Source organism: Physella acuta, unplaced genomic scaffold (genome assembly GCF_028476545.2).
Source record: "Physella acuta isolate Inbredline_101_S28 unplaced genomic scaffold, ASM2847654v3 ptg001278l, whole genome shotgun sequence".
In the NCBI taxonomy this organism is placed as follows: Eukaryota; Metazoa; Mollusca; class Gastropoda; family Physidae; genus Physella; species Physella acuta.
Genome location: NW_026732793.1, coordinates 438,190 through 510,278, shown reverse-complemented (window position 1 = coordinate 510,278; position 72,089 = coordinate 438,190). Strand labels below are relative to the sequence as shown.

Sequence of the window (72,089 nt, the reverse complement as noted above, 5' to 3'; positions counted from 1 at the left end):
TTTCTCAAGTATTTGTCAGATACGTAATTATTTAGAGGAAAAATCGGTCTATGTTAATATTAAAGTCGTTTAGTTTCGTTGCTTCCTCAACCCCCCCCCCTCCCACCTACCTCAACACAGATGATAATATTCGATCAATGTGGCATTTGGGCAATGATTGTCAACGGTCAAAAAAGAATAACGTGCCTACCTAACCATTGTAAATTTTTGCATAATAGAGCAACCGTTTACCTGTAGAAGAGTCTGAGTCAATTAACTACTTGGAATATTGTAAGTAATATGTAATTTATATTATACTACTTCAAGGATGTAGGCAATCGCCTGTCACATGAACTAGGTCATTGGCAGGATGTTTTAATAAAGTACGTAATCGTAAACTAGGTCACATGCAGGATATTTTAATAAGGTAGATAATCGCCTGTCAAGTGAACTAGGCCACGGGCAGGATGTTTTATAGATAATAGAGTGAACGAAAATCACATTAAAACTACATCTCTCGATACAGATAAGTAAAATTTATTCCCCCCTCGATAGAAGAATTCCTTTCTATTATTACACTCGCTCAATACATCCTTTACTTATTTTAAATAAAAATCACTATTTTAATAAACATCGTATTTTACAGCCATATTTTTAACACCTAAGTGTCCTGTACAAAACCAGACCAGAGACTAACGTGGTCGCGAGGTAGAAAAAGTGAATGCTATATTCTGAAAAGTCTCAGATTCATCACAATTTTTAGTTCGTCGTGCCGAACCAGACCAACTCAATTATAGAGAAAAAATATTGATCATACAAAAGTTTCACACAAATGATAAAAATGAACTGCTGTACTCAACCCATTCAATTATTTGTTTCCAATTATTTATTTTTTTTAAATATTTTTTTTTTACAATTTTACGTTTAGCCGATGTTTTACTATCTCATTATAGATCGGTGTGTGATACAAAAAGTATGACACGTTCGCATTGGATCCGAATCAGCGTCCTATTCTTCTGTGCCGGCGTCTTTGTGGTACTTACCCCTAGGATTCGGAGTGTTTGGCACTTCAGTCAGGGTAAGGAAAGTTCTGAAGTCGTAGGTCAGTGGATTCGCTTAAAACAAAACGTGTATGAATCAGGACGAGGTAGATACTAGAACAAGTGATGACTGCTTGCTTGAAGTAAAGTTCCCTTTCAAACCTGACGGTCTATGAAGTAGGGTTCACTTGTTTCTGTGACCTTGGCATATGAAGAGATAGTGTGGTCAGCACTATGCCCAGCCGCCTTTAGTTAACATAACGTGTGCGGGTGGACTCAGCAACGGTCTACTGACCTGAACCCGGATTCGAACTCGAGACTTACGGGTTAGCAGTCCAGCTCTCTACCACCAGGCCACTCTGTCCCACCTTGCTTGAAATAATTCAGCTATTATTTGACGTCAAGCCTACACCATAAACTACTAAGCATTTACAAACCTATATATTAAAATTACTAACGTGAAGCGTAATTTCATTAATTCGTCATGTTTAACTCTTACAGACTCACGTGAAGAAACTAATGGTGGCGTGAAGACTCCAGTCAACCATGTACAAAGTGAAGACTTTGGTACAGGTAAATATCATCATGAGGCAAGTGTCATTTGGGCATTTGTCCCATTCGAGCAAGTGTCCATTCAGAAAACGACCTTCAGGCAAACGGAATTCGGACAAGTGTCTTTCGGGAATTAGTCGTAGACTCAGATGAAATCCACCCCCCCCCCGTAAGCAAGCGTCCACGCAAGTCGACTGCTTCCTTGCGAATCCCCGACTCCCCTCCCCGACCCCCACCCCCAACCCCTACCCGGAGGACGTCATGAATGGATTACCTATAGGGACTGGGCAGGGGCTTGGGTCTCAGAAGAGGAAGTCATATGGGGTTTTAAGGCTAAATATGAGTGGGAGCCGTGTGGTGTTGATTGTGTTGTGCAGTACATCCGACAGACCGTTTTCCAACGGGAAATTGGGTGGGCTAGTACTTCTAAAAATAGCGTATGCAAACATGAATAATTTTAAATTTTCTTGTGTCAAGTATTATAATGATATTTGACGATTGTTTAAAATCTTGTGCTTTTCTTGGCGAAAGAAGATTCTAGCAACTACTACAACCAAATAAAATTTTTAAAAATGACGCCATTGAACTTGTTGCCAGGGCCGCTACAAAACTTCCGGTAGGTCGCCCACGCCTACAACCTGGCAGATCTGAACGTGGACAACATGACAGACGAGGAACTGCGCATGACCATACACGCGTACCCAGACAACGTTGATGTGAGTACTGTCTGGATAATTTTGTCTTTGTTTTTGTAACGGTGATGTCTTATTGTGTTTTTACAAGCTTTTACTTAATTCACAAGGTCAGTTTGAGCGTTTGAGGCAAATTTCGAAATTCACTTTTGACCAGCTTCTAATGCGGCAATTTCGATCAAATTTTCAGATACCTTTGTCTTTAAGGGCATGCACGAATTTTTTTTAATATAATTGGAAATTTAATTAGTAATTAGAAATAAATTAAACGGTTTCGAAATTATTGGGACATAAAATGATTAAATGCTAGCGATTACTTTATAGACTACTGTATTCAATAAAAGAAGGGGGGATAACTAGCTAAACGCAATCACCCGGCCAGTCTGGTGAGCTGTGGTTCACGAGAATGTTTACAATCGTAGAGCCGGGTCGAATTAGTGAAGGCTATTAGGGGCAGATAATATGGTTTTTAAACGATTTTAAACTAAGGGGAGGTAGCAATATTAAGAACTGTTCTTCGCTTCATGAGTTTCCTGCTGTCTGTAAATTGTGGCTACGACCGGCTGCCTTTAAAGGGGCAGATAATCGTCTTTCAGATATCACGAGTTACTGGTGGTGTTTTATAGCAAATATTTTTATCGTGCCGACTTTATACATTAAGAATCACTAAAAAAATATATAAAATCTTTTAAAGAAACAAGCTTTTATATGCACTGAAAACAAGAAAATAAAACTACTTTGCTTCCTCTCATGAAAGTTGTTCGTTTGTGAAATTGAACAATGAACGTGATGTAACGGTCACCTGTGACGGTCCCGCCACCATAGCTATGTTAACATTTAAGTGTATCCGTGCAATTATCACATTACGTGAGTTGAAGGATTTCATTTGATTAATATTTTTACGTTAAAAATAAGTTGTACATTTAAAAAAAACTCGAATTTTGGATCAGTGGCGGAACTAGAAAAAAAGGGCCACCCCGCAAAAAAATTTGTTGGGCCCCCATAAATAGGCCTATATATGTATATATATATATATATATATATATATATATATATATATATATATATATATATATATATGTATATATGTATATATATATATATATATATATATATATATATATATATATATATATATATATATATATATATATATATATATATATATATATATACAAACACAAAATACGAACATATGCTACTCATTGCTGTCCTGTTCGGGATTTGATAAAAAAAATTCTATTAAAACAAAATACAACATCATGTCACGTGTGTAAGTGCTTCAGTGTGTTTTGTGAAAATCAGCTTTACTTTATTTGTGCTAGGCTACAAAACCTCTTAACCTCAAGTCGGCCAAAAGAATATAAAACATGAAAGCTTTGTAGAAGAAATGGTGTCTCGCGTTATGATTATTTTTATGTTTTTTTTGTATTTATTTTATTAATTTTAAATACATTTTCTTTTTATACATTGTCATTCTTTAGTAAGCATTTTATAAAAAATAATAATTAAGAGAAGTAATTGCTTTTTAATTTGTTTAGTACAAATCTATTAAAAGGAGCTTATGAGCACCCCAATTTGACTATTTAAAAAAGGGAAATAAGTCATGGAAGTGGTTTGAACGTTTGCTTATCTTTGCTAAGTTAAATTGTAAGAGAAAGAGGACTCGGCTTTTACAGTGGTTTAAAAAAACAAAGGGGAAAAGAATATACAAGAGCGTGGGGTGGTGTCTATAGAATAAAGATAATCCAACCGCAGCTACGGTAATCTTTTTTACAAAACAACCATCAAGTCAAAAATGCAAGAAAGTTAATTTTTTTTAAATTATGGTCGGCTGTGGGCCCCTAAATGGCGTGGGCCCCCCCGCATTGCGGGGTCTGGCGGCACTGTAGTTCCGCCCCTGTTTTGGATTAATATAAACCCATAAAATATGTAGTTTTGAAAATTAACAGAGCAAATTTTTAAATCTCAAAACAGGTTATGGGTGTAACAGTTTAAAATCGACCTAACCTATAATAAACGTTGAGCCGTAGGATTGAACATTGAGTAGTTCAATTCATACAATCACAAAACAGGTCGTGATTGAAGCATTTAACGTTGACAACTTTGATTCTTGTACTCCCAACCCAGGTCGTGTGCCGAAGGAAACTCCGAATGGGTAAAATTGGAGACGGCGGCTGGGAGGTGTGTGACGACCCTGACGTCAGACCCACAATGCCCTGCGTCGTCTATTCCTATGGTATCAACTACGACTTTTCCTTTGATGATGACGTGGCTAAACTTTACGGATGTCAGGTGTACTCTTTCGACCCCAGCATGGAAAAAATAGAAAACCGTGATAATAGGTAAAGTAGATTAAGCATGTATTAAGATAATAGGTAAAGTAGATTAAGCATGTATTAAGATAATAGGTAAAGTAGATTAAGCATGTATTAAGATAATAGGTAAAGTAGATTAAGCATGTATTAAGTAAAAGAAGTCTATAACAGGTAAGGGGTCATCCATTTAGCACGTCCACAATTTTTTGGGGATTTTTTACCACCCTCCCTCCCCCAGCCTGTTCACAAAAATCCAGTTATTTAGCTTATAAAAGTCCATACGCATCCGAAAAAGTCAATTTTATTTCGGACCCCCCCCCCCTCCACGTGTGGACGTCATAAATGGATGAGATACAGCCTGGTTACAGTAGGAGACTATAATCACAAGTAAAGTAGTCCAGCATAAATAAAGTAATAGACGTGTTAGTGCAATGTTACAATAGGTATAGTATGCCAGTATAGTCTGAGTTTGTTGAGGCGCGCCCGGCTGGTGGGAGGAACATCCTACGTTGGTAATGCCAGTGTCACGAGAGAGTTGGCCATTTGTTCTTTACAACAGTTAATGTAGGATAAGGGCGCATATAGCTATCGATAAAATATAATAATAACTTACCAGTTCTCCTAAGTAGATCGTATTTTTCTCTTTATTGCCACTAGTATCAAGACTTTGGCCTATCTATAATACTATACCTTACCCGTGCGATTACACCTGTCCTTGGATCTAATAACATCAACTTCTATAAAATCAATTTTTTTTTTGTTCTTTAGATCTGAGAGCATCAACATTTATAAAAATCCAACTCTTATGTGATTTGAGATCTGAGAAAACCACTTCTATAAAATCCAAGTTTTATATTTCTTTAGCTCCCTGAACGTCCACTTCTATAAAAATATAGTTTTATATTTCTTTAGCTCACAGAACGTCCACTTCTATAAAATCCAAGTTTTATATTTCTTTAGCTCCCAGAACGGCTAAACTCCAAGTTTTATATTTCTTTAGCTGCCAGAACGTCTATAAAATCCAAGTTTTATATCTCTTAAGCTCCCAGAACGTCTATAAAATTCAAGTTTTATATTTCTTTAGCTCCCAGAATGTCTATAAAATCCAAGTTTTATATCTCTTAAGCTCCCAGAACGTCTATAAAATCCAAGTTTTATATCTCTTAAGCTCCCAGAACGTCTATAAAATTCAAGTTTTATATTTCTTTAGCTCCCAGAATGTCTATAAAATCCAAGTTTTATATCTCTTAAGCTCCCAGAACGTCTATAAAATCCAAGTTTTATATCTCTTAAGCTCCCAGAACGTCTATACAATTCAAGTTTTATATTTCTTTAGCTCCCAGAATGTCTATAAAATCCAAGTTTTATATCTCTTAAGCTCCCAGAACGTCTATAAAATTCAAGTTTTATATTTCTTTAGCTCCCAGAATGTCTATAAAATCCAAGTTTTATATCTCTTAAGCTCCCAGAACGTCTATAAAATCCAAGTTTTATATCTCTTAAGCTCCCAGAACGTCTATAAAATTCAAGTTTTATATTTCTTTAGCTCCCAGAATGTCTATAAAATCCAAGTTTTATATCTCTTAAGCTCCCAGAACGTCTATAAAATCCAAGTTTTATATCTCTTAAGCTCCCAGAAAGTCTATAAAATCCATCTTGTATATCAATTAAGCTCCCAGAACGTCCACTTCTACAACATCGGTGTCAGCGGGGAGACGTACATCAACACCTTAAAAAACTGGAGCCTCTACACCCACGGGGACATCAGGGACATGCTAGGACATCAGAACACCAACATCGACGTCATCAAAATGGACATCGAGAGATCCGAGTGGGGTGCCCTGCCTGAGATGCTCGCTTCCGGTCAGCTGAAGAATGTTCGCCAGCTCTTTGTGGAGTTTCACATCAGGGACGGTAACCGGGATTATCTGCTACCCAAGATTAAGCTCATGCAGGAGCTTGAGAGGGCGGGGATGAAGAGGTTTTACGTTCATAAAAATTTGTACTGTTTCGAAGAGGTGGAGGGATTTCCCGTGATGAGAACCCGGTGCTATGAGGTTCATTATATGAGGCGCTGATTGGGTGGAAACATGATGCGCTGTTTGGGTGGAAACATGAGGCGCTGTTTGGGTGGAAGCATGAGGCGCTGTTTGGGTGGAAACATGAGGCGCTGATTGGGTGGAATACACGAGATGCTGATAGCGTAGAATATATGATGCGTTTAAAGGGTAGTTGTGTAATTTTTTATTGAATGTTTAATGACATTTTTAAATATAAAAATGTGTTGTCCAGTGCTGATATTCTGTAAATGCTGTTCAAATTTAAAGCAAGCTCAAAATATTCGACTGCCTGTGTTTTGTGTGTTAAATGAAATATAAACATTTGAAAATAATTTTATAATTATTTTTTGTTTTCACCCTATGGAAATCGTATTCCTTTCTTTGATATCTAAATATGTATATTTTAATTTTATTTTCTAGTGATAAAAATTATCGGATATATGTTTCTATACCTCGCTTAACAATTTTAATGTTACGAAGCGTTCTCAAACTGCAACACATATGTAACATTACAACTGATTTTGTTCACTTTTAGTGCATGCTATTCTTTCAGAAAATGTTTATTTTAGTAAGTGTATTGATTTCTTTTAAAACGTTAGTCCAATAAAAGACAAGGGGACATTACTGACTCGTCTACAACATCAAATTTAGAAGATGAACACTTCGCAACCACTAACTAGTCGTTTAGGTGTAATACTTTTCTAAGTTTTTCGCAGCTTTTTAAAATATTTTGAAAAAAAAAAGAAAAAAAAAACAACCCCGAGATTAAGCTTGTCTAAACTTTGTAGTATATTTTTATATAACAGTAGGAGATGGCTCCTCCTGTGCATTCGGGTTCTAGAAATATAGAAAACATACAGTCTGGCGAAAATTTCATAGAATATGTTTTATTAGAAAATTATATAAAATTATCAACTCTTTCTGGAAATAGATTGACACTTAGGATGACGACAAAAAAACAACCAAGAACCTCTGCCGACCTTTGGGTTCTCCTAAAGTGGGTGCCCGGGGGTAGCCCACCCCCCACCGGCCTCCCACACCACGGTAATCTACTCCAATCTAGAATATTCTACCCTATTTTATTCTGCTTTACTGTATTTTACCCTCTTCTAACCTACTCTACCTACTCTATTTAGCTTCGAATACCCAACTATCTCATTTAAACTCCACTCTAGAAATGTAATTTACAACAAATTGTTACGATAAGGATTATGTCGCCTTATAAAATGATTGTTTTCTCTCTAAGGGAAACGGCTTAACAAAATATTGTTTCACTACAGTATTTACACGATCAATGAATCCTTCAATAAAGGATTAAGCTAAGATTTTACACACCTCTATATTAGTTCTAAATTACAATTATAATCCTAGATGTAATACTCATACTTACTTGTCAGCATTTCGTGCAATCAATATAATTGTAATTACCCGTGCGTCTAAAATAAACGTAACGGCGTACACAATCACAATTCATCATTACACGAGTACTTAAGCACATACGCACAGACGAAGAACACATTAAAAAATTTTTTAAATTGGATCTATAAAGTGTTTCGACACAAGTAGGTCTTACAGTTAAGTGATGACTACACACACACAAACACACACACACACACACGTGCGCACACGCACTCACACACACACACGGGTGCACATACACACACTCACACATGCACACACATATATATATATATATATATATATATATATGGCCTAAATATTAACATAAAATGAATATATCTATATTAACATATATGTTGGATAACTGAGCGGGGTAGGGGAGGTGGGAGGCATCTTTGTCCATTTCGATCAGATGAGCATGTAGCTGTATAACTAACATTATCAATACGTTTTGATATGGCTATACTTTTCCTTTAATGCTAGAACTTTGGGTGCTTGTCCGGCCTTTCTCTTCATCAAAAACCACCCACTAGACCCGCCATTGGTCTTTGAAGTTTTAAAAACCACCCACTAGATCCGCCATTGGTCTTTGAAGTTTTAAAAAACCACCCACTAGACCCGCCATTGGTCTTTGAAGTTTTAAAAAACCACCCACTAGATCCGCCATTGGTCTTTGATGTTTTAAAAAAACCACCCACTAGATCCGCCATTGGTTTTTGAAGTTTAAAAAAAACCACCGACTAGATCCGCCATTGGTCGTCAAAGTTTCTTTAAAATAAAAAAAAAAACACCCTTTAGATCCGAGCTTGGGCGTCGAAGTTTAAAAAAAACCACTCCAACAAAACACATTACCTAACATAAAATTAAAATCTGTACAAAAAATCTTTAATCACGTTAATTATAATGAAAATCTTAATTAGTTAAAGTCATGTGATACGACGTTTACGACTAAGTTTTGTCCATTTTGTTTTTTATTTTACCCAATTATTCCTGATGTCGTATCCAAAGGTGTTTAATTAAAAGAAAAATCAATCGATATCAAATTTAACTCATGTTTTTTTTCCGCTGCCCCTCCAGATATTCATCTTCGATCAATGAACGTTAGATTGATGAACGTTATAATTGATTGTAACAATAGGTAAAATTGACAATTATTGCAACCATTAAAACAATATTTTTGCTCACTTAAAAGATCCCTGAAGTTTAATGTAACAGTTTGGTTACACTTTTAACAGATCCATATGTGTAGGGTCTTTCATGAACATTTATGAAATAATTATATACGTTTTTGTTCTTGCTTTTTTCAAAGAAATTTTTTAGTCAAAGAACGTGTTGCGAGATTGTAAAGTATTAGGAGAGGCAGATAAAAGCGATGTAAGTTTATTGAGTTTTTTTTTCGAATTGACTAGGAAAAATAAAAATATTTTTAAAATAAAATTTTGAATACTGTCTTGAATTTAAGTTTGGAGTTTTGCGTTACTATGGGAAAAAATATTCACTTAAAAACATAATATTTAAATTTAAATCAAATTTAATTTGTACATATAACTATCATGACTATCCATGCAGCTAAAAATACAGGTGGACTGTGAATTGTGGGGAACCAGCCAAACTATCCTGACCATTTAATTTTGACCATTTAATCTTGGCCGTTGTATGCTGTGCGCCTCTTTCAATACAGCCTCGCAAAAAAGATCAACTCGACTTCGACTGTTTCAGGTGACGCCTATACCTCTACAGGTAGACTAATTTATAGTTTTTACTCTTCTTTATAAACTTCTTACCAAACCGATATAAAGAAAAGCGTTTTTACAACAGTCCTTTTCATAAAGCCAATCTAGTGCCGTGCGTGGTCTATTAGTAGATTGCTTGATTGCTATCTTTAAAGTCTTGAATAATCAAATTTTGCGGCTTTATGAGCTAATTAAGAAAGCTCATGGGTTGGGTATATATGAGTTGAGAAAATTATAATCACAGGATATTCATCACACAACCAAAAAACACTACTTCACCTTTTCATTGCTGTTTTTATACATTTTTAGAGTTTTACATTAATCGGTTGTTCACTTTTTCCTTATAAAGATCAGTGTATGACCCAAAATCATGACTCGCGTGTATTGGATCCGAACCATCGTCCTCTTCTGCTGTATCGGGGTGTTAATGATACTCACCACTCAGATTCGGAGTGTCTGGTACTTCAGCCAGGACGAGGAAAGCTCTGAAGTCATAGGTCAGTGTGATCACTTAAATCAAACCTCTTTAAAACCACGGCCGGACGAGCCCACAAATGTTACAGGCCGGGTTTGTATGCTACAGTCCTAGCACTTTGTCACAGACTGAATAGATTTCTGTCGTTTATCTTGAGCCAAAAAGACCGTCATTGTCTAGAGGTTTTATAAATGATAACTAAACTAGCAACAGTATATAATGTATTCAAACAGAACAGGAGAAGTGTTTAGATGTTATGGTTTATTGATTGCAGTGTTGACATAATGTTTTATTACACCAACTCTTATGGTCTATTCAGAAGTTTAGCGAGGATATACTCTTATCGCTTATGAGACCAGCGTAGATGTATCTCTGACTGGCTTGTGTATTTACCTGTCCTATTATCCTTGCTATTCCCACTGGACAATGGGTCCAAGGTTGTGAACGAATAAATTATCACCCCGCCCTACCTTCACTAATGACTGGTCAGCATACAGAGTAGTAATGTCATATCAAAGCTGTTTCTTTGAAACGGTCATTGATTTGACCGTACCTAAGATGTACCACAGAATTACCTTCAGGAAATAGGTTGTCCTCCTGATTCTACTGGTAAAACTTTACACCCGAGACACTAGTGCGAACTAGTGATGATCTGTTTGTTGAAGTCCACGCAATGTGGGCTCAGTAGTACACCATAGACCTTTAAAACAATTACCAACGTGTATTCAATGGGACGGAGTGGTCTAGCGGTAGAGAGCTGGACTGCTAACCCGTAAGTCTCGAGTTCAAATCCGGGTTCAAGTCAGTAGACCGTCCCTGTGTCCACCCAACTCTGATGAGTATCTAACTCATGTTAGGGAAAGTAAAGGCGGCTGGGCATAGTGCTAACCACACTATCTCTTCATATGCGGTGGTCACTGAAATTAAGTGAACTCTACTTCACTTGCCCCATAGACCGTCAAGTTTGAAAGGGAAACTACTTTTAAATGTATTTAACAAAAGATTTAACTAAAGCTTAATTCTATAAATACATAATAAATACATAATACTCTTACAGACTTACAAAAGACTAAAAGTAGGGTGAAAGTACCAATCAGCAATGTAGAAATTGAAGACTTTGGTACAGGTATTCATTTTATTATTTTTGTTTCAAACGATATAATAACATTTCATGATTTAATAAAAATCTATGTTTTCTATGACTTTACACAAATGTTAAAGATTTCATCAACTGCCACAAACAACTAAAATTTAAAAAAATGACCTCATTGAACTTGTTGCCAGGGCCGCTACAAAACTTCCGGCAGGTCGCACATGCGTACAACCTGGCAGATCTCAACGTGGACAACATGACAGACGAGGAACTGCGCATGACCATACACGCGTACCCAGACAACGTTGACGTGAGTACTGTCTGGAACGTTTTGTCTTTGTTGTTGTTACCGTCTAACAATATAGATTTGGGTGTATGAGCCTTGTGTAGGTCAACACATATATCAACATTGATGTAAATAGGTTTCAACTTCTCCATTGACGCCCCGAGCCCACAATAAGCGAGACAGCGCTACTACATTGGGCAGGTATATAGAGTGAAGAAACCGCTCAGGGGAGATAATACTAACAACCCATTCCCTGATTAGATCTTGTTGTATTTCAACTTTGCTGCACAAATATGTAATGCTTCTTTTTGCTTTGAGCTAGTCTGTGCAAAATTTTGTCAATCTGTTTATCTAGCTATAAAAAAGTGATTATTCTCTCCTATATATAGCTGCAATATATTGATTTAAGCCTTGAGAATGTTAGAATTTGAGATCAGTTATTCCACTTTTAAACATATTAGCTTGTGACTGCTTGAATATCTCAAAGTCAGAACCTTTCATTTTTAACGTAGCTTATTTAGCTTGGTAGTGTTTGCCTCTCATCTCACAAAAAGATTTGTCACCTATATGCTTTTAATACATACTCGACCTTTGGTTTCTTCCACGGTGGAGATGTTTATGGTGACGTTATTTGTGTACAGGTGACAATGTGTTCGAACTTTCAAACCTGACTGGTCGTTAGAGAAATTCAACAACGGGCTGTTCTGCTGACATGCTTTTGTAACGGCCACGTTACCGGAGCTATGCTTTCATTTTAGGAATCCAAAGTTTTCCGCAGTATTTAACGTTGATACATTTTTACTAATTTAATCCTTAGACCGGGAACAAAAAAAGGTGTTTTAAAAAGATCGTTTAGGTTAGTAAACCATACAAAATGTAATACATTGAACGATTTAACACTAACAAATTTGTTTCATGTTCTCTCAATCCAGGTCGTGTGCCGAAGGAAACTCCGAATGGGTAAAATTGGAGACGGCGGCTGGGAGGTGTGTGACGACCCTGACGTCAGACCCACAATGCCCTGCGTCGTCTATTCCTATGGTATCCACTACGACTTTTCTTTTGATGATGACGTGGCCAAACTTTACGGGTGTCACGTGTACTCATTCGACCCCAGCATGGATAAAGTAGAAGACCGTTATAACAGGTAAAGTAGATCAAGCACGTAGAAAGTAGAAGACCGTTATAACAGGTAAAGTAGATCGAGTATGGATAAATCAGAACTCGTTACAACCGGTAAAGTCGTATAGTTTTTATATTGTCTATGGATGTAGTCTTAATATAATAAAATTTGAACTAGCTAACAATTCTCAAAAAAAAAAATTATAAGGGATTGCGTAGCTGGGAATGGAGAGGGCATGACTGCTCTCTCAAAATTTCAGAGTTTGGACCCCGTGCAGGTGAGTTTCTTTAGCTGGGGTCAGCAACCTATGCAGGAGAGGATAGAAAACATCGAAATCAAAGAAACACTTGCCTTGCTTATATTCCTGTGTGAAAGAAGGCTATGAAAACAAACCCAGAATGAAAAGTAGGCTGAAGTCAAAGACAACATTCCATAGGGCACATTTCATGTTGTCACATGACATTGAGCTATGGTGTGGGAAATTATCTCCAAACATTAAAAACAAGAACGAATGAGATGAAGAAGAAGAACGTGTTCATTCCAATTTTGTTGCACGTATTACAACCCAAGCCCCACTAAAAACTTTAACCCTAACTGTAATGCTAACGCTTTAATCAGGGTATATTATAATCCGACTGTAACTCCAATCCTAATTTAAATCTTAAAAATAAAAAACATCTTGTTTAACTATTCAAATGTAATTGCAAATTTTATATTCTTTCAAATCTGAAAACGTCCATCTCGAAAAAATAAAGTTTCTATTTCCTTCATGATTTGAGAACGTCCACTTCTATAAAATAAAAGTTGTATACCCCTCCAGATCTGATAAGGTCCATTTCTACAAGATCGGCCTGGACGGGGAGACGTATGTCAACACGAGAAACTGGAGCCTCTACACCCACGGGGACATCAAGAAGATGCTGGAACATCAGAACACCAACATCGACGCCATCAAAATGGACATTGAGAAATCCGAGTGGGGCGCCCTGCCTGAGATGCTCGCTTCCGGTCAGCTGAAGAATGTTCGCCAGCTCCTAGTGGAGTTCCATGTGAAGGACACTGACCGGGATTATCTGCTGCCCAGGGTCAAGCTTATGCAGGGTTTGGAGAGGGCGGGGATGAGGAAGTTTTACGTCCATAAAAATTTTTACTGTTCCGGGGAGGTGGAGGGATTCCCTGTTATTAGAACCCGGTGTTATGAGGTTCATTATATGAGGCGCTGATTGGGTGGAATGCATGAGGCGCTGTTTGGGTAATATATATGCGATGATGATCGGATAGATTCAGTGGCGTAGCGAGGTCGGGTGTCACCCGGTGCGGCACTTAATGGTGTCACCCCCCCAGAGGCATAGAGACCCTTCCCAGGGACAAACTTTCAAATTTTCGATTTGCACCCCCCCCCCCCCTCGAGTTTTCGATTTGCACCCCCCCCCCCTCAAACTTTCGATTTGCACCCCCCCCCTCGAGTTTTTCTCTATATATTTTGCTATTTTTTGCCTTGGTGTCACCCCCCTAAATGGTGTCACCCGGTGCGGTCCGCACCCCCCGCCCCCCCCTCGCTACGCCCCTGGATAGATTACAAAGAGCGCTTAGTATGTGGTATAAATGCAGCGTTTCTCGGTTATCTTTTGAGGCGATGATTGGGTGACTTGTTGACTTACTTTTGAATGTGGTGATTCGACGAATCAAGAAAAAAAAAATGAGTTTTCTTTAGCCAACACATATAAATATATATATATATATATATATATATACATATATATATATATATATATATATATATATATATATATATATATATATATATATATATATATATATGTGTGTGTGTGTGTATGTATGTATGTATATATTACTAATCGACATATGAGATCTATAGTTAAATGGTTCGTTTCTATAATTCTTAGTATCCGACAAATGAGATGTATAGTTAAGTGGTTCGATTCTGTGTATAATCATTGAGCAAATAGTTCTATTAAAACAATTATTAAATACATATATTATAATTGATGAGCATGAATTAGTAATATGTACTATGTATGGTATATGATACTTTCAAATACAATAAGTTTTGAAATACACAATGCGATGCTTGCTTTGGTTGTGTTTGATATCATCTAGGGATGTAAAAAAGTGAAGTGAAGTAGAGTTCACTTGTTTCTGTGACCTCGGCATATGAAGAGATAGTGTGGTTGGCTGGTATGCCCAGCCGCCTTTACATTCCCTTACGTGAGTTAGGTACCCATCAGAGTTGGGTGGACTCAGGGACGGTCTTATGACTTGAACCCGTATTCGAACTCGAGACTTGCGGGTTAGCAGTCCAGCTCTCTACTTCTAGACCACTCCGTCCCCCTAACTAGGGATGATCTTACGCTTTTTAAAGACTCTTTAACTTCCTTCTCACATTGTCATATATGGTCATAAAAGTTACCTCCCCCCCCCCTTCAAATGCATCGCAGCTCAGCATACACACGTTAAATGAAATCGCTATTTATTTCAAAATATTAAGTTCAGCTTTGTCAATATTATGTACTTTGATCCATTTATATTATTTTAAAACTGGTTCATTTAAATTCGAAACTTTTGCTAAAAATTTAGTTTGAACAAGTTCTTTTAAAAATGCACAAGTGATGTTACACTTTTTTAACGATAACATTCCCCCAACGTCTCACTGAATGTCCTGAGTTCGGATCCCAGGCTCGAATCCGTACATCTTCCCTGAGTCTGCCCAGCTCTAATGGGTACCTTACTCACGTAAGAAAAGTAATGATGGCAGTGCGGACCCTTCATACGCCGAGGTCACTGAAAATGTGAACTCTGCTTCACCTGTCTCATAGATCGAAATCCCCCTTCTCAATTAGTTCGACATAATTTTAAAAAAAAAACCGTAAATATGTTACCAAAAACAAAAATTACCTGATAAGTAAAATATATCTTATGTTTCATAAATTTTTCCAGTTACGGATATTATAATTATCATTTTACTTAACTAGTTATTTGATTGTACTCTTTAAACATACGTATATATCAGTGGCGGAACTAGAAAAAAAAGGCCCCCCCGCAGAATTTTTTTTTGGGCCCATATATATATATATATATATATATATATATATATATATATATATATATCAGTAGCGTACGCAGGGGGGGAGCAGGGGGAGCGGCCGCTCCCCCTCTGGCCATTTTCAGCAAAGTGGCGCCTTTTTGGAAACTTTTTAAACTCAAAGTTTTAAACAATGATATTTGTTAAAAAAAAAATTTTTTTGGTCGGCACATCTATGTAAATCACAAGATTTCTTTTCATGAAGCAATTAAGCATTATTGTACTAGTCTAGTAGTGTCTACGTTTACAACACGTATTAACAGCTGCATCAGTTTGCCATTCTAAAAATAACCATTACGATGCATTGCAATGTTTAAAAAACCTCTACGGTAGTATCACTTGGCAAGAGGGGTGTTAAGTTTAAGGCAACTGTATAATATATTTGCTTACGAATAATTGAATTAGAAAAAGTTATACATAAAACTTCACACATAATTACTTTATATATACAGTTTGAATCGTGTGATTACTTTTTTTTAAAATTACAATACAGAAACAAATACAACTGATGTGGCACCTCTATTTAAATTTACTTATGGGCAAACTGCGTAGTGGTGGGGAAATTTTGACAAGGTCGACAACGTCATCACGATGAAGTAGTAGTATTCTTACAGTTTGGGCGATAGTGATTACGATTACAAATTATATGAAACAGTTACAACCCCCTCCCCCATGGACCCCTCTGTAAAAAAATATTGTCATAATACCACTGCTACTTATTTAAATCTATTTCTGTAATATATATTTGTGTACAGGGGCGTAGCGAGGGGGGGGGGGGGGGCGGGGGGTGCGGACCGCACCGGGTGACACCATTTAGGGGGGTGACACCAAGGCAAAAAATACCAAAATATATAGAGAAAAACTCGAGGGGGGGGGGGTGCAAATCGAAAGTTTGAGGGGGGGGGGGGTGCAAATCGAAAACTTGAGGGGGTGCAAATCGAAAGTTTGAAAGTGTGTCCCTGGGAAGGGTTTCTATGCCTCTGGGGGGGGGTGACACCAATAAGTGCCACACCGGGTGACACCCGACCTCGCTACGCCACTGTTTGTGTAATATATATTTGTGTAATATATATATGTATGTTTAGAACAGTCATCTAAAAAGTGACATTATGTTCACTGAGTTGGTTACCCCCCCCCCCCCCCCCCACACACACACACCTCACACTATTGTGTAGAGTGACATTAATGTCACACCTAGGTATACACTGGGTTGGATAATTGACCTAAAGTGAACGGACAGAGGTGAATAAAGTTGAACCCACCACCCACCCCCCCAACCCACCCCGAACTGATCAGTTAAGTACATGTAGAAAGACGCGTAATGATGTACCAAAGTACCATGCCGCCAGAAAATTAGCTTTTTAAACGTATAACTCTGGGAATATTGTTTTTGCAATTACCAGTAAAATACCAGTTAAAAGGTGTGTGTTCAATACAGTGATCTAACCCATAAGAACACAAAGAAGCAGTAGTTAATTAAAATATATGATCGGAACTAAAACACCGATATTTAGCTAAATGTAGGCTGTTGTTCCTAGTGGGTTTCTAATACTACTAATAGATCGAAAAGCGTGTTTTTATACCAACTCTGATTTTAAAAACTTTCATTATGTTGTAATACTTTAGCATTTATAATGACGACATATTAAATTCTGATTATAGACAAAAACATTTTGTAAACACGAATATTGCTAAATAATTTCATTATATTCGAAAGTAATTATTTTTTTGTTTTGACATTTATAATTAAATGTGTAGATATATAGGCCTACATATTTATATTAAGAGAGTGATTATTTCCCCTATTTCACTTGTCTTAAATAATTTCCCAGGAATTATTATGTAAGAAATTTTTTTGCAAGAATTACAAAACAGATTGTGTAACGTTCGTTGTTTTTGGTTGTAGTGTGTGTATATATAGATCTATATATTTTTGTTTAGATTGATAAAAATTTGTGTGTTTTGTCTTATTTCTTCAGAGTGCTACTTTCAATTATTTTACTTCATAGCGAAGTAATGACGTACAGCTAGTAATTTTATATATATATATAATACACGTATATAGAACGTGTTAAAAATTCGGCGACTTTTTTTTATCTTTTCGCTCCCCCTACAACGAAAACCTGGATACGCCTCTGATATATATATATATATATATATATATATATATATATATATATATATATATATATATATATATATATATATATATATATATATATATATATGGAAAACAAAGGTCGCACTAAATTTTTTTTAAAAAATGTATCCGGTACCCGAATAAATCAGAGGTTTTCCAACACACGAGCTGGCCCCATTCAGTTTTCCATGTGAGAAGCACGGACTCTCTAAATCTAGTCCAACACTCCAAACTGACGCCGGTTTTTATGAGGCTTTCATCAAAACGTTACCAACCGTGTGCCCTGTTTTCCAGAAGTTGAATTAAATGTTAACAATATCGGCAGTTCATTTCTTGGATCTTAGGGCGCGGGTTTGTCCACACTACCAACTAGACACGCCAAGGCATGCTGTAAGTCCCTCGGCGACGACCCAGGTGTCAGGGGAGTCACGGGGCTCTTGGAGCTACCGGTTACATTACTGCACGGGTGATGGGTGCAACACATTGTTTCTTCCGGCAGAGCTCCCCCTCCCCCACCCCTCCTCCGAAAACAGTCTACCCAGGAAGAAAAATTGGTGCGACACCTAATTAGATTTAGTCATCGAGTGTTGTAGCGAGACTTATTCCTAGTGTTGTGGGAACTTTTAAACGACTGTCTGTGGGGGGCCAACTTGCTCATATGTGATGCGCTCAGGATGACACTGACGCCGGTTGTATTCAAGTAGTAACCTCATCCGTTTATGCAGGATCACGGGGCGCTAAATCACATATTTTCGTTAGGAGTCCCCACTCCAATATGTACAAATGTTAGGCCTATGACAGAAACTTTTGCGGGGCTGTACTCAACAGCTTCCCAAGTTTTCATGGCGATTGGGTGAATGATGCAGTAATGCAAAATAGACAGAAAAATGTTTTTCACATGTACAACTGTATGTGGCCAGGTCACGCGTTGGATAACCTTCTGATTTAGAGGAGGGGGGGGACTAACAAAAAGCCAGACCCTCACACACCCCCACCCCAATGACGTCATTTATAAATAGTAATTGACTATTAATAATGTTCAATTAATTCTAAACGTAATTAATTTCTAAATAATTATATAAAAATAATCTTACCTGCCCTGTTTTGTGAATTAGATGTGCCTAATACTATGAAAGTAAATTAATATTTGTTGACTAGATCTAGTGCTGTCTAGTGTCTGACAAAATGTGCTGAAGCGTTGAATCGTACGGTTAGGAAGTAGTTCATAAACGATACATTTATCTCCTCGATACTTGTGAGGTTGAGAAAGAGGGGTGGGATAGGGGTCGGCTCGGGAAAAAAACTTGAAAGCGACATCAAAACGCCTTGATCTATGTACGTCAGCATCGCCCATTGTAAAACTTACTCAGGGGAGATTATTCCAAGTATAGACTTTAAAAGTTTACTATGATATTTCTCGTAAAAGCAAAAACAAGTAACCGTATATAAAACTGAAGTTTCTAGTATAGTATTATATTATTTTTTTATTATTTGTAGGATGCAAGATACAAATTCAACCACTATCACAAACACATTAACATTGAAAAATGTACAAAGGATTTCGGGTCCCTTACCAATGCCGCAAAGACGAAAGCCCACTTCATATGTAGCGGCTTTTCGTGCTATGGACTTTGTTGTTTTTTAAAAAGAATTTTGCCGACGACAGCGTGTGTTTGATTGTAGGGAAATAGAACTCGGCCTTGACAATGGTCAAAAAATACAACTATAAATAACTGTTTAAAATATGTAAAAAAAATTCGACAATTTTTGAACCCCCTTTTTGGTCCCCATCCCCTGCCTAATCCGCGACAGTACACTTTGGAGGATCGGTTAAACAGTTACGTGTCCCCTATTTAGCTATTAAAGAGGTGGGGGGCAACGAGTCAAAGAAGTCATTCAAATTTGAAGAGTTGCCTATATTTTACACTGTAGTTTGTGTAATGGATTTCATCTGTTGCGGAAGAGCGTGGTATAGTGACTGTAAAATAAAGATAATCGTACCGCAGCTAGTGTTTTTCTTTTACAAACCAAATATTAAGGCAAAAATGCACGAAAATTAAATTCAAAATTTAAAAAAATATTAATTTTGGTCAGCCGTGGGCCCCTAAACGGCCTGCCCCCCCCCCCCCCCCCGCGCATTGCGGGGTCTGGCGGGACTGTAGTTCCGCCCCTGTTCATCAGGTAAATGAACAACTACTGACTAGTGTCTTTAACAAAATGTGCAGGAGTGGTCAGTTTACAGTTCAGTAGTTCATAGACGGTTCGTTAATCTATGCATTACATCTTATTGTAAGATTAAGGGTGTGGTGAGGGGTAGAGGTGAGGGGTAGGGGTGAGAGGGGGCAGGGGAGAGAGTTGGGAAGGTTCATTGGAAGGGGACAAGAAAGCGCCGATGAACATCTACATCAATAGTGCCGACTTTTTCCGGTCGTCTAGAAGACCAGGATAGTCGCCGCAACATTTCCCCATCCCGATTTCAAAATGTACCGGCACAGTCAAATTTCAGATGCTTCGCTGAAGGGAGATAACTTAAACTTTTACAAGTTTATTGATACAGTTGTTAAAGTAAAAATGAACGCAATTATAAATGTACGAGATCGAAATAAATAATTATATTTTTTGTAGAATTCAGGCCAGTAATTTAAACACACAATCATAGATATGTATTTTAATAATGTAAACAATATAACAATGCTTTTTTGTTCTCCTAGTCGACGCAACTAAAAAGAACGGTAGGCTGCGTCTTTGAAGTTGACTTTATGTCTGGCGGTCTCTCGAGCTATATAGTCTGTGCATTTTTATCAAAGACGTTTGCCGACTATCGTGTTTGTTTGTAACTGTAGAAGAAAGATAACTCGACCTCCACCTATTTTTTTTTTTAAATTTTTTTTTTTAAATAATTTAGCCAGGATTTTTGGGCCCCCAATCGGTCTGGGCCCCCCCGCATTGCGGGGTCTGGCGGCACTGTAGTTCCGCCCCTGGTATATATATAAATACACATACGCATATACAAACAATTTTGAATAATCAAATAAATGTACATGGATCTTCTGTGGGGGGGGGGGATCTTTTTTAAAAGAAAAATTAATGAAATCCTGCCCAAAATAAAAATCACACCATGTGCAGATAACTTTACCCTGGGTTATGCTAAAACTTTCGAGAGAGTTATATACCCTTTTCGTAAAAAAAAAGTTCTGATTTAGAGCATTTATCTTCTTAATCCACTAGATAAAACTGCGAGGTCACAGAAATTCGATTACATGTCTTTTATCGATTACCTAGACTTACAATACGAGAAGATTACGTATGGTGTGTTTGAAGAAAAAACTGTAATCTCGTTGCACTAGATAGATCAAAGGAAAAAAAACAGATAATTTTGGGATTTATTTATATCTACTGCTTTCAAAATGATCCTGTTAACTTATTTTTCAATATTTGAACTGAATTAGCTAGATATATAATATTTCGAGGATTTCTTTATCTTGTAATTTTTTTTTTAATTCAGCCTTGAAACATTACATTTGTGTCCGTGTGGACGAGTTGAAGATACTTTTGATAGTCAACGACGATATTAGATAAAGGTATAGTCAAGTGGTAAGTGGGGGGTGAGGACTTTCAAGAATGACGCTATGTGGTCTTACAATGCTGATGATGTGTGAAAACACCAACCATTCAATGACACCATTCACCACTTAATTTGGGGTCACAGTGTGTGACAACACCAATCATTCAATCACACGATTCACCACTTAATTTGGGGTAACACTCGGGGTTATCGCACCGGGTGACCCCCGACCTAGTGACGTCACTGAAGCGGAGGAAATCACCGATAAACATACAGCTCTACTCCAAAGAAAACTGTATATTGACTAGATATAAAGTATTTACTAGTTCCCACAAAACTAAACCATATACCTATATAATGCCTAGAAACAAAGTATCTACTAATCCCCACAAAACTAAACCATATACCTATATAACGACTATAAACAAACAACTGTCTAATCCCCATAAAATTAGACCATATGCCTGTATAATGAATATACACAAACGTCTATCTTATTCGCACAAAACTAGACCATATGACTCTACTATGCCTGTAAACAGAAACTGTCTAATTCCTGAAAAACTATACCACATGATAGTATTATGCCTATAAACAAAAACTGTCTAACCCCCAAAACTAGACAATATGACTGTACTATGCCTATAAACAAACAACTGTCAAATCCCCGCAAAACTTTACATTATGAATGTATTATGCCTGTAAACAAAAACAGTCTAACCCCCAAAACTAGACAATATGACTGTACTATTCCTGTAAACAAAAACTGTCTAACCCCCAAAACTAGACAATATGACTGTACTATGCCTGTAAACAAAAACTGTCTAACCCCCAAAACTAGACAATATGACTGTACTATGCCTGTAAACAAAAACTCAAATCCCCAAAAAACTAGGCCACATGATAGTATTATACCTATAAATAAACAACTCTCTAATCCGCACAAAACTTTACATTATGACTGTATTATACCTATAACAAAAACAGTCTAATCCCCACAAAACTAGACCATGTCTTACAGTCTGACAGTCAACACAGCAGACACTCGCCACCGCGTATATTTAAACTGTCATATCAGCCCCCCCCCCCCCTCCCAAATGTTAGAAAACAACCCGACGTTTATTCTTACAAAATCCTGGCCCACTATACCTTCCTTGCCTTGCTTCATGTCAGAGTTTCTCGACTAGATCCAGTACTAGCGGATCTGACGGGGTAGGTGTGCTATTAAATTAATATTTATTTGTTTTTCATGTTTCCGCATACAAATAATGATTTTTCATTTTATTGGTACACGTAATTTCTTCATTTAATGAGCACATTGTTTCATTTATTGGCTTTGTTTGCATTATTCACTAATTAGAAAGGGGAAATCAATAAATGACTTCAGGTGATTTTAACCAGGATTTAGAGCCGTCACTTTCGTTTTCAAACAAAAAAATTGTTTGGTTTTTTAATGAACGAATGTAGTTTTAGTGTTACTGGGGTTAGGATTAGAATGTAATCCCAATTCAAGAACTAATTAAATCCGCCGATTAAGCTAGGGACAGGATTATCGAGTGTGATTGTGCTGGGGATTAGGACAACGATTTCAGAGGATAATCACGTGAACATTCCAGTCACCATTCACTAATGTCCCTTAATAAAAATGGTTAGCCTCTAAAGTCGCTATTGTCAAAGTTCGATACATGTTTCTAGTCTATCAAACTCGTGTGAACTCTCAAACGTAGGTACAAAGTTCCTTTCTACGTCGTTTTAACCATTCATAAGAATAAAACAAATATTTACAGAATTATTACTCTAAAACGACTTCATTAAATTTAAACTACTTTTTAAAATCGACTTGTTAGAGATTATAATTGTTTCTTTACATAGAAAAACAAAATATGTAGTCAATGACACTGAACCACGCCCACCTCTCCCAAAATATGTGGTCGATGACACTGAACCACGCCCACCTCTCCCAAAATATGTGGTCAATGACAATGAACCACGCCCACGTCTCCCAAAATAGTCAATGACACTGAACCAAACCTCCCCTCACAAAATACTTGGTCAATGATATTGAACCACGCTCACCCCTCGTTAACAAGCCCCCTCCCCCCGCCACCCCCCACCCCCCCCCCCCCCACCCCCACTACAAAAACCTCCTCGTGTTCACCATATAATTTATTAATCGACTAGCTCTTGCCTTCGGCTATTAATATATTTTTTTAATGATTATAGATTTAAAAGATAATTTTCCCTTTTTCTTTGTTTTTTTTATTTTATTTATTTTGGAAATTAAAATATCCACGATGTAATAAACGGAAAACTAATTTCAGTTAAATGTATTATTTAACTTTTTATTGAATGTACTCTTATAAATAGGAACCATGAGATCTAGTATATCATTTAGAGATTTTTAGTTTATTATTAATACGGGTTCAATACTTCGACCTGCTTGTGTTTAAAGGCGCGTATCTCTAATTAGGCCAAAAATAAAATACCTCAACTAACAAAAATGATGTTAGAAAGTGATTTATAAAAAATACATCTTCTAAATTTGTTTTTTCTTAACCGGGCAGTAAAAAAAAAAATCAAGCGGCTTTTTTTTCAATTAAAGGCAATTCTTCAGTCAACACATATGAGGAAATTCAAAAAAAATTTGTAATCTAATCCTATGACAAATATTATTCTCATATCAAAATCAGCCAAGCGTGGATTATGTAAATAGACGTGACCGCCGTCTACCCAATGTCAATTTGAACGGGAAACTCCGTACATTTAAACATATTTTCTTCCTTACGCTCTAGCGTTACTTCAAAGGGTCCCGATACTCAAGTTAAACCCGAACAACAAAATACGACCAAGTCAGACTATTGTATATTCGAAGGAGAGAGGGGCATTTATTTGGAGTTAATTAATTTGAAATTGGTTTTGGGGGACGGGAGCTTTGATGTTTTTTAAAACTCTAATTCAATTTCTCAAAGACTCAATCTTCGCAGCTGGCTGTAATGCCGCGTTTACACTTGCGACATGTATACTATACATGTCTAGGGAACAAAATCGCTCGCGAAAAGTTAATGCAAGATCTATATGAAAACGTGTTTCCCTCGAAACAAGTGTACTTACTTGCTGCCAGTGTGTCTCCTACATTTGTACAGTATACACGCAGCAGCAGTAAACGCGATGTCGCGCGTAAAATACAGTTTTGTTTGCAGTTACTTTTGTAATACGTTTTCTTTACTTCCGGCAAGCCAGAAAATGTTTTGTCTTTTAATTGATTAGCCTGATCGAACTACAATCAAGAAATAATAATTATTATTAATACATTACTATCATAATAATCATGTTTATAATAGTTATAATAACAAAAAGAATTAAATATAATAATTAAAAAAAAACAACTTATGTTTAAATCACCCTTTTAAGGTTGTGTGTTAATAAGTTTTATTTCTAAATATTTTTAAATTATATATATATATATATATATATATATATATATATATATATATATATATATATGTATATATATATATATATATATATATATATATATATATATATATATATATATATATATATATATATAGGTCCTATTCGTTATCTGAATAAAAGCTCCTTGTTCTACACATATCTTCAAAGCAACTACTACCTAAAGTAAATGTAAGTCTGTTTGCTAGCAAATAAAACCCTATCCCCCTAAACGCAGCCATTTCCTTAAGAAAATAGAAGACTACGCCCATGACGAGTACTGAAGCCTGTGTAAAACCTTTTTAGGCAAACTGCTTTAAAATGTTTTAGTTATGTGTAAATGTTTGATAGTATGGACAAACTGAAAAATTTACATTAAATTATTAGCTTTTTTTTTATTAAAATATTACCTTTTTTTGTATTTTATTTAAATTTACATATTCGCTTTAATTTTTTATTTTTTAAGTAATATTAGCAAGTTTGACAAACATGAAGAAAAGTTCGGTTAACTAAATTGAATTAGGGAGGTAGGATCTTAAAAGTGTGTCTTTTTTATTAGGCCGATAATGTATAACAATTATTTTTAAAAACACGCTTAAGTGGCAGTATTTGAATGACATTTTAAGAAAAGAAACATAATTTTTTAAAATTATTTTTTTTTCTTTTCTAAAGTATGAAAAGATGTTTTTATGAACTTTAAATTATTTTATTAGATAAAAAATGATAAAGAGAACATTAATATGATAGTTTGCTCCCATAGCCGTAAAACCAAATATATGGGAAGTAACCACTGACTACACATAAAGAATCACATTCCAGTACTTTCTGTCCCAGTGTAATTACAAATAGCTTATTCTAGGCGTGGTTTTTTTCTGCACTTGGATTAATCCTCTTTACTCCTTGTGAAGCACAGGGGCCTTAACCATTATCCCCCCCCCCTTTGTATGGTCCCCAGCTCTACAATCTTATACTAGTGTGTTCTCTCCCAGAAAAAAAAATTTCTATCGTGAAAACATTTCTAGCCTCCCCCCCCCCCTCCCCCAATGCTGGAATTAAATAATTACACTAACTTTCTGTCAGTAGGCCTATTTGTTATCTTAGAAATTAAACTAATTTAATCATTAAAATGTATGCGATTCCTCATATAAAATGTTTATTTTCTATTTCAAATAAAAGCGTTTTATTTTTTTTATTAGTGGTTGTGTTTTATTCAATACTAATATGTGTGTCCTTTCATCAAACTATAGCTGAATCCTTTTTTTTGTCATTTGTACTATAACAAAATGTGTATGTTATCTTATAAATGGTCTTGTTAACTAATTTATTACTGTAAATATTTTACCCTATAGTAAAGTTTGTATTTAATCCTACCAAATGTTTCCCTACTATCCTAAAGTTATGTAAGGGATTAACAATGTTTATATTTTATCAAAGAGGATATTTTTATTCCATTCTATATTACTATTAGTAATTCATCATATGCCAATTTCGATTTTATTGTTCAATTTTATATTACAGTTAGTGATTTGTAACATTTATGATAAATATTGTATTTATTCTTTAACATGTTGTTCTATCCTATATTAATGTTATTAATTTAACCCTTGAATATTTCAGCTGACCTGCCACAAAAAAATGGCTCGTGTCAACTGGATTCGAACCAGCACCTTCTACGGTCTGGTGGCAGCGTTTCTTCTAGCGGCCATTCTCCTCTACAACCTCTCGCCCGTCCGCGTTGAGGTGGACCGGCGTCAGGTTCACACTAAAGGTCAGTGCTCTAGCACAAAACCTCGTTTTGTTTACAAACTGATGCCATTTTCACGGCTACAAGACATATATCAAAACGTCAAGTATTTGAATTTTTAAAAGGTTCAATGTTACGCTGAAAAATAATACAGGAGTTCATTAATTTGTATGTGTTGAATTTTTTAAAATTAATTTAAACAAATGTATACGGATTTTGGCTTTTTATGTAGGCAGTGGCGTCGTTAGTTTGGGTGTCACCCGGTGTTGCACCTCATGGTGCCAACCCCTCCCTTTTTTTCTTCTCTGTAAATTTTTTTGCATTTGGTGTGACCTCCCCCCCCCCCCACATACACACACAGATGGTGTCACATACAACCAATATTTTCGGCCCAACAACACCTACATAACAACAATAACAACATATCACCAACAGCTGCGCATCCTTTTCTCAACACAGTGATGCCCTGCGCATGCGTATAAGACAGTGATCAAGCGAGTATACATTCTGGGTCACTCATTCTCCCGTTCTGAAATCATTCAATGAAAAAAAAACTAGAATCTTTCAACAGTTCTCATTCTTTAACGAATCTATTTTGTCCCAATTTAAACAGGATACAATTCACGGCTTGATAACTCACAAGTCAATGTTCCTGAGATAATGGATGACTACGGAACAGGTTAATTAATTAATTGATTGTTTAATTAGAAACAAAGTTTACTAGAAATTTTATCGCTTAAAGATGTTGTACTAGATCTAGTAATTTAAGATGTAGGATAAGGTACATCTAAATCATAAAGTAAGTATTATAAGTAAGTTATACATTATTTGAGGCAGTGTTATCAAAAGCAATACGGCTACTGAGGTTAGGGCGGCCTTAATTCCAAATCCGTCGTTATGATGTTGGGAGTTGGGCAGAGGGGATTGGTGGGAGAGATCGTGAAATACATGGCCAACGTGTCAAAAATAAAATAACGCCAGCTGATTACCTATGAGGGGAATTAATTATTACAGGTTATATTAAGAGGGTACCTTGTCCCTTTGTAAGGAGACAATGAATCAGAAACAACACTGTCAGATGGGAACACTAGTAGATACATAACTAAATCTAGTAGCAGGAGGGTACACAAAATAAAACCTTGGGAGCTGGGGGGACGGGGAGTGAGAAAAAATGTAATTTAGATTTGGATTTTTTAATCTAAAATACTTGGTAGTGAAATGAATTAAAATATTTACGTAGCGTAAATACTGAAAAAATTAATTAACTATTTATAAAATATGTAATGAATTTAGTTACAAAAAGAAAGTGGTAATTCATCCATTGGACTGTATCCAACCTAATCCACTCCCAGGACCATTAGAGAACTTCAGACATGTGGCACACGCCTTCAACCTGGCAGATCTGGATGTGGATAGGATGACTGCAGAGGAACTGCTGCTTACCATACATACTTATCCAGATAATATTGATGTAAGTACACTTCATGTATATATATATATATATATATATATATATATATATATATATATATATATATATATATATATAATTTATTTATTTATTTATTTATATATTTGGTTATTTTATTTATTCGTTAATTATCTTTTTTAATTAAAAAAAAATATTTATTTATTTATTTATATGCAGAGTTACTAGAATGAATAGAATGAGATAAAATGGTAGAGATTTTAAGAAAATCGGTGATATTTCATGAATTAGACCATATAAAACACGTATTTTAACGGAAATTTTCAATGGAAAAATAATTATTTTCATTTTCCATTCGAATTAAGACAATAAAACAGTCCAATTAATTTTAGTAAAATAATAACTGTGTGACAAATTACCCATTTACGTTAATTTCAAGTCCTGATTGTCAATTTATTTTACAATTTTGGATACGTAGTTTGTGAAAACTATAACATTTAATAGTTCTATATTCAAACTAGAATACCCGTCATCCGTTGGATAACTGTGGGTTTCGGGGGTCATCCATCAAAAAACATCACGTCTGTCACTCAGAGGCATAGCGACCCTTCCCGGCGCCCGGGGACAAAGTTTTCGATTTGAACCCCCCCCCCCTCAAACTTTTGATGTGCACCCCCCCCCCCCCCCCACTCAAACTTTCGATTTGAACCCCCTCAACCTATCAATTTATTTTTCCAAACCATTTTGGCGCCCCAACATATGTCCCCCCCCCCCCTTCCCCCCTCCACCTCCCCACCCCCCCTTCCCCCCCCCCCCCCCGCCTCCCCTCCCCACCCCCCGCCTCCCCTCCCCACCCCCCGCCTCCCCTCCCCTACCGTCCCCCCCCCCCTCCTCGGTACGCTACTGCAGTGTCACTTATCGTCACAAAAAACAGACCCCACATTCAAATATATGTTTTTTATCTTTTAAAAACACCGAAAACACCGATTTCGGACTATCCCTTCATAAACTGACGTCACAGGTGACCTACTCAACTCTACTTCACCTGCCCAGTGTCCTGCCAAGTCTCAGACAACATGTTTTTATCGTTTAAAAAACAATTCCAGCCGAGCATGTATCTGACCACACTATCCTTTCATATGCTTAGGACAAAGAAACAGATGAACTCTACTTCACCTGCCCTGTATCTTGCCAAGTTCAGATAGGCAACGTTATCATTCACATCTAAAAAAAAAAATTGAAAAAAAAAATTTCATTGACATATTGGTCTAGAACCCGTGCCTCCTGCATGAGAGCTGACTACGCTACCATTTTAGCTATTTACTCGTGACGTCACAAGTGAATTTTTATACTATACTATGTGTCTCCTTATGCAACTTGATTTACGCGTATAGATTCTAGATCTAGATCTAAAAATAAGTCTAGTAGTACTAACTTTCAAATTAAATTTTATCTTAAATAAGCCAAACAAAGATTTATATAAAATAATTAAGGCCTGAAATAGATTCTAGATGTAGAATTTACATTGAATCTAGTGACCTACATCTAGGCTAGATCTAGATCTAGGCTAGATTCATAAATTTCCTTCGATAGCTGATCTTAAGATCTAGAGAAATTTATCGTAAAACTAAATGAAAAAGACAGTTGAAAATTGATATAAGTGTTGGAACGTAATAAATACAGCAAACGGACGTATTGTTAAAGTTATGACCGACAGAAAATTAGATTTAGAGCGCGTTAAACTTTTGAATGGGAACACAATTTTCTTCAATAGACGCCGCCATTTTATTGTACTAAAGAGTAAACAAAAACCTGTGACGTCACTATTCCCACAAAGTTTAGTCAAGGTTTTAACATTTTAAAAAAAAATGGGTTATTCTGCGTAGGAATAAATCAATAAATTAATTAACGTCTTTAAATAAATTTGTGATCAACAGTCTGTCTGCATTAAAAAATTATTCTCTACCTGCATACCATTTTACAGCTTTCCAGATAGAGTCGAACATATCACAATTTTCGATCAGGCAAACAAATAAATATTCAAACATGTAAACAAACTTGACTTTTAGTAGTATACTAGAATACCCGTCATCCGTTGGATAACTGTGGGTTTCGGGGGTCATCCATCAAAAAACATCACGTCTGTCACTCAGAGGCATAGCGACCCTTCCCGGCGCCCGGGGACAAAGTTTTCGATTTGAACCCCCCCCCTCAAACTTTTGATGTGCACCCCCCCCCACTCAAACTTTCGATTTGAACCCCCCTCAACCTATCAATTTATTTTTCCAAACCATTTTGGCGCCCCAACATATGTCCCCCCCCCTTCCCCCCTTCCCCCCTCCACCTCCCCACCCCCCCCCTTCCCCCCCCCGCCTCCCCTCCCCACCCCCCGCCTCCCCTCCCCACCCCCCGCCTCCCCTCACCACCCCCCGCCTCCACTCCCCTACCGTCCCCCCCCCCCCCTCCTCGGTACGCTACTGCAGTGTCACTTATCGTCACAAAAAACAGACCCCACATTCAAATATATGTTTTTTATCTTTTAAAAACACCGAAAACACCGATTTCGGACTATCCCTTCATAAACTGACGTCACAGGTGACCTACTCAACTCTACTTCACCTGCCCAGTGTCCTGCCAAGTCTCAGACAACATGTTTTTATCGTTTAAAAAACAATTCCAGCCGAGCATGTATCTGACCACACTATCCTTTCATATGCTTAGGACAAAGAAACAGATGAACTCTACTTCACCTGCCCTGTATCTTGCCAAGTTCAGATAGGCAACGTTATCATTCACATCTAAAAAAAAAATTGAAAAAAAAAATTTCATTGACATATTGGTCTAGAACCCGTGCCTCCTGCATGAGAGCTGACTACGCTACCATTTTAGCTATTTACTCGTGACGTCACAAGTGAATTTTTATACTATACTATGTGTCTCCTTATGCAACTTGATTTACGCGTATAGATTCTAGATCTAGATCTAAAAATAAGTCTAGTAGATCTAGTACTAACTTTCAAATTTAATTTTATCTTAAATAAGCCAAACAAAGATTTATATAAAATAATTAAGGCCTGAAATAGATTCTAGATGTAGAATTTACATTGAATCTAGTGACCTACATCTAGGCTAGATCTAGATCTAGGCTAGATTCATAAATTTCCTTCGATAGCTGATCTTTAGATCTAGAGAAATTTATCGTAAAACTAAATGAAAAAGACAGTTGAAAATTGATATAAGTGTTGGAACGTAATAAATACAGCAAACGGACGTATTGTTAAAGTTATGACCGACAGAAAATTAGATTTAGAACGCGTTAAACTTTTGAATGGGAACACAATTTTCTTCAATAGACGCCGCCATTTTATTGTACTAAAGAGTAAACAAAAACCTGTGACGTCACTATTCCCACAAAGTTTAGTCAAGGTTTTAACATTTTAAAAAAAAATGGGTTATTCTGCGTAGGAATAAATCAATAAATTAATTAACGTCTTTAAATAAATTTGTGATCAACAGTCTGTCTGCATTAAAAAATTATTCTCTACCTGCATACCATTTTACAGCTTTCCAGATAGAGTCGAACATATCACAATTTTCGATCAGGCAAACAAATAAATATTCAAACATGTAAACAAAGTTGACTTTTAGTAGTATATAGATAGATAGATAGATGTATGATTCGTTTCAATAATAAAATCTGATTATAACTATTGCTTTACGTCGTTATTGAACTGTAATATATTTAAAATCTAATTTGTTATTGTGTGACTATTGACGGATGTCGTCTACTAGTCAAACCCTCTATTTACAAGTGTAAGGCCTGCCAGTAATCAGATGAAATTTGAAAAATTGAACATTATTAAAATGTAAATAATTTTATAGAAACACTGCTCGTGCGTCTATCAATTTAACATTAACATGCTTGAATGAGTTCAACGGTTCAAAATTGACAAATGTAATTCCATATTAGGTCGTTATTCAACATTGACAAATTTGATTGATGTTCTCCCAATCCAGGTCGTGTGCCGAAGGAAACTCCGAATGGGTAAAATTGGAGACGGCGGCTGGGAGGTGTGTGACGACCCTGACGTCAGACCCACAATGCCCTGCGTCGTCTATTCCTATGGTATCCACTACGACTTTTCCTTTGATGATGACGTCGCCAAGCTTTACGGGTGTCACGTGTACTCATTCGACCCCAGCATGGATAAAGTAGAAGACCGTTATAACAGGTAAAGTAAATAAAAAAGAAAAAAAAGAAAATAAATTTTTTTAAATGTGTTTTCTTTTCAAAGAAATTCTTTTAACCTTATTCTTTTCTCGTTATTTTTTGGGGGTACCTTTTCAAGGTTAAAGCCAGACCGACTTATCTGCTTATGCACTTTTGTATTTAATTTAATTTAAATAAATTTTAAGGTCCATTTCTTTATATAAAAAAAAATCCGTTTGTTCCTGTTATTGTCAGATCAGAAAGTGTCCATTTCTTTATTTAAAAACATTATATTCGCTACTTTGTAAGGTCAGACAACGTCTATTTCTTTATTTAAAACATTATATTCGCTACTTTGTCAGGTCAGACAACGCCCATTTCTTTATTTAAAACATTATATTCGCTACTTTGTCAGGTCAGACAACGCCCATTTCTTTATTTAAAACATTATATTCGCTACTTTTTCAGGTCAGAAAACGTCCACTTCTACAAGATAGGTCTGGACGGTGTGACTCACGTCACCCCAAAGAACTGGAGTCTCTACACCCACGGGGACATCAGGAAAATGCTCGGGCACCAAAACACCCCCATCGACATCATCAAAATGGACATCGAAACTTTCGAGTGGACCTCAGTGCCAGAGATGCTGGCCTCTGGTCAGTTGCAGAACGTCCGTCAGTTCCTGGTGGAGTTCCATGTCGGTGCCGCGACACGGGAGTACCTGCTGCCCAGGGTCAGGCTGATGCAGGACCTCGAGAGGGCGGGGCTGAGGAGGTTTTACGTTCATAAGAATTTTTATTGTTTGAAGCGTATTGAGGGGTATCCTATTATGAGGACTAGGTGTTATGAGGTGCATTATATGAGGCGGTGATTGGTTGAAATAGTGGGCGTGGTTATGTGTGGCGGTGATTGGGTGAAAGAGTGGGCGTGGTTATATGTGGCGGTGATTGGGTGGAAAAGTGGGTGTGGTTATATGTGGCGGTGATTGGGTGAATTAAATGAGTGTTTGAATGTGATTGGATGAAATACACTTGGTGTAGATGGTCTGTTGTACATATTTAAGGCCACTGTTTTGTTGCTACCGGTGTGCTTTGATATTAAAAGTCAGATAGTTTTAACAGATTGATTACACAAGGGTGGTGAATATTTATACAAATTTCCATTGTAAATAGAAACCCTATTTACTTATAGGCCTGATTTTTGAAACAATGTATTACTATTTTCAATTAAAAAAGATTAGACAAATTAATAAATGATGTACAACTTTTTAAAATGCTTAGTAAAACTTTTTTAAAGTAAAAACAATATTGTTACTTTTTATCAAAGTATTATGAAGTTTAAAGAAATGTTTAACTTTATTAACCTTTTGTATAGTATTTAATGTTAATCTATGTTAAACTGAGGTTGAACCTTATTAAGATGTTTTAAATAAAACAAAATGTATGTTTGTTCAGCTTAACAGGTTTTGAGGTGTGTTACTTTCACTTCTCACCACCTCACACATTGTGTGAAAGTTGCCGTGTTGGTTAACTGTCCATCTGTATTTAATTAGTGTAATTTAATTAGCGTATGCCGTAGTTCAAATTTAGACATCTTACACAGACCAAGTGGGTTGCTGCTACATAATATGTCAGTGGTTACATTTGTAGTATTTTCATCTCTTTGATGCTACGGTCATGTCATTATTTTTACTATGGGAACATACAAAATGTGCTTTCATAAGGGTATGCAATAATGCAAATCAGAGGGTTTTTTGTACTTTAAATACTATATAGAACTATACACCTTATAAGATGCACCTAAAAATTGTTTGCCTTACTCCACCTTTCTTTGCCTCCTTTTAATGTCTCAGGTAAATATTTGCATATGGGCTAAGCATATACGTATTTGTTTTTTAATTTTAATACAAATGTATGTATAATTTATTCTGTTTAATAAAATACTATTTTAAAAGAAGAGTAAAGTAGCATGTTATTTATCTAATTCAAATCTTGAGTCATTCTGAGACACACTACGACAAACTAACCAACAAGATGAACGTTTATTGCCCGAATACGATTTATTTACAAAGAAGCTTCAGCGAGGCACATTAAATGACATAAAAATAAAAATTATACGCATAGTGTGTGTTTATTTACAAAGAAGCACAAACGAGGCACTTTAAATGACTTAAACCTAAAAATTATACGTGTAGTGTGTGAGCGAAAAAATGACTGCAGGGCTTAACTGGGCTCAACTAAATATAGCTGCCCTAAACAGACTTCGCCTATCCTTGGAGGCTTCACATGATTAATAAACCGGGAGTGATCTCCCCTAAACTTTCTCGAATATTCTTATTTAAATTAACAGTGGATGGGAACTCGGGCTATAGACATTATTTTTAATCAATTTTAAATACTTAAAGTTTTAAAAATAGAATAAAATCTCGTAGACAAAAGAATTGCACACCAAGTGAACGCCAAATAAAAAAGTGCATAATAGTGCGCAATATTATTAGTACTTTAAAAATTTACATTAGTTTTTTGAGAAATCGGAAGTAGCGTAAATTGCTACTTCCGGTCAACGGAAATTACTCAAAATTTAACAGAAGGTAGAGAATTAGATCTTATACTTACATGTGAAATTTCATTTATCTATCTAAAATAGTACTCAAGTTATAGGCTTTTGAAAAATTCAAAGTAGAAAAAGTACCACTTCCGGTTATCGGAAATCGCTCAAAAGTTGATACGGATCAACGATTTTAATAAAATACTTATATATGAAATTTCATCAACCTAGCTGTAACGGTACTCAAGTTATCGTGTTTACACACGGACACACACACACAGACAGACACACAGACATACGGACAGAATTGCAAAGCCCAGTTTTTCAGACTGGATTACACATAAAACCTCTTAATTTTGATAAATCTGGATTGATAGTTTTTGCCCGATTAAAATAAGTCCTCTATACTTCGGATGTGATGAAAGACTGAGATGTAATACGGTGAAAATTGTTAAAATTTCAAGTGATTTTTGTGCACGATTACAATACTTTCTCTATACTTCGTATATACGAGAAAGTAAAAAAGTAAACCACCCATGTCACCATTATCGTCATTGACAGGCTTATCAGATTTCCATCGCGCACTATACAAATACATAATGTAAATGCATTAGATGCACACCAATACACGCATATCCACATACACACACACACATACACATATATATATATATATATATATATATATATATATATATATATATATTTATATATATATAAATATAATATGTGTGTGTAAATATGTATGTATATATGTTTATATATATATATATATATATATATATATATATATATATATATATATATATATATATATATATAATATATATTATATATATATATATATATATATATATATATATATATATATATATATATATATATATATATATATATATATTATATATATATATATATATATATATATATATATATATATATATATATATATATATATATATATGTGTGTGTGTGTGTGTGTGTGTATGTATAAATTACAAAATTGTGTACCAAAAAAATAAAGAACAAAATGACCCTCGTCTTAATTTATCACACAAACACACTCTAAGATAAGAGTTTTCACTTTGTTTTCAACATAGTGTCGAGGAATCTTTCAACCGTGTCAAAGAGACCACACCCAGTAAAAGATATGCTTGTACTCTATGTGTTTTATTTTTAGGAACCGCCGTGAAACGTTGTGTACCAAGGGTCTACTAACTCTTATGTTTATATGAGTTCAGGTTTTATTAGTGTACGTAATCGTGTTTTATCCTGTTTCCTTTAGCTTTTATATCGTCCCCTTTTATTAATATTTTATTATTTATTCAGTGCATATTTATTTTTATTTAGACTAGTTTTTAGCGCAATTTCCATTCTGGAGAATTGCGTTTATTAACCCGTCATTTCTGGATGTATGAATGAATGGATGGATGAATGGATGGATGTGTGTCCGCAGCTTTAAGTCGTATCTCCTCCTCAATGAAGCAATATCGATGACTAGTTCCAAAAGCAATTATGTTAAGCAAGCTACGAGGATGAGCATAGGCCATAAAAATTCCGGGTTTCTTTCATGTATTTCCCGGAAAAGCCAAAAAACCTCGAAAAAAATGCAGTTTTTGCCCATATCTCGGCAACCAGACCACTTAGCGACTTGAAACATGTACCAATCGATTCCTGTCATAATTTAGAACAATATTGCCGAAGAAAGTTTTCAAAAATATCCTCTCGTTCGGGCACAAATTTTAAAATTACATAAACACCTACAAACCAATCATTCTTCTAGCTTGAACGCACCCCAGCATTATACGTCAGAGCTATTTTTAGATAACATAAGGAAATTGCGCATAAATGTCACTAGACTTTTTTAATTCACTTGTTTTTTATAATCCAGTACAATCTAAAGAAAAAATTTCTATGTTCTATGAATTTTAATTGTTCCCTGTTCAGTTTTATTACTTGATACATTCTAGTTTTAAACATATTTTGTCCAGATTTTATTTGTATAGACCAGTTTTATTATTGTATTAGATTTTTTTTCAAACTTTTAGTTAATTTTAGTTACACTTATATAATATATACACATCATTTTATTATATCCTATAAAAATGCATAATATGCAAAAGCTTATTATAAATAGTGTTGGCTATATAAATGAATTATTTTACATAGTTCATATTTACTCTTTCTTACACACTGTCTATTATAATTGATTTTTTAAAGGAATAATTTTAAAACAAAACGAAAACAAAATCACTGAAACAAGCTATATGAAAGGTATACTATTTTCATTAAAAACTCAAATTAAGACACTACTCAAAAGGTTCTTATAAAAAAACTCAACACCACCGATAACCCTAGTGTCAACACACTCTAATCTGTGCACAGTTGGTGTCTAGGAAATTAAATTGGGCTGGGTAAACAATCCCTTCATACGCCGAGATCAAATAATTGCTTGGTTTATCATCGACCCTGCAAACCTAGGTTTTAATGGTTTATTGCTATTAATTTGTAGTTTGTTTTCTTTAAATGTGATGCAGTTTACTTTGTATTTACCTTACATATAATGTTCACATTTCTGATACATCTTTCATCACATGATCATATAATCCTTACCATGAATTTCCAGGTTCATTAAATGATACTGATATGTCTGCTATTAATGATGTAATTGGTAAATTATGATAGTTATGTGAGATATGCGGTATATGATATTAAGATGTTCATTTTATGTTATGATGTTCAATAATTTGTTTTAGTTTTCAGTTTACTTTGTTATATTAATCATCACACCATATCAATATAACCTTATAATGTAAACCATTTATATTTTAATAACATTCAACACTGAATCATATCGTGACCTACAGGAATCACTGCACCATCACAACAACACAATAAGGTGGTCGTCATTTAACATCAAGACATCACCACATCATGGAAAAACTCCATCTTAATATGTCATCACACTCTTACAACATGACTTTATGACGTCTAGTAGCCACCAAAACATCACAATATGATGTCACCACATCATCATAAAAACATCATCTGTCTCCACATTCTCACAATTTTACCTTATCACGAATAATCATCAAGACAGAAAGAAAGTTTACCCACCAAACGAAACCAAACCAACGTTATACGAAATAGATAACCAAATACCTGCTGTAAACCTTGTAGCCATTGTACACGGTTGTAAATTACAATCACGATCACTTCTAGGCTTGTTATAGGGTAGTCTACGACCTGGATTACAGAACAGAAAAATCCATATATATTTTGTATCAACGTGGTTGCATTTTCCGTAACAGGTTGTTGTTTTTGCTTACTCGTATACGAAGTAAAGAAGTATTGTAATCGTGCTAAATAATCGAAATCGGGATTTCGACACATCTTAACGTTTTACACCTCCATGAGTCGGAAAAATTTAGTTTAGAAATATCATCTGTATGTCTGTGTGTCTATGTGTGTCTGTGAACACGGTAACTTGAGTACGTTAACAGTTATGTTGAAGACATTTCACATATTAGAATTACATGAAACTTGTAGTCTTGAATCAACTTGAGGGCGATTTCAGGCAACCGGAAGTAGTACTTACTCTACTTCATGTAACTCAAATGCCAATAACTTGAGTGCGGTTGAAGTTGGGTGGATGAAATTTTACATACATGTATTACATTGTATGCTAGGGGTTTCGATTTTTTTGACGATTTCCGTTAACCTAAATCGATACATTACTCTATTTTCATAGAAATAGGGAACACAATAACTTGAGTGTTGTTTCATTTAGGTAAACGAAATTTTGTATTTTGTATAATTATGATCTTATACTTAGATTACTTTCAATTTTCGAAGGACCCCCCCCAGAATTGGTACCTTACGCGATTAATGATGTCTAAAATAACGATAATATGGGCACAGTGTTATGTGTTATATATATATATATATATATATATATATATATATATATATATATATATATATATATATATATATATAAAATATATATATATACAATATATATGTATATGTATGTATGTATGTATGTATGTATGTATGTATGTATGTATGTATGTGTGTATGTGTATGTCTGTTTGTCTCTCTGTGTCTTTGTGTGTGTGGTGTGTGTGTGTGTAATCCTATATATACATTTTGTGAATTTTAAAACACATTTTTTTACCCTAAACAACGATAGTAGACGGTGGATCTAACCTTTTCTTCTCACCGTGAAAGCCACTGACGAAGCTTAGCCAGTCGTCAACACGGACAGACATACGCGTTGTGTTTTTGTCGCACCTTAGATATCGCCTGCAACCAGAGTTGTCCCCACACTGTATCGCACCCGGATAGCATAGTAGCGTTTTATTCGTTTGATTGAGGGGGACTCACCAACCTGTTAAATGTTAGTAAATGTTGGGATTTTTTGTTTAGGTAAGTAGTGTCGACATGATAATGGCTGTGTCGTTAATTTAGAATCTCATATGTACTCCATATTGACTAATCTGAGAATATTCAATATTTCTGTGGGGGTAGGGGCTGTGCGTATTGATACCCAAGCATTGTTCTCAAACCCAGCCCAGACTATATTACTATTACTAGCTCTACTAATTATCCTTACCTTAACACTAATCTCATAATCTGAATAAAAATTATGATTTTTATAAACCATCAATACTACTATTTCTGACCATATTTTAAAAAGATCTTAATAATGAATGTGAAGTATCTTAATCTCAATAACTAAATTGATGAGCTACCTCCAATATGTATGAAGTTTAGTTTGAGATTAAAAAGATAAGAGCCAGTTTAATGATACGTTTAGGATTGTCTTCGTTAACTGCAGTTGTTCCCTATCTTCTAGTATGACTCTGTAACTACACTGAACCTAAAGGATCTTGCATACATCTAAATCCACACATAAATTACAAAGCATGTTCATAGACAAACACCACTCATATTTTATCGCGATTTCTCAGAAGTGACCGAAGAATGCATATCCGAAAACAAAAGAAGCACAGATAAAATATAACGCTACCAATACACTACTACAATCTTTGGTAACGTCTTGAAATAATCTATATTTTTTTTTATTTCTTGCGCACATTTTGTGTCTACGGATGCGCATTCTTCTGGTCACCTAATACAGCGTGTATACAACTCGCTGGACCACTGCATCCTTTAACAAAAAATAACAAACTGATATTCTAAAACTACTTTAGTATCGATTAATGTATTGGGTATAGATTATCCGGTAGGACCAATAGTGATTTTTTTAAACACTATCACAGACGATCAAAACCCTTGGGAGTTTTAAAATACATCAACTGTAAACACCTTGATAATTATAAAAAAATATGTAATCGATCTTATGAGAGACCAATGCTTTTATTAAAACAAGCAAGGTTATTTTATTTTCTTATTTTCAATGCATTTAAAGCTTAATATTATATGGTGATTTTTTTTTTCTCTTTTAATCACCGGTTTGATATGAATTAGACATTCCGCAGGCTACAACTAAAAATATTTGCGTTTAAATCCTTTAAGTAGCTTGTGATCTCTAAATGACAATTATCTGCCCCTACATAGTTCCATGTCGAAGCTTAGCCTAGCAGGAAGTCAACCATCCGTGACAAGTAACCCTCGAGGGGTCACCCTTTGTTGTCACCCCTTTTACTATTGAATATAGTAAACTTTAAATTTATTTTTAGTGATTAATCAAACATTTATAAATTAAATTTAAAATCCGATATTCTTGTCATTTGCCACCAACTCAGTGGAATAAAAGAAGATACTGTGAATTAAGTAGAGACTTGTAAAAATAATAAACCTGTTTACATTTAATTCAAGCACATTATTTCCCAGCTTGGAAATGTTTATATTGTTCTAATTCTGATGGAGTGGTTTTAAATTCCTTAAGGGGAACATTTATTATAGGGCGAAAAAAAAATCGAAATGGAGATTGTAACAAATCTTGACGCCTTAAACCTTTTTTAGTTGAAAAAGCTTAGGTTTTTTTTTTAAATCGTGTCTACAAGTCTGTCCTTGTGTCTATATGTATGTAAGTATGTCTGCCTGCCTGTCTGTCTGTCTGTTTATCCGTCTGTCCGTCTGTCTGTCTGTCTGTCTGTGTCTCTTTCTCTGTCTCTGTCTCTGTCTCTGTCTCTGTCTCTGTCTCTGTCTCTGTCTCTGTCTCTGTCTCTGTCTGTCCGTCTGTCCGTCCGTCTGTCTGTCTGTCTGTCTCTGTCTCTCTCTCTGTCTCTCCCTCTTTATCTATGTGCGTGTGTGTGTGTGTTTTAACACGATTACTTGTGTACCGTTTTAGATAGGTGGGCCTAAATTTCATCTATAAGTTTTAAATCCTCTACCTATGTTTCTTTTGAGCAATTTCTTGTAACCGAAAAGTGATTAGAAAAAAAAACAGCAGATATTAAATGTAAGAATATTATCTTACAGCTCAGAGATGTTTACTTTTAACTCTATAGCTTAACAAATATTTTCATTAAAGTATGTGTAGCTCTACCCTTCATGTTAACAACTAGTAGGCTTGTAGAACGATTACCTCTGAAGGTGGATAGACAGCACGCTGGGTCGTATTTCTTGTTGATATGGTTCGACTATCTCTACACGTAACTCTAAACGTTAGTGCTAAGTCTAGGGTCGTGGCGCTGTTGTTTCAGGTAAAGGCGTAGTGGCGGTGCTCAGGATAATAAAAAAAAGGTCAGAGTTCGTGTAACAAAAAAGAATTATTTAAATTTAACAACAAAAAATTAAATTTCACAAAAAAAAAATATATTTGTGGAGACCAAACTGATGTGTATTAATTAACAGTGGCATACGGTGTATTAATTAACAGTGGTTTAAGGCGTGTATTTATTAACCTTGTCATTCGATGTGTATTAATTAACCATCACATGAGCTTTACTTTAACAACTATTTTTTTTTACAAAACGTATCATATCTGTGTCGTGATTAGTAAATCTATCTTTGATAAACTAGGAAAAAAACAACAGTGAAACAAATTTATGTTTTATGTTTATTTTCCTAATAAACAAATAACACAGATGCTATTTACAAATTAATCGTAGTGTAATTTTAAATTTTCATAATCTGTGAACCGACAATCTTCACCGTTGTCAAATACGCAGCAAATAGTTAAATATTTACTAAGTAAACTGAAGCCTGCAGCTGAACAGATAGGATATTTCACTTTTTGATGACATGTATTCAAGACCACCGTGGGGTTGTTTAATAACTTTTAAAGTAAACACAAGGGTTGGTCATATTTACCGACATTAATATGACAGGGACATGAGAAAAGATGTATGCGCAATTTTTTGCGCATATAAGGCGGTGGTCTCTGTACGTTATACGCGTGTTTGTCTGCGTGTACTTGTGTACGTGTACGTGTACTTGTGTGCGTGTACGTGTGTACGTGTGTACGTGTGTACGTGTGTACGTGTGTACGTGTGTACGTGTGTACGTGTGTACGTGTGTACGTGTGTACGTGTGTACGTGTGTAAGTGTGTAAGTGTGTACGTTTGTACGTGTGTACGTGTGTACGTGTGTACGTGAATATGTGTGTATGTGTGTAAGTGTGTATGTGTGTACGTGTACGTGTACGTGTACGTGTACGTGTACGTATACGTGTACGTGTACGTGTACTTGAATGTAACTGTTTTGGGTGTATATGCATAAAAACTATGTTATCCTTATACACGGTTATTCGTATGTATGTACAAGTTTAATCAACCTAGATCCGCTTACGCTGCGCATGTCAAATATTTTTTATCTACGGTCTGAATCTTTCCTTGCATGAACCGCTTGTGAGAGATTTCTTCAAATTTACCCCAACCTAAATTTGAATATTTAAATAAGTAAAGTATGCACTTCTTACGCTTATCAAAATTAGATCAGCTATTTTTTTAAGCGTAACAGAAAACTTAGTTTGGCGAAGGAATAATCTGATATGTAAGTAAGCTACTAGGTGTATTTATGAAAGACCATGCGACAGTCTTGCAGATTAATATATTCTACTTAAACGTTAATATTTTCATTAATATTGTTTGTCTCGACCGACACTATATGAGAAGCAGAAGGTGTCCAGTTAATGAAGTAAAAAGACAGAAAGTTTAGCATTGCTCATTATGATGTCTGTAGCTGTGTTATTTCTAGTCGTACCCGCTCAATACGACAGCACGTGTCGTTTTTTATTTTAATAATTTAATATATTGTGTATAAGGAAATGTTATACAGAGGCGAAGCGGGGGGGGGGGGGGGCATATGTCCCCGGGCGCCGACCTCAGGGGGGGGGGCGCCAAAATGTTTGAGGGGGGGGGGTGTGCACATCAAAAGTTCGAGGGGGTGCAAATCGAATGTTTGAAGGGGGGGTGTAAATCGAAAGTTCGAGGGGGGGTGTAAATCGAAAGTTTGTCCCCGGAAAGGGTCGCTACGCCTCTGATGTTATATACAGTGTCCTTTAATTTTCTTTATCAATGCAATTTTCAAGTAGTAGGTTGAGTCGTTTAACGGACGAATCCTTGTTTAAATGATGTTGTTGAAGGCTTTGAAAACATTTGCAATGAAAATGAATGATCTAAAATGTGACATGAGTTTATAAAAATGGTTCTAAAATGTGCACTAAATTTCTTCGTAATTTATGAAGAAACTGGTGGTAGCTGTTATAAATGGTTTAGATTGAGTTAAAGTAGTCGATAAAATGTGCATATAACTTTATAAGGGGTAGAAGTGGGGTGGGGAGGGTGTCAGATTTTTTTTCTATTTGTGCTACATAGCATGACGTCATGACCGTTGTAACATCACCTGTGGGCGTTATCACACCTGTACGAGTTATTTCTGGTCATAAACTTGTCGTATGGGCTCGACGACCTGTTTACTCTCTGTATAGTTATCTTTGTGACTACCTTCAATGTTAAACGTTATCCAAAGTACACTTTGTGTCACGTTTAACTTTAATGGCGTGATACTGATTTTCTAAGGTGAGGCCCAACAGATATAATACCAGGGGGGATAACTCTAAAGTACTTTTCGGAGTTATCTCCCTTATTTTTGTTGATAACCCGTAATAAAAAGGCGGGGTCTAGGGATGACAGCGATGAATAGGACTATGTAAATACATGTTAGAGGCGAAACGGGACGGGTGCAGCCGTTGAATTTTCTCAGACTGGAGGGGGCTATGCATAGGAAAAGGGGGGGGGGATATTTTGTGCGCAATTTATTTTGTTATAGTTCATAAAATATGTGGTTCTTTGGTTGTTATTAAGGTAATAAATTATGGTACTTTCTAGTTTATATGGTACTTTCTCTTTCTATTTTATATGGTACTTTCTCTTTCTAGTTTATATGGTACTTTCTCTTTCTAATTTATATGGTACTTTCTAGTTCATATGGTACATTTTGGGTAATTTAGTACATTTTGCATCATGTGGTACTTTCTGGGTCATATTGCACTTTCTGTCTAGGTTAGGTGTACTTTTTAGGTTGGGCGACAATATCAGGGCACACGCACACACATAAACATACACACACATACACATACACACACAAACACACATATCAATAAATGTGCCTTTGACTTCTGAAGATTTTCCAGTACATAGATTCAATGAATACAGTTTCGTCCTTTCATTCTATTAAACAATCAAATATTTTCCTCAGGTGAAGTTTCCCCATTTGACAAAAACACCTGAACCCCCCAAATACGTATGTGGTTGCATGTATGCGGCTTTCGGCGGTCGTTCAATGAGAACGTCACTCAACCGTGACGAAGAAAATAGAATTTCTTTTGTAGTTTAAATGTACTTTACGGAATATTTCAATACACCGGGTCGTGTTGGGTGTTTTTTAAAGGGGATGATTTCATTGCAGGTGTAGGGTGTAAATGAAAATATTTCCTACCCTCTGGGCGTTTATTCAATACTACTTTTCTTAAAACATGTAAGCCTGGCTGGAAAATTTAAAGTTCAACTTATGAATCGGCAATTCAGTCAATTTATGCATGTTGAATTGAAACGTTTTCTAATTAATTTTTTTATTCAGTTGGAAAAATACTCAGCCCCCCCCCCCCCCACACATAAACCACACTCTCTGACGCAGTCCCCCCCCCCCCCACCCACTTCTTTTTTGACTGCAGAAAATAATTATGCTCGTGCATAATCATTCATCATTAGCCTAGGCTGCCCTGTTTTTTAACAGGGTAGTTAACGGGACCAGTGTGTCTTCCAGACTTTTTCCTCCGGGGGGGGGGCACTTGAAATCTTCGGGGGGGGGGGGGGGCGGTAAACTTTCTTCGGGGGGGCGGACACTGTTAAAAGTATATATTTTCTATATAAATTATATAAATTTCATTTCGTTCGGGGGGCGGTAAAAATTTTTCGGCGGGGCTTCGCCCCCCCCCCCCGAAGAGATGCCTGGAAGAAACTCTGAACGGGACGCCCACGTCCTATCGTTGCCCTGTACCTACATGTGCTAGCAGTTCCCCTACATGGGGCACCTTCAACGTGTGCTAAACCTTACATTGGGCGCCCTGTATATGTGCTAGTAGTTCCCCTACATGGGGCACCTTCAACGTGTGCTAAACCTTACATTGGGCGCCCTGTATATGTGCTAGTAGTTCACCTACATGGGGCACCTTCAACGTGTGCTAAACCTTACATTGGGCGCCCTGTATATGTGCTAGTAGTTCCCCTACATGGGGCACCTTCAACGTGTGCTAAACCTTACATTGGGCGCCCTGTATATGTGCTAGTAGTTCACCTACATTGGGCGCCCTGTATATGTGCTAGTAGTTCACCTACATTGGGCTTCCTACATTCCTGGTTAATATATTTAAATGTAAAACATAACCAGAAAATAAAAATAAATATAATACCAGATAGCGCTGTGTCATAAAAAACACATGTTTTATTGTTCTACAGCACGCTCTGATGACGCTAGATCCGGGACAGTAAATTACAAGCATCATTGAAAATAAAATTACACGCAGCATTTAAAATAAAATTACACGTAGGGGCCTAACTTTGAGAATGAAACTACAAGCTTTAATTTAAATAGAATTATACGTAACATTGAAAATAAAATTACACGTAACATTGAAAATAAAATTACACGTAACATTGAAAATAAAATTACAGTAAACATTGAAAACAAGTTAATAAAAAGTCTAGTGAAAATTTAAGCGCAATTTCCTTAATTAATTTTTTGTGACCGAACGAAAGGATATTTTTGAAAACTTTCTTCGGCAATATTGTTCTAAATTATGGCAGGAATCGATTGGTAAATGTTTCAAGTTGCTAAGTGGTCTGGTTGCCGAGATATGGGCCAAAAACTGCATTTTTTCCGAGGTTTTTTGGCTTTTCCGGGAAATCCAGGAAGGAATTCCGGGAATTTTTTTGGCCCACAATCATCCACGGAACTTGCTTAACATATTTGCTTTGGAACTAGTCCTCGATATTGCTTCGTTGAGAAGGAGATACGACTTAAAGCTGCGGACACACATCGGACACACATCGGACACACATCCATCCAGAACGAGTTAATAATCGCAATTCCTGTAAGGAAATTGCGCTAATAAAAGTACATACAGCATTGAAAATAAAATTTTATACATCATTGAAAATAAAACTACAGTAGGAATTGAAAATTAGCAGTAAATTACATGCTACATAGAAAAAAAACAGTAAATTACACGTAGCATCAAAATTATAGTAAATTACATGTAATATTAAAAATAAGCAGTAAATTAAATGCAGTATTAAATTTCCCCTCTTGTATAATACGAATCGCCTATTGTTTTTATATTGTATGCAACACCAATAGAAGCGATGGACCTCTCTAAAACAAAAACTGCTAAAATAAAGTTGGGCGAGGGGCCCACCAATTCTTCATGTCCAAAACCGCTACAAGCCAAGAGCCGCCCCTGTTTTATATCAGCAAGTTCTGATATACAAGTTTAGTATTTACCCAATGTAAATCTAACTGCCACAGCTTGTAATTGTTCTCCTAATCAATATTTTTTGTTATCCTATTGCCATTCAACATAACCGACCATATTGTTGATAACCAATCCCAATGTTTACTTCTTGTTTCTCTAGGACGTTCGCTTGTTCTAAATGTTCCTCGGCTTTGTTACAGCCCAGCTGCGACTTATGTGCTGTCAACGACTGATTGCAGAGGCTGTAAAACACTAAACCCCATGATAGATTACGTCTAGCATGCACTGATGAAAAAATTCGTATCGGGAAATCCCAAACCTTATTTAGAACAATGATAGTGTGAAGCGAAACAAAACCCACCGTTCACGTTGGTATAACCCATACGTGACATTCGGTGGGAATTGTCGCCGTGACAGGAATGTGGATATTATTTCACGGTACATTGTGTTGTCTTCTGGTTTGTTGGGTATGGTGTTGTACACATAAACAGGGTGTTTTTTTTCTTCAAGAATTTTAACAATGTAGTCGGCACGCAGATTTCGATTCATATCAGTGTATGTAGTTGACATGTATATATGGGGTGATTTTAAGTTGTAACAACCTTTATAGGTTTGTTGCTAAGAGTTGGTATTCAAATAACACAGCTGATTGCAAACATCTGTGATGAAACCTACACGGTGGACAAAGTATAGACAAACTACCTGGATGCAAACACCTACGGTCAAAGTGTGCCATTTTTTAAAATGTTTTTTTTCTGATTATGTATTTTTCTGTGTGCGCATTTTTGTTTTCAGAAAATTAACTATGCGCATTTTCTTCGCGCGCATTATTCTGTTTGCGCATTTTTCTCTTTGCGCAAATTTCTGTATGCGCATTTTTTTCTGTTCACTCAATTTTCCATTGCGCATTTTTTTGCCTCGCTGCTAAGACACGGTGTTTTCTTCATCATCGTTTTCATCACCGGGTCGGCTAATCATATTTGACAGTCGCACTTGGTTCAAACTTTAGTCAAAGCCTAGCCCTTATATTCTCGTCCTTTCGACCTGTCAAGTTATCAATGTACGACTACTGAGGGGAGTGCCACTATAGCGTCGTTGTACATGCGCCGGCTGGCTACTGAACCTGTCTCGTTTACATGCATTGAATGAAAATAGGGCTTGTAAGTAGGTCACCAACTTCTCGTTCTCCTACTTGCCAGCTAGTGTATTTGAAACCAAATGTAAATATTTTTGTTGTCGGTAAAAAGTTAATGAATAAAAGCGCTACTTCCACAATAGTTAGATTATTTCAAATAGTAAATAGTGATAATGATAAATTGCAACAAGTAGACTAGCTTAAAGAAAAATATAGGCTACAATAAATTGTGGTTTTTTTTTTTTTACTTTAAAGAAGCGTACAATTTGTTATTACTTTCTCGTATATACGAAGTATAGAGAAAGTCTTGTAATCGTGCAAAAAAAAAAATCGAGATTTTTACAAATCTCGACGTTTCACACCTCACTGATACGGAAAAACATAATTTTGCAATCTTGTCCGTATGTCTGTGTGTCTGTCTGTGTGTCTGTGTGTCTGTGTGTCTGTCTGTCCGTGTGTAAACACGATAACTTGAGAACCGTTACAGCTAGGTTGATGAAATTTCATTTATAAGTATTTTATCAAAATCGTAGATCCGTATCAACTTTTGAGCGATTTCCGATAACCGGAAGTGGTACTTTTCCTACTTTGAATTTTTCAAAAGCCTATAACTTGAGTACTATTTCAGATAGATAAATGAAATTTTATATGTAAGTAAAAGATCTAATTCTCTACCTTCTATCAAATTTTAAGTCATTTCCGTTGACTGGAAGTAGTACTTTACGCTACTTCCGATTTCTCAAAAAACTAATGTAAATTTTAAAAGTAATAATAATATTGCGCACCATTATGCGCTTTTTTATTTGGCGTTCACTTGGTGTGCAATTAATTTGTCTACGAGATTTTATTCTATTTTTAAAACTTTAAGTATTTAAAATGGATTAAAAATCATGTCTATAGCACGAGTTCCCATCCCCTGTTATTTTATATAAGAATATTCGAGAAAGTTTAGGGGAGATCACTCCCGGTTTATTTTTTATTTGAATCCGTAACAAGTTCTCCTAAACGCAGTTACAATATTAATATACTAATACTCTCGGGCTACCGGTACTTAATTTGATTTTATTATTTGTAAAAAAAAATTATAATTGTTGTACTTTGAGTACTCTTGGTATTTTAAAATCTTGAAAGCGAAGTCTAGAAATAAAAAGCCGCCTTTTTTTTTGAAAATGTATTTTTCTCTTTGGCTAACGAGATCTCGAATTTTAATCGAGAGAGTCCGAGACTTACAAACCCTAGACTTCCGGTGTTAAATGGCGCGGGTTTACAATGGTACCATCACAATCATCGTGGCTTTGTTCCCTGCCGGCAAGACAGTTCGACAAGATCCATCCACAATGTCATCTCGTCAGATCAATTGTACGTCTTACACATTCAAGTTTACATCGTACTTCCTGGTCATATCGTCGTAAAGCCTGAATGGTTTTATTTTGATCTAGAATTCTAGATCTACATCTTCTTTAACTTAGCTGTATGTTTACAAGCTTTTATTTAACTAGCTTCCTCTGTTGGTTTGTAATGTAAATAATAGAGCAGCCTCCCATTTATTTATCAGTATTAAAGGGGTAGGCTCTGGAAAAAAAAACGGGGAAAACCAGCTCTTAATAAAAAAAAAATTAAATTAATTTGTTTGTATCTAGGTTAGAGTACTTAAGGGAAAATATTTACATCTAAAAAAAAAATGTGGAGTTCTCAAGGTTAAAAAACTAAAAAATATATTGATCATATAATCATTGATCGTTCTTTTCCTAATTCTATTAGCGTCATCTAGCTAATTTTTGTTACAGAAAACACTCTAGTAATATTTTTTTCCAAATTTCGTATCGTGAAATACCAGTGAATTTACTATTAATGTTAATGGTATTCCACCATGTCAAATTTCGCATACCCTAATTTAGGCGCTATATATATATATATATATATATATATATATATATATATATATATATATATATATATATGTATATATGTGTGTATGTGTGTGTATGTGTGTGTGTGTGTGTGTGCTTGCGTGTGTATATGGGTGTGTGCGCGCGAGCATAGTTTGTATATAATATTTCACGGAGTAGGGTAGGTAACTAAAATATTTTTTTCCAGGGAACAAAAATTATACTTGGTTACTTCCCTTAGACCGTGTTCAATGTTTCCCAGTTATCAACAAGTTGAAAACGATTTTTTTTTAAAAATGATCTTCTAATTAATTCACGGACTGTCTTTATTTCAGATAAATGTTAGTAACATCACTCCTTCTTCAGGAGACAAGCGAAAAGTTTTAACCTTCATCTGATATATAACATCATCTTCCTGTGACATTACGTCACTGATACAACGATCAAATGAGCCGGAACGGTTTTCTTCGAGTTTTCGCCCTCATCGCCTTCACGGCTGTTGTGGTGGTCCTCACCCTACAGATGCGACCCCACGTCGTCAATTACATCACCACAGGGCCGGGGTCGTATTTTGACAGTCGAGGTCAGAGTTTTTTAAAGTTATTCCTTTTATTAGGGGTCGGCGTGGTCAGGTCGGTAAAGCTCAAGGTTGCTAAACCGAAAAGTCTCAAGTTCGAACCCTCGGGCAGATGAGGCTCGTTAGCAGGGGACAGCCACTCTTCTAGGAGAGACAACTCTAAAATTAAACAACTGCTGCCTTATAGTTCTTGGTCGGACAAAGGCTATGGAAGCTAATCCAAAAAGAAAAGCAGGTGAAATCGGAGTCAATGGCCAATTGTGTTGGAGGCGTGGTCTCGAGTTCAAACCCACTGGCAGATAAATCTCGATCCCCTTCAACACTAATAATTAAGAACGAAGAAGAAGAAGAAAAAGAAGTAGACCTGCACTATTCCGTTCGTGGGTCATCCCCGCATGAAGTAGGCTGTGATGGTGTGTGTTTGGGTGGGGTTGGAGTACCCGTGGAGTATGCCCCCCCCCCATCCACGCCCCTACCATATTTGTTTTTATTTTTCATTTAATAGAATATATTCATTTTCTGTTTATGATAACGCAGAGACTGGTTGTAGAGAGGACGGGGTTGGGAAGGGGGAAGAAAGAGAGAAGGGGCGGGATGGCAAACAGAATAGCAATTTGAAAAGGGTATCTCATGAAAAGAAAAAAAAACTATTTAAGATCTAATATTGAAATTTTACGAAAAAATAATTCAAAACTGACCAAAATAATTATTCTACAGATATGCAAGAGTTCGGATCAGGTGAGTTATCAGCCTTGTTTCATTCGCATTTTTTAACCTACTACCCCTTCTCCTACCCTAACCCCCCAATCACACCCTCGTTCGCCACGCTGTAAACGTCTGAACCCTTACACCTATTTTTTTTACCCTTTCTAATAACCACTTTCATAATTTTAATGCGTTCAGTTATCGCATTTTAGTTGAATATTGTTTTAATGTAAATCGTTATTTTCATGATTCACCCATATAATACTCCACGTTTTTATTGATCGATGAGGTCTATTCAGAAAACAATAGACTAATGAGGTGTTTATGTTAGACTTCGTGGTTTCTATGGCAACATAGTAAAACATAAGCAAATCTGTTGATGTTTCACTCAGGTCCCCTGGCTTTTGTACGTAAAAATGGTTATGTAAACACACTGGTGGGGCTAAACCTGGATAACCTAACCTTGGATGAGTTGGTATTGACGATCCACAGTTATCCAGATAACATTGAGGTAAGTGGTCACATGGGTAGTGTTTGTGGGGGATTGTGTGAGGTGGGTAGTGTTTGTGGGGGATTGTGTGAGATTACACCTGGGTAGTGTTTGTGGGGGATTGTGTGAGGTTACACCTGGGTAGTGTTTGTGGGGGATTGTGTGAGGTGGGTAGAGTTTGTGGGGGAATGTGTGAGGTTACAACTTGGGTAGTGTTTGTGGGGGATTATGTGAGGTTACATCTGGCTAGTGTTTGTGGGGGATTGTGTGAGGTGGGTAGTGTTTGTGGGGGATTGTGTGAGGTGGGTAGTGTTTGTGGGGGATTGTGTGAGGTGGGTAGTGTTTGTGGGGGATTATGTGAGGTTACATCTGGGTAGTGTTTGTGGGGGATTGTGTGAGGTTACACCTGGGTAGTGTTTGTGGGGGATTGTGTGAGGTGGGTAGTGTTTGTGGGGGATTGTGTGCGGTGGGTAGTTTTTGTGGGGGATTGTGTGAGGTTACACCTGGGTAGTGTTTGTGGGGGATTGTGTGAGGTGGGTAGTGTTTGTGGGGGATTGTGTGCGGTGGGTAGTGTTTGTGGGGGATTGTGTGAGGTTACACCTGTGTAGTGTTTGTGGGGGAATGTGTGAGGTTACACCTGGGTAGTGTTTGTTGGGGGATTGTGTGAGGTGGGTAGTGTTTGTGGGGGATTGTGTGAGGTTACACATGGGTAGTGTTTGTGGGGGATTGTGTGAGGTGGGTAGTGTTTGTGGGGGATTGTGTGAGGTGGGTAGTGTGTGTGGGGGATTGTGTGAGGTTACACCTGGGTAGTGTTTGTGGGGGATTGTGTGAGGTGGGTAGTGTGTGTGGGGGATTGTGTGAGGTTACACCTGGGTAGTGTTTGTGGGGGATTGTGTGAGGTGGGTAGTGTTTGTGGGGGATTGTGTAAGGTGGGTAGTGTTTGTGGGGGATTGTGTGAGGTGGGTAGTGTTTGTGGGGGATTGTGTAAGGTGGGTAGTGTTTGTGGGGGATTGTGTGAGGTGGGTAGTGTTTGTGGGGGATTGTGTGAGGTTACACCTGGGTAGTGTTTGTGGGGGATTGTGTGAGGTGGGTAGTGTTTGTGGGGGATTGTGTGAGGTTACACCTGGGTAGTGTTTGTGGGGGATTGTGTGAGGTGGGTAGTGTTTGTGGGGGATTGTGTGAGGTGGGTAGTGTGTGTGGGGGATTGTGTGAGGTTACACCTGGGTAGTGTTTGTGGGGGATTGTGTGAGGTGGGTAGTGTTTGTGGGGGATTGTGTGAGGTGGGTAGTGTTTGTGGGGGATTGTGTGAGGTGGGTAGTGTTTGTGGGGGATTGTGTGAGGTTACACATGGGTAGTGTTTGTGGGGGATTGTGTGAGGTGGGTAGTGTTTGTGGGGGATTGTGTGAGGTTACACCTGGGTAGTGTTTGTGGGGGATTGTGTGAGGTGGGTAGTGTTTGTGGGGGATTGTGTGAGGTGGGTAGTGTTTGTGGGGGATTGTGTGAGGTTACACATGGGTAGTGTTTGTGGGGGATTGTGTAAGGTGGGTAGTGTTTGTGGGGGATTGTGTGAGGTGGGTAGTGTTTGTGGGGGATTGTGTGAGGTTACACCTGGGTAGTGTTTGTGGGGGATTGTGTGAGGTGGGTAGTGTTTGTGGGGGATTGTGTGAGGTGGGTAGTGTTTGTGGGGGATTGTGTGAGGTTACACATGGGTAGTGTTTGTGGGGGATTGTGTAAGGTGGGTAGTGTTTGTGGGGGATTGTGTGAGGTGGGTAGTGTTTGTGGGGGATTGTGTGAGGTTACACATGGGTAGTGTTTGTGGGGGATTGTGTAAGGTGGGTAGTGTTTGTGGGGGATTGTGTGAGGTTACACCTGGGTAGTGTTTGTGGGGGATTGTGTGAGGTGGGTAGTGTTTGTGGGGGATTGTGTGAGGTGGGTAGTGTTTGTGGGGGATTGTGTGAGGTTACACCTGGGTAGTGTTTGTGGGGGATTGTGTGAGGTTACACATGGGTAGTGTTTGTGGGGGATTGTGTGAGGTGGGTAGTGTTTGTGGGGGATTGTGTGAGGTTACACCTGGGTAGTGTTTGTGGGGGATTGTGTGAGGTGGGTAGTGTTTGTGGGGGATTGTGTGAGGTGGGTAGTGTTTGTGGGGGATTGTGTGAGGTTACACATGGGTAGTGTTTGTGGGGGATTGTGTAAGGTGGGTAGTGTTTGTGGGGGATTGTGTGAGGTGGGTAGTGTTTGTGGGGGATTGTGTGAGGTTACACCTGGGTAGTGTTTGTGGGGGATTGTGTGAGGTGGGTAGTGTTTGTGGGGGATTGTGAGAGGTGGGTAGTGTTTGTGGGGGATTGTGTGAGGTTACACATGGGTAGTGTTTGTGGGGGATTGTGTAAGGTGGGTAGTGTTTGTGGGGGATTGTGTGAGGTGGGTAGTGTTTGTGGGGGATTGTGTGAGGTTACACATGGGTAGTGTTTGTGGGGGATTGTGTGAGGTTACACCTGGGTAGTGTTTGTGGGGGATTGTGTGAGGTGGGTAGAGTTTGTGGGGGAATGTGTGAGGTTACAACTTGGGTAGTGTTTGTGGGGGATTATGTGAGGTTACATCTGGCTAGTGTTTGTGGGGGATTGTGTGAGGTGGGTAGTGTTTGTGGGGGATTGTGTAAGGTGGGTAGTGTTTGTGGGGGATTGTGTGAGGTGGGTAGTGTTTGTGGGGGATTGTGTGAGGTGGGTAGTGTTTGTGGGGGATTGTGTGAGGTGGGTAGTGTTTGTGGGGGATTGTGTGAGGTGGGTAGTGTTTGTGGGGGATTGTGTGAGGTTACACATGGGTAGTGTTTGTGGGGGATTGTGTAAGGTGGGTAGTGTTTGTGGGGGATTGTGTGAGGTGGGTAGTGTTTGTGGGGGATTGTGTGAGGTGGGTAGTGTTTGTGGGGGATTGTGTGAGGTGGGTAGTGTTTGTGGGGGATTGTGTGAGGTTACACATGGGTAGTGTTTGTGGGGGATTGTGTGAGGTGGGTAGTGTTTGTGGGGGATTGTGTGAGGTGGGTAGTGTTTGTGGGGGATTGTGTGAGGTTACACATGGGTAGTGTTTGTGGGGGATTGTGTAAGGTGGGTAGTGTTTGTGGGGGATTGTGTGAGGTGGGTAGTGTTTGTGGGGGATTGTGTGAGGTTACACCTGGGTAGTGTTTGTGGGGGATTGTGTGAGGTTACACCTGGGTAGTGTTTGTGGGGGATTGTGTGAGGTGGTTTGTGTTTGTGGGGGATTGTGTGAGGTGGGTAGTGTTTGTGGGGGATTGTGTGAGGTTACACCTGGGTAGTGTTTGTGGGGGATTGTGTGAGGTGGGTAGTGTTTGTGGGGGATTGTGTGAGGGTACACCTGGGTAGTGTTTGTGGGGGATTGTGTGAGGTTACACCTGGGTAGTGTTTGTGGGGGATTGTGTAAGGTGGGTAGTGTTTGTGGGGGATTGTGTGAGGTTACACCTGGGTAGTGTTTGTGGGGGATTGTGTGAGGTTACACCTGGGTAGTGTTTGTGGGGGATTGTGTGAGGTTACACCTGGGTAGTGTTTGTGGGGGATTGTGTGAGGTTACACCTGGGTAGTGTTATTGGGGGATTGTGTGAGGTTACACCTGTGTAGTGTTTGTGGGGGAATGTGTGAGGTTACACCTGGGTAGTGTTTGTGGGGGATTGTGTGAGGTGGGTAGTGTTTGTGGGGGATTGTGTGAGGTTACACCTGGGTAGTGTTTGTGGGGGATTATGTGAGGTTACATCTGGCTAGTGTTTGTGGGGGATTGTGTGAGGTTACACCTGGGTAGTGTTTGTGGGGGATTGTGTGAGGTGGGTAGTGTTTGTGGGGGATTGTGTGAGGTGGGTAGTGTTTGTGGGGGATTGTGTGAGGTTACACATGGGTAGTGTTTGTGGGGGATTGTGTGAGGTTACACCTGGGTAGTGTTTGTGGGGGATTGTGTGAGGTTACACCTGGGTAGTGTTTGTGGGGGATTGTGTGAGGTGGGTAGTGTTTGTGGGGGATTGTGTGAGGTTACACCTGGGTAGTGTTTGTGGGGGATTGTGTGAGGTTACACCTGGGTAGTGTTTGTGGGGGATTGTGTGAGGTTACACATGGGTAGTGTTTGTGGGGGATTGTGTGAGGTGGGTAGTGTTTGTGGGGGATTGTGTGAGGTTACACATGGGTAGTGTTTGTTGGGGGATTGTGTGAGGTGGGTAGTGTTTGTGGGGGATTGTGTGAGGTGGGTAGTGTTTGTGGGGGATTGTGTGAGGTGGGTAGTGTTTGTGGGGGATTGTGTGAGGTGGGTAGTGTTTGTGGGGGATTGTGTGAGGGTACACCTGGTAGTGTTTGTGGGGGATTGTGTGAGGTTACACATGGGTAGTGTTTGTGGGGGATTGTGTGAGGTTACACCTGGGTAGTGTTTGTGGGGGATTGTGTGAGGTGGGTAGTGTTTGTGGGGGATTGTGTGAGGGTACACCTGGTAGTGTTTGTGGGGGATTGTGTGAGGTTACACATGGGTAGTGTTTGTGGGGGATTGTGTGAGGTTACACCTGGGTAGTGTTTGTTGGGGGATTGTGTGAGGTTACACCTGGGTAGTGTTTGTGGGGGATTGTGTGAGGTGGGTAGTGTTTGTGGGGGATTATGTGAGGTTACACCTGGGTAGTGTTTGTTGGGGGATTGTGTGAGGTGGGTAGTGTTTGTGGGGGATTGTGTGAGGTGGGTAGTGTGTGTGGGGGATTGTGTGAGGTGGGTAGTGTGTGTGGGGGATTGTGTGAGGTTACACCTGGGTAGTGTTTGTGGGGGATTGTGTGAGGTGGGTAGTGTTTGTGGGGGATTGTGTGAGGTGGGTAGTGTTTGTGGGGGATTGTGTGAGGTTACACATGGGTAGTGTTTGTTGGGGGATTGTGTGAGGTGGGTAGTGTTTGTGGGGGATTGTGTGAGGTGGGTAGTGTTTGTGGGGGAATGTGTGAGGTGGGTAGTGTTTGTGGGGGATTGTGTGAGGTGGGTAGTGTTTGTGGGGGATTGTGTGAGGGTACACCTGGTAGTGTTTGTGGGGGATTGTGTGAGGTTACACATGTGTAGTGTTTGTGGGGGATTGTGTGAGGTTACACCTGGGTAGTGTTTGTGGGGGATTGTGTGAGGTGGGTAGTGTTTGTGGGGGATTATGTGAGGTTACACCTGGGTAGTGTTTGTTGGGGGATTGTGTGAGGTGGGTAGTGTTTGTGGGGGATTGTGTGAGGTGGGTAGTGTTTGTGGGGGATTGTGTGAGGTTACACCTGGGTAGTGTTTGTTGGGGGATTGTGTGAGGTGGGTAGTGTTTGTGGGGGATTGTGTGAGGTTACACCTGGGTAGTGTTTGTTGGGGGATTGTGTGAGGTGGGTAGTGTTTGTGGGGGATTGTGTGAGGGTAAAATTACAGCTTAGTAACTTTTTTAGTTTAATTTACAAGATAAACAATAACTTTCTGAGGTTAATATACAAGAGAAACAATAACTTTTTGAGGTTAGTTTACAACTAAAACAATAACTGTTTATTAAATTGCCTTCTTTAAAAAACGTCAAAAGAGTGGGGGAAGAGAAGGGGGAGGTCCAGACTTAATTAACGATATGTGGTGTAATAGAACGGTGTGGCCTGGCAATAGAACACTAGGCTGGTAACGTGAAATTCTGAAGTTCGTATCTGGGTTCAAGTCAGTGAAACGTCCCTGAGTCCACCCAGCTCTGATGGGTACCTAACTCACGTTATGGAAGGTAAATTTGGCTGGGCATAGTGCTGACAACACTGTCTCATCATATGCCGAGGTCAATAAACATATAAACTCGCTTCATCTGCCTAATGGAACATTACATCAAAAGAGAAATCTTTACTTTTACTTTACGGTGTATAGTTTTTAACTTTTAAGTTCGATAAATCATAAAGATCAGACACATTTTCTTTAAAATTATAGTTATTTTTGTTAGACAGAGGAGATGATGTGATTTAAATGTCAGAGTTATCTGCCTTTAATTTATGACTAAGTTTGGCTTAGATTGTTTCACTTCATTAATTGACAACCTCCAGTATTGGTTTTCGTTCAAACTTGTTTAATTTTTAAAACAATAATTACACAATCTATTCAACATCTCATGCTTCTTAAAGTTAACCATATTCAAATTAAGTCCTAATGTTTCAATTCGATGCAAATGAATCCAATATCCCATATTTTCTTCCCCAGACTATATGTGAGAGAAAGGTGCGTATGGGTAAAATCGGCGACGGGGGGTGGGAGATTTGTGACGACCCGGACGTTCGCCCCACGGCGCCCTGCATCATCTACTCATACGGGATCCACTACGACTTCTCGTTTGACGACGACGCGGCAAAGGTCTACGGGTGTCACGTGTACTCGTTTGACCCCAGCATGGACAAGATGGCCGATCAGGTCAACAGGTAGAAATTCTCGTGGCTTTATAAAGGTAGAAATAAAGGTGGTTTTGTAAAGGTAGAAATAAAGGTGGTTTTATAAAGGTTGAAATAAAGGTGGTTTTCAAAAAATGTAAAGGTACTTTTTTATAAAGGTAAAAATACAGGTGGTTTTAAAAAAGGTAAATATAAAGATGGTGTAATTAAAAAATAAATATGCTTTTGTTTTACAACAAGCAATCATGCTACTCGGATATTTAATTTAGCTTTCTAAATATAAAAAAATAATAGCAATTCATATTTCATTTAAGTATAAAGAAAAGTTAATTTTAAATTATGAAATAGTTTTAACATAAGTTGATTATTTCCCTTTATTTTGTATTTTTTCAAATGAAGTCGACAATAGACTGTCGTAGATCAGACACATTTGTGAACCTAGAATGTTTACAAGATAAATCCGTAAAATTGTTTAATGACCTCTTCTATCAAGGTCGGATTTCGTCCACTTCTACAAGGTCGGCCTGAGCGGTCAGACGCAGGTTTTACCCAAACACAACTGGAAGCTCTACACCCACGGGGACCTCAGGAAAATGATCGGGCACCAGGACCAGACCATCGACGTCATCAAGATGGACATCGAGGCCCACGAGTGGAACGCGATTCCAGAGATGGCGGCCACTGGTCAGTTGACCCAGGTCAAACAGTTCCTGGTTGAGTTCCATGTCTCGCAGCTGACTCGGGAGTACCTGGTCCCCAAGCTGAAAGCCATGCAGGACTTGGAACTAGCAGGGTTCAAGCGCTTTTATTCACATAAAAATTACGCATGTGGCGGTACAATACCGGGTTTTCCCACAACACGGACACGGTGCTATGAGCTACATTACATACGGAGGTAGAATTCCCGGAAAATATTAATGTGTAGTATTTGAGAAGTCTTTAAGCGTTTAGTGTACACTGTTTAAGTAGCCTACGTATGGGTGCAAGTTTAGTTATAAACCAAAGTTTGGCGTATTTTGTTATAAGTAATGTATTTTTTTAAGTGGATCAGCATGCGTGAGCGTAAGGTGTAACTGATGTTTGAAGATTAAACCATTGTTTCATGTATATTTATTTGATGCTATATTTAGTATTTTATACACACACACACACATACACACACACATATATATATATATATATATATATATATATATATATATATATATATATATATATATATATATATATATATATATATATATATATAAAATTTTTTGTATGTATGTATATATATATATATATATATATATATATATATATATATATATATATATATATATATATATATATATATATATATATATATATATATATATATATATATATATATATATATATATATATATATATATATATATATATATATATATATATATATATATATATATATATAGATATGTATATAGTTACATATCAATTTATATGAATATATATATATATATATATATATATACACATTTATATGTGTATATATATATATATTTATATAGAGAGTTATTTAATATATATATATATATATATATATATATATATATATATATATATATATATATATATATATATATATATATATATAATATATGTATATATATATATATATATATATATATATATATATATATATATATATATATATATATATATATATATATATATACAATTATTTATGTATATATATAAGAGGGTTTATATCTGAACCTTGCAAGGTTGATCTGCTTTATTTAAGAGGTGCCGTTTCGGTCTCGCGTGGGTGTCATTAAAGGGTTAAAATGTGATTTGACATCAAATGTTTTTGATAATGTACTTAATTTACATCGTGAATAAATACTCTATGCTTTTTTTTATTAGTAATTCCTTTTAGATATTTGTTGTCTCACTATGATACTTTAATGGCAAATCATTTTTTTAAACTAGTATTTGTTTTTTTAGACCGAGGTTTAAACGGTTAGAAGATAAGACCACAACCTCAAGCATGGAATGACAGATTTGACAGAAAGAACGACAGACTGACTATATTACCTAAGAAAAAGCGTTCAGTAAAAATATTGTAAAAATAATAAAGCTATTCACTCTGATCCCTACTGGTCCACTATAACTACTGATTGTGATAAAAGATTTACTGATTTGTAAAAGATATCGACAAGTGCAGAATAGCTGCATGACATACAGTCAATTCTTTTTCAAAGGAATTCGGATGAGACGCGAGCTGTTATTTCTGTCCGCGTCAACCCTCTGAACAACCCTCTCTCCCAGCACACCGTTAAACATTCCCCCGCACACCTTTAAACATCCCACACACAGTGTTAAACACACATACACACCGCTTAACATCCCACACCCCGTTAAGCACCTCACACACACACCGTTAAGAACCCCCTCCCACACACACACGCGTTAAGCAACACACACACCGTTAAGTTCCCCCCACAACACACACACCATCCAACAACCCCCCTGCACACACACCGTTAATCACCACCCTACAGACACCTTTAAGCAGCCCCCACCACACGCACACACACACACCGTTAAGACCCACCCCCAAACACACACACCATCCAACATCCCCCCTGCACATACACCGTCAATCACCACCCTACAGAAACCTTTAAGCCCCTCCCCCCTCACACACACACCACACTTAAGCCCCACCCCCACTTGTCAACACCCAGATGTTGTAGCTAATAAAATAACTCGTGGTTATGAGAGAGTTTATCACCAAACTTTTTATAGAGTATAGATTTATTTCGTTAGGCATATGGTGTTGAACTCATATACTAGTAGCTACTCATTAAATAAGAAATTAATTGCTTGATTGTCTATTTTTGCTTTTAACGATGAGAGCTCAATTATTTTTCAAGGAGTTAATTACCTTACAGCCGATTTACAAATCTTTCTTTTATTTAATTAGTCATATTGGCGTCTTCGTCAAGCTGACATTGGGATGTTTAAAACATTTTAAAACAAAGCAGACAAATTGGAAATCGAAGGGTCAAAACATCTTAAACTAGCGATTTAAAAAAAACGAATTATGGTTGTTGATCGATCTATCTATTTAAAGTTTTAAATTAGTAGGCCTATATCATCCAGGGTACGTATAACAAGCAGGGGGATAAATTGGCTAATCATTTTATTATATTATTATAAAGGGTATGATGAGTAGATTATAGTAATGCTAAGCAACAATTAAGATTTCTTTTGCAAGGTTTCTACAATATAAAATTATTGAAAAATAAATTGATACAAATTATGTTTCATTTGTGGTATACTTGGTGAAGAGGTCATTTTAAAACATGAAAATTGATATTTGACAGGTCTTGAAGTTTTTATACCTCCATAAGTCAGAAGTATTTATGTTTGCGATTTTGTTTGTCTGTCCACCTGCCCGTCTATCCGTCTGTCGGTCTGTCTGTCTGTCTGTCTGTCTGTCTGTCTGTCTGCTTGTCTCTCTATATCTCTGTATCTCTGTCTAACTATCTGTCTATCTGTCTGTCGGTCGGTCGGGCGGTCTGTCCGTCAGACTTTCTATCTGTATGTGACCACGATAACTTCAGTAACATTTCAACTAGGTTCATGAAATTACACATATAAATATAAGTACTACATCAAATGTGTAGTCCTGTATCAACTTTTGAAGGATTTCGAGTAATCTGAAGTGGTACTAACTTTACTTCCTGTTCTTAAAAACGTGAATACCGTTTAAGTTAGCCGGACACAAGTTTACATATAAGTATTACGTTGTAAGCGCGTGTTGCTTTTAACTTTTGAACAAATTTCGGTAACCAGATGTGATATGTGACTGTATTTTCGAGAAAAAATTTCATATATACGAATACAATTTTATATTTTACTTCCAACTTTTGAAATACTTCCGATGACCTGAAGTGGTGCTTTATATTCAGTTAGGTAATTTACATTTTCATAAATTGATATAAGGTCTTGTTCTTATGGTACTGTCAAAGTTTAAGTGATTTCCGGTGACCGAAAGTAGTACTTTAAGCCATTTCCGATTTCTGGAAGTGCCATCCTCCTTACTGTCATATAAGTCTTGGGGTTAGCACTCCCGCGTTATTTCTTTTAAACACTAGATTAAGCTTAGCAATCCGTTCTTTTTAAGATATAAAATTTGTTTTCTGTCATTAGATTCCTTAGTTTATTTAAAAAAAATAAGATTCTATAACCAACAAATGTGTCGCTTTAACTATCTGTGTGGTCTATAAGCAATATATGTACATATGCCACACCCATTTGAAATCGTAGCATACAGTCAATGACGGAAATTTCCTATACATTATTAAAGTTTTGGGGTCTTAAAAAACTGAGGTCCCTGGGCTGCTGCCTTGTTAGCCTCTCAATTGATCCGCCACTGGTCTGAAACATAGCGGAGCCCGAAACTCATTCAAATATTTCAATCGGCTAAGAATTAAAACTTTGATTAAAATATTCTAATCTTAATTATCTACCATCTAATCTTAATTATCTACCAATTCTTTACTTTATTTACTTTACCTTGAAGTATGATTCATATTTACAACAAACCGATGCATCTCATATCGTAATCGAGATCCGAACTTAGGGCTCAGAAGATATAGGTAGAGACAGACAACTCTGACTGGTTTCTGAGTTATCCCCCATATCAACATAACAAAGATAACTACTTCAATATTGGCCGGTGTAGTAATCACATCTAATATATAAAGCTCAGTTCTGTATGTAATGCATTTGTATGTCGTTGGAATTGTACGAATTTAAGTGTTAGAAAATTATCGTGCGCATTTGTCTAAATTTATGAGCTAAAAAATTACTATTGAAAGTGTTGGGAAATAATTTTCATTTTTCAAATTATAGTAATAATTTTCGGCATGTTCATTAAACACAAGTTTTTAAAAAAATATCATCTTTTACAAAAATTCTAATTATGTCTTTATTTAGTCCTATAGCACTTACTTCCCTTTGATAAATTAGGAAAAACACAATTACTTCCCTTTATAAAACCATTGCATTCCGTGAAAATAATTTACTTTTTAATTACTTTGTTTTGGTGTTGGGAAAAAAAATAATTACATAATTAGCGGGGATTGATCAAGTGCAAATGTTGTAGGTATTTTACGGATAAGCTTGGAGTATTAAAATTGTTTATTAAATTGAAACAGACGCGTTCGTTTAAGTGAGTGCAAAAGACTGTGAATAAGTTGGGGTACTATAGTCGTTCATTAAGCTAAAACAGGTAATTCCGCCCCGGGCGTTTATGTTCGCGTTAGTGTTTTCTTTGTGTTTAGGTGGGTTTGCGTTAGTGGTTGCGTTTTGATTTGGTTCGTTTTTGTTCTTTCTTTTTTCGTTTTTGTTTGTGTTTTTTTTTTTTTGGTTTGTATTTGTGTTTTTGGTTGGTTTTGCGTTTGGATTTGGTTTGTTTTCGTTTGCTTTTTCGTTTTTTTTTTGTTGGTATTGGTGTTTGTGGTTGGGTTTGTTGTTAGGTTTTTGTTTTCGTTTGCTTTTTTGTTTGTTTTTTCTTTGTGTTTGTATTGGTGGTTGTGGTTGGGTTTGTTGTTAGGTTTTTGTTTTCGATTGTATTTGTAATTGTGTTAGCGTTATGTTTGCGTTTTGTTGTTTTTGGTTGGTTGTGGTTTGGGTGGGCAATGCCGGGTTTATGATGATTACTAAACACACAGGTAATGGTCTTTAACAGAAAGGTTTTTCACAGAAGCCAGAGCAGGGCCTGGCCGGGACGGCTAGTTTTAAATATAAATTTAAAAAATGATAATATCTGATGAATATTAACACAAAGTATAGACAATGAACGTACATTGCCTACAAATTTAAACTATTTTAGAATTCGTTACTTTGGTGCAGTCAGGTATTGAGTGACCTCGTGTTGCCTCACCTGCTTGATATCACGTGTCAGTTGCCTGTGCAGGGGAAGTAAGGTAGGGGAGGTGGCGAGCATAAAACTGGGTGTCACAGCAGGTAGGTGAATGACGTCTGTGACCCCGATCACCCCCTCATGTCACGACCTCAGCTACAGGTGTGTTAAGAAACCAAAATTAAGGAACAAAGAATCAAGGATTTGAACCAGTATATTGTTTTTGTGTGTTCACCCTAACTTCATTCCTTCTTAACAGGTGTGTTAAGAAACCAAAATTAAGAAACAAAAGAATCAAGGATTGGAACCAGTATATTCTTTTTGGACATTTCCCTTGCATCATTCCTATTACATAATATGCGTGTAGTACATACCGATGTTCTGAAAGTATTACAATAAACGAGAAATACATTTTGTACAAAATATACACTTTCTTAAATGGTACATAAAAACAGGTTGATTTCTCCCATCATAGCTTTTATTATACCGAGTAAAACATTTCTTATGGTTTGTTTGTCACCCTGTTATTTCCTCCTCTCTCCACAATAGCTATATCTTAGTGACATTTCTAGGTCGGGTGTCACCTAGTGCGCACCTCTTGATGTCACCCCCACCCCCACCGAATATATATATGGTCTACATAGGCCTATAAATATTGTTGCAATTGGTGTGATCTCTCCCATTTGTCCTAATGGCGTCAATTTTTGCGCACATTTTATTAATTCAACATGTGCGAAAAGAATCGTTTTCATCGTAAATTATTAGATTTCGGTTATTCAAAATACTCAACAAAACCTTTTTTCCTCTGTAAAGTTTGTAGTTTGTTTAACACTCCCCCCTCCCCCATATATATATGGGTGATAGTTTTAAAGTGTTTATCTATAGTCAGTTATTAATATAGGTGAATTAACTCTAATTAATCATTAATAGAACTGGCAAAAAGCATATTTCTTCTATAAATTTTGCAACTTTCGCCATGGCGTCAACCCTCTAAATGGTGCGATCCGCCCCCCCCCCCCCGCCCCCGCCTCGCGACGCCTCTGCTATATCTAAATAGCATATATATATATATATATATATATATATATATATATATATATATATATATATATATATATATATATATATATATATATATGTATAATATGGCTGAGGGCGATTGCGTGTGTACATGTGTGTGTGTGTGTGTTTATCTACGTTTGTATAATTCGCTAAAATCCATCTTTGTGGAACTAATTGCAATGTAAATAACGACCAATAAGTAACTTAAACATGGCTCAAAAACAAATACATTAAATGACCATTGTACAAAGGTTTAAATGTAAACAATTTAAAAACAAAGTTTACACATGTTTCTATTGATTTTGTTTTTACATTTGACCTGCAGATTGCTACTACAAAAGCATTTCAGTATGTTAATGTTGTTTTGTAGTTGTAATTTGTCTTAGTGTTATATTTTAGTGTGGGGAATCTTGTGGCTGTGTTGTACATTACACAGATCTCATGCAGATGGACTGTGTTCGAATCTCGCCGATGCAATACGTTAGGGTAATATTTTAGTCAATAGTAAATGTTCGTTAGGTAATCTTCTTGGAATAAATGCGTATCAAAATGTATTGTTTGATAGGAAATTTCTAAGACATGTAATATTGGCACTTGAATGTAACTTTCATCCAGGTAGTATAAATTTATTGAAACATACAAGTAGAGAGCTGATAAGAGTTGATAAATGATGTGGGGACAGAAATACGACAGCCCAGTGTCCAGGCATGGATGAATATGACAACAGAGTGGAAGAAGAAGACAACAGAGTTGAAAAATGTGGTGATGCAGACCTAATCACTCAATACTATGTTGGGACACATATATAATAAATAAATGGCTAACAAAATTCAAATTTTCTAAGTTATGTAACTTTATATAGAATCTATATAGTTAAATAAATTACACGTGAATGTAACAACGATTTCATAATATCAAGCCATCTTAGATTTTAGAATATAACGTTATCTTTTCTATATATTTTAAAACTCTAAATTAGTAAAAACAAAAAAGTTAGCGATTTATCTCCTATTTTTTTTTACTGAGTCTAGAAGGATCTGGTTTCTTTTAAAGCCACCCCCAAGGCCAGCTCAACCCGTATACTAGAGGGCCATTGTCACAAAGTTTTAGAGTCGTATTTTTTCATTGCACCTTCCTCATTCGCTTACATTTGGCAACTTTGGTTCGGCCTAAGATCGAACTTTTTAAATTTGCTGATTTGGATTACAGAACATTGTTCATTACTCTTACGAGATAATATGTGAGTTAACACAAAAATCCTTTTCAATAATATGTGTTTTTGTAAAATTGATAATTTGCAATATTGTGACGAAATGTGCTGGCAAGGCAAAATAAAACTAAGCAGTTTAATATTTTGAAACAACTGAATATATATATATATATATATATATATATATATATATATATATATATATATATATATATATATATATATTAACATACACATAAATACGCATATACTCAGTCACACCAACATATAATTATATATATATATATATATATATATATATATATATATATATATATATATATATATATATATATATATATATATACATATATACATCTGAATATATATATCTATATATATATATATATATATATATATATATATATATATATATATATATATATATATATATATTAAATATAGTCAGTTACTTCCCATTTGTTCTCTGCTTGAAGACAATTAAGTTTTTAATTACCCACCATTAAACCTGACAGCAGATCTCCCAGCCCCACCACAATACCCCCACAATGAAGGAGGGCATACATGCACACAGCTCAATGTCGCGTTGATTCTAAATATCATCAAAGCCACTGGGTTATTAACAGGTTTAATTTTTACCATGTTGTATTGGATGTAGTGTTGAGGTTCTCTAAAATACTTGACTAGATGCGACATCAGAAAATTCACAGCTACTGAAAACTTGTGCCATTGAGGTTAGTTACAATATAAGTACTATATAATTGTTTTTTTTTATAAAACCATAGGTAGACATAATGCAATTAATACATTGTGTTTTATGAAAATATATTTAAAAAATCATACTTCGTCTGCCCTATAGTGGACCTACTCAACTAAGATTTATTTTATTTTTATTTTTCGTTATATTTTTTACAAATTATGTTAAATTTGTTTAAATTTAATGTAATATATTGCAAAATTGTATTATAAACTTAAATTGGGGTTTATGTTTTTGAGAAACATTGTTGAGGTAACGTGTGCAATCTAATGTATCAGGCGTATCAAGGTGTGTCTTGTGTGGATTTAAACAGGGTATCACATGACTCGTCATAAGAACGGACTTAGAGTACTGTATACCGCCTTTGTTGCTTGTACCGCATTCAAAATTAAATTATTGGCCAGGAACTTATTGTTAAGAGTAGGCCTAAATTATAGGTATGATAAATTAAATAATACATATTTAATACATATTATTTAATACATATTTTAAAAATAAAACACTGTGCTATTCAACAAACGACAGGAGCGACAAAAATGTCGCGGTTTCAACTTTTTCTTCGCCGCTTGAATATCCGAGTGTGTCTGATTGTCGTCGTGTGCGGTGTGGTCGCCATTTTTCTTCTCATGCCGAAAATCGCAAGTTGGGCGCTGACCACGATGGACATACCAGACACCCAGCAGAGTAAGTATTTTGGTCTCGTTGTTTGGTTGTACTACCATCTTTGGTCTCGTTGTTTGGTTGTACTACCATCTTTGGTCTCATTGTTTGGTTGTACTACCATCTTTGGTCTCGTTGTTTGGTTATACTACCATCTTTGGTCTCGTTGTTTGGTTATACTACCATCTTTGGTCCCATCTTTGATTGCAGCACCATCTTAGGTACCCATGTTTGGTTGTAGCACCATCTTTGGTCCCATTGTTTAGTTGTAGCACCATCTTTGGTTGTAGCACCATCTTTGGTTGTAGCACCATCTTTGGTTGTAGCACCATCTTTGGTCCCATTGTTTAGTTGTAGCACCATCTTTAGTTGTAGCACCATCTTTGGTTGTAGCACCATCTTTGGTTGAAGCACCATCTTTGGTCCCATTGTTTAGTTGTAGCACCATCTTTGGTTGTAGCACCATCTTTGATTGTAGCACCATCTTTGGTCCCATTGTTTAGTTGTAGCACCATCTTTGGTTGTAGCACCATGTTTGGTCACATCATTTTTTTGTGTAGCTTCATCTTAAGGACCATGCACGGAATATTTAACACTAAAGCACATACATACCCAGTCTTTCCCACATTACTTCTAGTCTTTTCGGGAATTATTTTTTTACGGGGAGCTGTTGCAACTTGCACAGGGGAGTGGGGGTGGGGACAATTACAATTTTTGGAGTATGGTAACATGTTAAAGAATGTGTTAAAGAATATATTTTACTCTTTTTTTTTTGGGGGGGGGGGGGTGGCTGACATGCTCCAAGGTGCAGTGCCCCCCTCCCTCCCGAATAGCTACATCCTTAGGCCGCAACATTTCTGTGAGACAACCATCAATACCAACGCACAATTTGTTTAATTTTAAATAAATATTAAAATTAATTTTTTTTTAACTTTTATTAAAAATTAACTGTAATATCTTGCATTACGATAACAGAAAAAAAATAATAATAAGAGTGATCTGCTTATATATTCATTCAACCATTGAAAATTTCATAAAACAAAATTTATACGAATTGTAACAAACATTTCATTTACCACAATGACCATAATATTATCTATTACAACATGATAAAATAAACATCCGGTATCGCATTCGGATAAGATGTAAAGTGCACGATCCGTTCTAAAGTTGCAAACCGTTATTTTTTTAACAAAAAAAAGACTTTCTGTGTAATAATATATGGGTGTAATAATATATGTTTACGTGTGCTTTGTTGCATCATAAAATGGTTTGTGTTTATATGCAGGTGAACTTAGGGAATTTTGACAAAGGAGAAGGGAGTGGCAATTTAAAGAAGATTTTTTTTAATCAAGTCTTATAAAAATGAAGTATTAGTTTATTTATTATTTCGTTTAATTCGTTACATTAAATTTTAATCGTGTTGAGTTAAAACTAGTATAGAATAAGCTTAGGTAGAAGTTTAAATTTACGAGAGTGGAAAATGTGGGACGTGTGGGTTGGACGGGGGCAGTGTTTCTTCCAGACTTTTTTCTCCGGGGGGGGGGGGGGGGAAGCGGACTAAAATTTCCGAGGGGGCGGACACTGTTTAAAGTATATATTTTCTATATAAATTCCATTTCGTTCGGGGGTGGGCGCGGTAGACTTTCTTCGGGGGGGGGGTCCCACTCCCCCTGAAAAGATGCCTGGAAGAAACTCTGGGCGGGGGATGGGTGGGGATCACCTAATTACATTGACCTATGTTTGTAAACAGAGTGGAGGATTATTCTTGTTCGCTGTTAATTGTGTTTATTTTACCCATACATCAACATTCGTTAAAACAAAGTGATGGATTTCTTTATAACTTCTAATAGTTTTTTCTAACATAGGCTGATTATTTATATAAACACATTTCCAGTTCTAAAATTAATACGTGATTTTAAATATGTATGTAAAAACACCATACTTACACTAAAGTACAATTAAAAAGGGAATTTTATACCTGTTTAGCTACGGCACTTGGGATAGAACTTGGGATAGGGTGTGGATTAGTACAAAGGTTTAGTACCAAGGTTATAGCTTGAGTAAAGTTAGCCAAAACATTTCTTTGATAAATAAACTGAGGGCGTTTTGTTTTATTAATGTAGGCTACAACAAATGCGTGACGTATAAAATGCTACAATATAAGAATATGCTAAATATACTTAATATACCATTGCAGAAGAATGTAGTGAATATGCATCATACACATTCACATAATTTGATTAATATGTTACTACTTTGGAATATACTAAATATACTCAAGATGATACTACATAAGAATGTACTGATTATGTTAATATTAGATGTACCCAGTGGCGTAGCGAGGTCGGGTGTTACCCGGTGCGGCACTTAATGGTGTCACCTCCCAGAGGCGTAGCGACCCTTCCCGGGGACAAACTTTCAAATTTTCGATTTGCAACCCCCCCCCCTCAAGTTTTTCTCTATATATTTTGCTATTTTTTGCCTTGGTGTCACCCCCCTAAATGGTGTCACCCGGTGCGGTCCGCACCCCCCCCCCCCGCCCCCCCCTCCCCTCGCTACGCCTCTGGATGTACCGAATACTTAATTCGCTACTACATACAAAATCAGCTTTTATTTCTTTATTTCTTTCTTTGTTTGTTTGTTTGTTTTCATGTGGCTGACACCAAAAAAACTGTTTGCTCTTGTTTAGGACAGTTGAGAAATCTGCGAGACCGTGGTCACGTGACCAATCTGGCGGCCTTAGACCTGAGCCTGATGACTGACGAGGAACTGCTGCTCACCGTCCACAGCTACCCAGACAACACTAACGTAAGAGCAGCCGTTTAACTACTCGCACGCTGTACATTGTTATCAAAAGATATGCCAAACTCCGTTTTAAAAACTAAATGAAAAACAAATGTAAAAGTAACTGTTTAATTTATCGAACTGTGTACATTGTTACTTAAAGATACGATAAGTTATTTTTTTTTAAAACGCAATTTAATACAAATGTAAGAGAAATCGTTTAGTTAATCGCACGGTTAATGTTAATTAACGGTTATGTAATGCATGTTTCTGCTAAGCCGTAGCTTGTTATAAGACGTTAGCGATGTTAATGTTTTTTTTCCAGGCATCTCTTCGGTGGAGGGTGGAAGGCTCCCCTCCCCCCGAACGAAATTAAATTTATATTGAAAACATATACTTTTTCTAGTGTCCCCCCCCCCCCCGGGAAAATATTGTCATGCCCCCCCCCCCCCTCCCCCCGGATAAAAAAGTCTGAAAGTAACACTTCTAAATATGAGTTGGAAAAAAAAGAATAATTATGTTTTCTATTAATTTATTTAGTCAATGGTAATTAGTCAATACATAGAGAGTGGGGTGTGTGTGGGTGGAGGGGGGCCTTGTGCAACACTACTCCTTGGTCTCTGGTTTAAAGAGGTACTGGCCAAGAGAATATTATTATTCAAACTCCTAGTCTGCACAGCACACATTATGTAGTCGACTTGACTTGGTATTGTAGTATCATCCGTGTTGACAAACCTTATATTAATGGTAGCGAAAGTTATTTTTTGTGGGGAATTATTAATCTATTTTCCCCTATTTTCTTTGCTCACGGTTTTTCAGACATATAACTGTGGGAGGGGTAGAGGGGAGAAAGGCACTTGAAACTTCCCTGGGGGTGGGGGCGGACACTGATTAAAGTTTATATTTTCTATATAAATGAAATACGCATTTTATATCTCTCGGGGAAGGGGCGGTTACTGCTGTTATTGTTATCGTGTAGAACGTAACTTGATGTATGTGTAAAACGTCACTTTAACACGCTGTCGTCCTATGGGATTGATGAGCCTGAAAGGGGCGGGGGGGGGTCGCTATCCAGGCAAGCCTAGACATTCGGCAGTAAATAATCGCATAAAATCAATGCATTGAAGAAAACGCAACACACTGGATACGTGGCCAACTATAGAATAAAAAATATATTCGCCTTTTAAAGATATAGGCGCAGTACTACGATACACCTCAAATTTAAAAAGTAGTTTTAATTTTTTAGTTTTATAGTGGAGGAAGTTAACATTTGTGTGTTTACTGACTTGGTTTGTGCTTTGTGGTTGCGTGCATGTATGTGTGTTACAGTGAGTGTTGTGTGTGTTTGTGTACCTCTGAGTGGGCCAATGTGTGTCTGCGCGTGTGTATGTATGTGTGTGTGTAACATTGAGTGTTGTGTATGTTTGTGTGTGTGTGTAACAGTGAGTGTTGTGTATGTTTGTGTACTTCTGAGTGCGCCAATGTGTGTCTGCGCGTGTGTATGTATGTGTGTGTGTAACAGTGAGTGTTGTGTATGTTTGTGTACTTCTGAGTAGGCCAATGTGTGTCTGTGTGTGTGTATGTATGTGTGCCTGAGTTTTTGCACTGTTGAATGTGTGAGTGTG

General features: G+C 36.8%; 4 protein-coding genes across 9 annotated transcripts in view; all 4 read left to right on the top strand.

Moving 5' to 3' along the window:
* Positions 1-938: 938 nt before the first annotated feature.
* On the top strand, positions 939-14,095 carry LOC131957913 (uncharacterized). 2 transcript variants are annotated; one of them, XM_059322755.1, is made up of 7 exons: positions 9,061-9,416; positions 9,612-9,782; positions 10,125-10,272; positions 11,308-11,376; positions 11,535-11,653; positions 12,562-12,776; positions 13,573-14,094. In XM_059322755.1, the coding sequence occupies exons 3-7, from the start codon at positions 10,146-10,148 to the stop codon at positions 13,973-13,975; spliced, it is 933 nt and encodes a 310-aa protein (XP_059178738.1). In that variant the 5' UTR covers positions 9,061-9,416; positions 9,612-9,782; positions 10,125-10,145; the 3' UTR covers positions 13,976-14,094. The 2 variants fall into 2 exon arrangements, with proteins under 2 accessions (XP_059178739.1, XP_059178738.1); XM_059322756.1 differs by lacking the exons at positions 9,061-9,416; positions 9,612-9,782; positions 10,125-10,272; positions 11,308-11,376 and adding exons at positions 939-1,057; positions 1,521-1,592 and having other exon boundaries at positions 13,573-14,095.
* An 8,599-nt stretch (positions 14,096-22,694) lies between these two features.
* On the top strand, positions 22,695-33,661 carry LOC131957912 (uncharacterized). Its single transcript, XM_059322754.1, has 6 exons — positions 22,695-22,772; positions 26,631-26,781; positions 27,371-27,436; positions 28,110-28,228; positions 32,204-32,418; positions 32,865-33,661. The coding sequence occupies exons 2-6, from the start codon at positions 26,649-26,651 to the stop codon at positions 33,265-33,267; spliced, it is 936 nt and encodes a 311-aa protein (XP_059178737.1). The 5' UTR covers positions 22,695-22,772; positions 26,631-26,648; the 3' UTR covers positions 33,268-33,661.
* A 5,584-nt stretch (positions 33,662-39,245) lies between these two features.
* LOC131957906 (uncharacterized) lies at positions 39,246-58,998 on the top strand. Of its 3 annotated transcripts, none has more exons than XM_059322737.1 (6): positions 39,246-39,374; positions 50,253-50,504; positions 51,210-51,232; positions 51,592-51,710; positions 57,902-58,116; positions 58,580-58,998. In XM_059322737.1, the coding sequence occupies exons 2-6, from the start codon at positions 50,365-50,367 to the stop codon at positions 58,983-58,985; spliced, it is 903 nt and encodes a 300-aa protein (XP_059178720.1). In that variant the 5' UTR covers positions 39,246-39,374; positions 50,253-50,364; the 3' UTR covers positions 58,986-58,998. The 3 variants fall into 3 exon arrangements, with proteins under 3 accessions (XP_059178720.1, XP_059178722.1, XP_059178721.1); XM_059322739.1 differs by having other exon boundaries at positions 39,247-39,374; positions 50,253-50,500; positions 51,212-51,232; XM_059322738.1 differs by lacking the exon at positions 39,246-39,374 and adding an exon at positions 47,239-47,331.
* A 2,710-nt stretch (positions 58,999-61,708) lies between these two features.
* LOC131957905 (uncharacterized) overlaps positions 61,709-72,089 on the top strand; it is a 12,453-nt gene continuing 2,072 nt past the window's right edge. The window contains exons 1-3 of one of the 3 annotated variants that reach the window (XM_059322734.1): positions 61,709-62,034; positions 67,543-67,701; positions 70,370-70,488. In XM_059322734.1, coding sequence (XP_059178717.1) covers positions 67,554-67,701; positions 70,370-70,488 — 267 coding nt within the window. In that variant the 5' untranslated portion in view covers positions 61,709-62,034; positions 67,543-67,553. Of the gene's footprint in view, positions 62,035-66,767; positions 66,995-67,350; positions 67,455-67,542; positions 67,702-70,369; positions 70,489-72,089 lie in introns of those variants that run through there. The other 2 variants (XM_059322733.1, XM_059322735.1) reach the window with 2 other exon arrangements.

Bases quoted from the DNA above. Each gene is read 5' to 3' on its own strand.
- LOC131957913 (XM_059322755.1), top strand. From the start codon at position 10,146: ATGACTCGCGTGTATTGGATCCGAACCATCGTCCTCTTCTGCTGTATC. The intron at 10,273-11,307 runs GTCAGTGTGATC...ATACTCTTACAG, and splicing joins GGAAAGCTCTGAAGTCATAG to ACTTACAAAAGACTAAAAGT. The intron at 12,777-13,572 runs GTAAAGTAGATC...ATACCCCTCCAG, and splicing joins GTAGAAGACCGTTATAACAG to ATCTGATAAGGTCCATTTCT.
- LOC131957906 (XM_059322737.1), top strand. From the start codon at position 50,365: ATGAGCCGGAACGGTTTTCTTCGAGTTTTCGCCCTCATCGCCTTCACG. The intron at 50,505-51,209 runs GAGTTTTTTAAA...TAATTATTCTAC, and splicing joins TATTTTGACAGTCGAGGTCA to AGATATGCAAGAGTTCGGAT. The intron at 51,711-57,901 runs GTAAGTGGTCAC...TTTCTTCCCCAG, and splicing joins GTTATCCAGATAACATTGAG to ACTATATGTGAGAGAAAGGT.
- LOC131957912 (XM_059322754.1), top strand. From the start codon at position 26,649: ATGGCTCGTGTCAACTGGATTCGAACCAGCACCTTCTACGGTCTGGTG. The intron at 28,229-32,203 runs GTAAGTACACTT...CTCCCAATCCAG, and splicing joins CTTATCCAGATAATATTGAT to GTCGTGTGCCGAAGGAAACT. The intron at 32,419-32,864 runs GTAAAGTAAATA...CTACTTTTTCAG, and splicing joins GTAGAAGACCGTTATAACAG to GTCAGAAAACGTCCACTTCT.